Source organism: Lepisosteus platostomus, chromosome 15, assembly GCF_059453375.1.
Source record: "Lepisosteus platostomus isolate fLepPlt1 chromosome 15, fLepPlt1.hap1, whole genome shotgun sequence".
NCBI lineage: Eukaryota > Metazoa > Chordata > Actinopteri > Semionotiformes > Lepisosteidae > Lepisosteus > Lepisosteus platostomus.
The window spans coordinates 5,532,254-5,604,342 of record NC_142625.1 but is presented as its reverse complement, the minus strand read 5'-3'; the positions used below and the strand labels follow the sequence as shown (position 1 = coordinate 5,604,342).

The 72,089-nt window shown below is 43.7% G+C and overlaps 2 non-coding genes and 1 pseudogene across 2 annotated transcripts; 1 reads left to right on the top strand and 2 right to left on the bottom strand.

Annotated features, from left to right (window-relative positions):
* Positions 1-3,579: 3,579 nt before the first annotated feature.
* LOC148647754 (mRNA decay activator protein ZFP36L2 pseudogene) lies at positions 3,580-7,095 on the top strand (annotated as a pseudogene).
* Positions 7,096-50,821: 43,726 nt separating this feature from the next.
* LOC148647753 (U2 spliceosomal RNA) lies at positions 50,822-51,009 on the bottom strand. Its single transcript, XR_015927041.1, has one exon. It is a non-coding gene; the product is annotated as a U2 spliceosomal RNA (small nuclear RNA).
* Positions 51,010-62,695: 11,686 nt separating this feature from the next.
* On the bottom strand, positions 62,696-62,883 carry LOC148647752 (U2 spliceosomal RNA). The gene has a single exon (XR_015926957.1). It is a non-coding gene; the product is annotated as a U2 spliceosomal RNA (small nuclear RNA).
* Between the last annotated feature and the right edge of the window lie 9,206 nt (positions 62,884-72,089).

Below are 72,089 nucleotides of genomic sequence, written 5' to 3'. Positions count from 1 at the left end.
AAAAGCAAAATTGAGGTCCTTTTATTGGGGGGGGGGGGACAAGGAATGTTTAATGTTTGCTTAGATTTCTTGCAGCAGAAGGGAACTTGCTCCACCTTCTTTTTTTCAGTCAAATAAAGCAAAAACAAAGGAGAAGGATGATGGAGGGGAGTTCAGAATAAGGACGGTGTTGTCACGGAGAAGGGAATGTTGGAAGCAGCAACTGTTTTCTACCAGGACCTTTTTTCTAGCAAAAAAGTAAAGTAGATAAAGAACTGAGGGAGTTTTCTGGAAAACATTACACAGAGATCCCAGAGGAGCACAAAAGAGACTTGAGAAACCTTTTCATTTAGAGGAGCTGAGAGCAGCTCTGACAGGAATAGTCAGGTAAAGTGCCGGGTATTGATGGGCTGCCTATGGAGTTTTTCAAGTGTTCCCCCCCCCCCGGCTCAACAATCTTAGGAAGAACATGAAACAGCTTGTTAATAAAATTGTTGCAATTTTGTTCTGTTAGTTCTTCCTCCAAGAACTATATATATATATGGGCCAGCATGCTTTTTGACCACAACGTCCTCGAAGAATTCACGATCCATAATTCCTTTGAAAATAAGTGTTCCCAGGCCTCTTCTAGATACACCCCCCCCCAGACGTGAACCTTCACTGGATATTTTGGCTTTGGCTTGTTCACATATTTCCCCTTTTTGTAAAACGACATGGTTGAAAATGTTCCAGAGCCACTGTTGTTTCATCAGTGAAAAGTACATCATGAAATGCTTCTCCCTGCTCAATCCATTGGAGAGCTTGTCTGAGTCTTTTCTCTTTATTTTTTACCCTTATCATGGGGCATGTGTTGGTTTTTATATCTCCATCCAAGCCCTCTGCACACTCTTATTATCGATGTCGGACTCACGCTCGCACAGAGGTCAGCCCACAGCCGTCTTTGAACTTGCACCGCTGATAGCTCATCATTTTCATCAGTCAGTCTGTCAATAGCTTGCACAATAGGACTTAAAAAAAAGAGATCAACAGTTAGGTAGTTATAAAATGTGTGTAGTTTTATTTACATGTAATTAAGTATTTTTACAAACACATCGCCTCTAAATATAAACATCTCTGTGGATCAGCATCAGCTATGTTTGCCCAATCCTTCACCCTGGACATAGCACCTGTCCATCACAGGAGAGACAAACAGACACACACCAGGCCAGTTTTCCCATAATCCAATTAACATACCAGTTTGTTTTGGAGTGCGAGAGAGAATCATCACACATAAGGAGAAAAAACACGGGACCCAGAGAGAACATGCAAACTTCACACTCACAGGATGGCAGGAATTGAACTTAGGGCCCCAGTGCTGCAAGATAGCAATACTTTCGCCACCAATAGAAATGGATGGATATTTTATCTTTCTAGTTCAGAGGTTTGCGTGCATAGTTTAATTTTGAAAGCCACTGAGACATCTGGTACTACTGTTGGATTTGTGAAAAAAAGCATACTAACAACTGTGCCATCCTATTCCTTAGTTAATACATCTTATTTCTATAAACAGTTAGATAGATAATACTTTATTAATCCCATAGGGAAATTGATGTGTTACAGCAGTCCAGCCCAAGACAAGCAAAACAGATATCAGAATAGTTATAAAACAAAAGACAAACAAAATAAATAAAAATAAATAAATACATAGGTGTGTGCAAAATGTGCTGATCATAGTTACTGTAAAATCAATAAAATATGTGCAAAATGTGCATAGGTTTATACAGACTGATTGTCCAAAAAGTACAATGGAATAAACATGCTGTCCATAGACGAGCAAATGAAAGGGTAGCAGTCCTAGCCTAGGGCAGTGTTATACACCCTGACAGCCGCCAGGAGGAAAGACCTGCGGAAACGTTCCTTTGAACACCGTAGCTGGAGCAGTCTGTTGCTAAAAGTGCTCTGCTGCCCGATAACAGTCCCATGAAGTGGATGAGAGGTGTTGTTCATGATGGCTGTGAGCTTGGTCAGCATTCTCCTCTCAGCCACCACCTCCATGGGGTCAAGTCTCATCCCCAACACAGTGCCAGCCTTCTTGATAAGTTTATTGAGCCTATTTGCATCTTTTGTCATGATGCTGCTGCCCCAGCACACCACAGCATAGAAGATGGCCGCCGCCACCACTGATTCATAAAAAATGTGTAGCAGTGTTCCACACACACCAAAGGATCTGAGTCTCCTAAGAAAATAGAGTTGGCACTGACCTTTTTTGTACAGGGCATCAGTGTTACCAGACCACTCCAGCTTATCATCCAGGTGTACCCCTAAGTACTTGTAGGAATGTACGCCCTCTATGTCCTCACCCTGGATGGAAACAGGGTTCAGCGGAGACTTATTCCTTCGAAATTCAAAGATCATTTCTTTGGTCTTGCTGGTATTAAGATGGAGATGGTTAAGATGACACCACTCCACAAAATTGGTAATCAAGCTCCTATATTCCTCTTCCCTCCCCTTTCTAATACACCCCACAATTGCAGAGTCATCCGAAAACTTCTGCAGATGACATGTCTCAGAGTTGTACCTTAAGTCAGAGGTGTAAAAGGTGAACAGAAATGGAGCAAGGACAGTCCCCTGTGGAGCCCCAGTACTGCTAACAATCTGTTCAGACACACAGCTCTGTAGCCGTATATACTGTGGCCTGCAGGTCAGATAGTCTATAATCCAGGACAGCAGGGGAGCGTCCACCTGCGCCGCCCTTAGCTTATCTCTCAGTAAAGGTGGATGGATGGTGTTAAAGACACTGGAGAAGCCAAAGAACATAACTCTCACAATGCTCCGTGTCTTCTCCAGGTGAGAGTTAGCTCTGTGTAGCAGATAGATGACTGCATCCTCCACTCCCAGGTGTGACTGGTAGGCGAACTACAGGGGGTCCAGTGCTGTACTCACCAGGGTTCTGAGGTGGTCCAGTACAAGCCTTTCCAGAGTTTTCATTAGGTGTGATGTAAGTGCCACTGGTCTGTAGTCATTCAAGACTTTAGGGTGCCCCTTTCTGGGTACTGGCAAGATGTCTTCCAGAGCACTGGAACCTTTTCTAATCTCAGGCTGAGGTTGAAGATGTACTGCAGCACTGAACCCAATTGGTCCGCACCCTTTAGCACCCTGGAGCTGACACCGTCAGGACCCGCTGCCTTCCTTGCATGGAGTCTCCTCAACTCCCTTCTGACCTGGTCAGCTGTGATGGATAGGCCGAGGAGGGCAGGGGAAGATGGAGTAGGAGTAGGAGGGATCACATGATGGGGTGACTGAGGACATGAAGAGGGTGTCTGGGGTGAAGGCCTGTGAGGTGAATGGACAGTGGACCCTGTATCGAATCTGTTGAAGAAAAGATACATCTCATTGGCCCTCTCCAGGCCTCCCTCACTCTGTTGGCTGCCAGACAGCTTGGATCCGGAGATCTTCCTCATGCCATTCCACACTTCTCTCACATTGCTCTCCCTCAGCCTGTCCTCCATTTTCCTCCCATAAGCCACCTTGCTCTCCCTAACTCTCACCTTCAGCTCTTTCTGCACTCACTTCTGCTCCTCCTTGTCACCTGCCCGGAAAGCCCTCTTTTTCCTATTTAGGATGGCCTTCAGATCACTGGTGACCCAGGGTTTATTATTGGAGAAGCACTGCACTGTCAACACAGAAGTTTATGTGGTCAGTGATGCAGTGGGTAAGACCATCAATGTCATCTCCATAAGGCTCACAGAGTATCTCCCAGTCCTTTGTTTCAAATCAGTCCATCAGTGCATCATTAGCCTCAGCTGACCATCCCTTCACTGTCCTGGTGGTTACTGGTTGCTGTAGTACAAGAGGCTTGTACAGAGATAGCAGGAGAACAAGGTTGTGGTCAGATCTGCCAAGGGGGGGGAGTAATGTGGAGCTGTAGGCATTCTTGACATTAGCATACAGCAAGTCCAAAGTCTTGTTATCTCTAGTAGGGCATTTAACAAACTGACTAAAAGTAGGCAGGGTAGAGGAGAGCAAAACATCCAGCACCGCAAACTGCTCCAGCTACACGCCGGGTTTCTATCGGCGGAACTCGACCAGCAACTTGGACTCGCTGGCCAACATTAACAAGTATCCGGTAACTCCATACAGCAACCTCAAGGACAGCACATCAAGCAGCAGCAGCAGCACCACTACTACTCCCATTATGAACAAAGAAAACAAGTTCAGAGACCGAGCTTACAGCGAGAATGGGGAGCGCAGCCAGCACATCCAGGTCACGCAGCAGAAACCCGGCTCTCAGATCAACTCCACCCGCTACAAAACGGAGCTGTGAAGGCCGAGCTTACAGGGACCCTTTGAGGAGGAGAACGGGGCGTGCAAGTACGGGGAGAAGTGGGAGTTCGGCCATGGATATCACGAACTGAGGAGTTTGTCCCGTCATCCAAAGTACAAAACCGAGCCCTGCTGCACATTTCACACCATTGGCTTCTGCCCCTATGGCCCTCGCTGTCATTTCATACACAACGCCCACGAGAGGAGGCCGGCGCCCAGTAACGCAACAGTAACCTGCAGAGCGACCCCAAGCCCCCCAGGGAGTTGTGCGGGTCCCATCAAAGGGACATCATGCAGCAGCACGCCACTTACAGTCAGAGGGACAGACCAAAGCTGCACCACAGCCTGAGCTTCTCAGGCTTCTTCCAGTCACCACGGACTAGAGTCGCCTTTGCTCGAGAGCCCCACGTCCTGCACCCCCCCACCTTCTTCCATCTCGTCCTCCTGCTCCTCTAACATCTACGAGGACGTGCTCTCGCCCACCTCCATGTCTTGAGTGAACAGTGCCTTCTCTTTCCCGGGTCAGGAGCTGAAAACCCTCCTTGCTCCCCTGGCAATCCATACCCAGCAGTATGCCAACCCGTCTAACAGTGCTCACAATGTAAAAATATATTTTTACAAGATGCGGGGAAAAGTGCAACAATTACAGTGTTAAATTGAATATTATTGATTACTAATAGTTTGTTAACACTTAACTTTCTTAATTAGATGTATTTCAAACAATGAACTAAGTGTAACGTAGCATTCAGAAATACAATCGAGAACAGTTTTGTGGTGACTGTATAGATGAAAGTTTTCTAAAATGTCTAACAAAATTAAAGACTTTGTGGAGAGAGAGAGAGCACACTACACACTACACGACACAGAAATCAAGTTCCTGGTCTACGCAGATGACCTGGTCCTGCTGTCGCCCACAGAACAGGGGCTGCAGCAGAACCTGGCACTGCTAGAGCAGTACTGTCAGACCTGGGCGCTGACAGTCAATCTGGACAAGACCAGAAAGAAAGAAGAAGAAAGCCAGACCTCAGGAAAAAGGTACAAATTCACACTCAACAACAACACATTGGAGCACACATCCAGCTACACATATCTCGGTCTCACCATCAGCTCATCTGGAAGTTTTGACCTGGCAGTGAAGGCACTGAGAGAGAAGGCACTCAGGGCATTCTACGCAATAAGGAGGCTCTTCAACATCAACTCACCAACAAGAATCTGGCTCCAAATATTTCAAATTGTAATCCAACCCATTGCCCTATATGGCAGTGAAGTGTGGGGTACCCTGACAGACCAGGAGTACCAGGATTACACTCAATGGGACAAACACCCCACAGAAACTCTGCTCATGGAGATCTGTAGAAACATCCTGCATGTGCAGAGAAAAACACCTAACAATGGGTACACGGCCGAATTAGACCAGTACCCATTATTGATAAACATACAGAAGAGAGTATTAAAGTATTGGCTACACCTAAAAAACAGCGATGCTGAGCCAAGAGCTGAGCCCAAAACAGAGCCCCCTAAGCTCAGGATAGCAGTGCTAGAGCACCACAACTCAGACTCAAGCACATCACAGCACAGATCAAACAGCAATATCTCACACACTGGGACACACACACATAAACACAACATAAACTGGAATGCTACAGAACCCTAAACAGACAATACGCACTAGCCGAACATTTGACCAAGATAAGAAACAGCAAAAAGAAACAGACCCTGACGAAGTACAGGCTCACTGACCACAGCCTGGCCATAGAAACTGAGCGACACAGGCAGACCTGGCTGCCCAGAGAAGACAGGCTGTGCTCCCACTGCCAGCGGGGAGAAATAGAGACAGGGGTGCACTTCCTACTGCACTGTGACAGATACTCTGGGATTAGAGAAACATTCTTCCGTAATTTCAGAAATCTAGTCCCAGAGTTCCCACACCTGCCAGAATCACAACAGGTCCCAATACAACTGGGAGAGGGAGGAGGGAACTCAATTGAACTGGCAGCCCAGTATGTGATCTCCTGTCATAGCCTGAGGAACAGTGAGTCTGTCATCCCAATAATACTCCATCTGTCTACAGTATATGGCTCAGTATTCAGTATATGGTGCGTAGTTGCATACGGTACAGGTTTGTAACGTGCATTTTGAATGGCTGCATCTGTAGAGCCATATAGGCAAGAAAAATGTGAAGATAACATTGAAATATTATTTTTCCTAAATATCCTTCCTTTTTTATTAAGAAATATTGATACAAAATCTTCAAGGCAGTACAAAAAATATAGACATTCCAATCACAAAATAGACATATGCAATCCCATCACTTTTGCGAAATTCTGATACAACACATAGACTCAGCAATAAAACTTAGAAATGACAGGTAACAGGAAACCAATCAAGGTTTACATTTTACAGGCCATAAAGACAGATACAGCTCTTCCACGGCATTCTGTAGTCTTGTACAGGGCAGAGTATGCCTTAAACAATAAGCATCAGTCTGAGCTGGAGAGCCTATGGCATTGCGGACCAGCAGCTAAGCCAGTCTTGTCCCGGCCAAGAGTTCACCTTCCAAAAGGCTCTCACTTCCTCTGCACTGGAGGTTCTCTGTTGAAGTAGCAGATAGTCCCGAAGATACTGTGCTGCGGTTTACAGTACAGACAAAGAGGAAGGCATCACTCCTTTCCTTTTTTTGATGTTGCGCCTTCACCATATCACCACTCGAACACAGCAGATCGCCTTCCAGGCTCTGCTCTCGTTTTTTCTTGGAAGCGCTCCCAGGCCCTGGCCGTACAGCACGGCCTGGGCCGACAGCCCAGTGTCTCCTAGGAAACAAGCCATCCAGCTGGCCGTTCTCCTCCATATCTCCTGTGCTGCTCCACAGTCCCACAGCGCATGGTGGATTGTTTCCGGCCGGTCACATCCATCCATGGGACAACAAGCTGTTTTCCCCATTCCTCTCGAGAACATTACTTCTCTTGTGGCTAAAGATCCTTGAGCGATCAGCCAGGCCATGTTATGGTGCCTGTTCAGCAACCCAGAGCAGGCAATACATCCCCAAACAGCTTTGCAGTCCTCATCTATGAGGCCGTGGACATGGCATACTGGGGCCCTGCCCTGAACAATACCTTTTAATGCCCTTGAAGTCAATAGGAAGGCCAGTTCCTCTGATTCAAATGCCCTTTGCCTTAAAAACAGAAAAATCCTATAGTAAGCATAAGGCAGCTCAATGAGACAGGTACTGTTAAAGGAATAGAAAGACCCAACCTCCTCAAATATGACCCAATTAAAAACCTACTTAAAAAATAAGTTTTCCCTTGTCCCATAGTGGCAATTCGAAAATGGTTAGCCACATAATTACACATCAGGAATAAAAATATATCTGGTATCCTTACCCCCCCTGCATCCACTCTTCTTGTAAGCACCTCTCTCCGGGCCCTCTCCCATTTTGAACCCCCCAAAAAACTAAACAGAAGCCTGTTAAGTACTGCTAGTACCGATCTTGATTGGAAGAACACTAAACCAACATACAAAATCAAGGGTAGGACCATTGCCTTTATGACCAGTACTCTGCCGTGCAAAATTGCAATTTTTTTCCGCACAGTTTTAACTATTCCCACCCAATTCCTGTCCCCGGACCCTGCCTGTCAAAGACGGTTCCCAGTACTTTAACACTATCCGTACGAACTCGAACTCCCAGATCTCCTTGCACCTCTTCACACCAACCGTTAAAAAGCATAAGTTCGACTTGTCTCTGTTTAGTTTTGCACCTGATGCTGCGCAATAATCTTCAATGACTCACAGAGCTAGATCTTGTAGTCAGAACATAAAATTGACACATCATCCATATGTAGTACTGTCTTAACCTCTAGGCCCCCACTGCCTGGACTGACCACTCCCTTTATTTCTACTTCCCTCCTCAATGCCTGTGCTAGTGGCTCAATACAGCACACAAAGAGGATCAGCGATAACGGACATCCCTGTGGGACACCGCAGCTGATTTTCACTGCTGGGTTTCTATTAAAAACCCATTAACAATTATTCTGCTATTGACATCCCTATACAGCAGTCCCATCCTCTCTATGAACCCCTGCGGAATTCCCATCTTTTGGAGCACTTTAAACAAGTACTCATGCGAGACCCGGTCATAAGCTTTCTCAAAGTCTAAATTTAGTAAACTCAGCCGAATGCCTCTGTCTCTCGTGGAACAGATGGTGTCACAAAGCAGTGCTAAGTTGTCCGTGATATGCCTCCCCACCACTGCACAGGATTGATCTGGGTGAATGACGCTTCCCAGTGCTTTTTTCAAGTGTAGTGTCAAACACTTGGCATACAACTTATCCACAAATCAGTCCCCAAAATATCCCAAAACCTCTTGTAAAACTCAAAGGGATGTCCATCCACACCCGGTGTCTTCCCCGACTTGCGGGTGTGTAGACTTGCTGTTAATTCTTCCAGGGTCAAGTCTGCAGACAAGCCTGACCACTCTTTCCCTGTCTCTTGCATTCCCCTCACAATCCTATCTTGCAATAATACAGAAGTCTTCTTCAGTCCAAATAAATCTCCATTAAAACTCTCTGCCGTAGCTACCATGGCCTTAGTTGAGACCTTAAGATTGCCATCCTCACTTCGTAGCCCATTCATCTGTTCTCTTCCAACTAGAACTTTGTGCACTTTACCCCTTCTTCCAGATCTCTTACCTTACTATGGTAAGAGATATCTCCTTGCCCTCTCCTCAGCCAAAGCTGCAAGCTGCAGTTTCACCTCTTGAATTTCTCTTGCAATTACTTTTTCTCTAAAAAGTTTTCTAATTATTCTAAAGTTAACCCTAGCTAAGGGTTTGGGTGATTAGGGTTAGGGGTTCAGATTGTCTCTGTTACGTCCCAGTGTTTGGTCTGTGTGTGTTATTTTTATGTTCCACACTGCTGACCTTTGATTGTTCTCCCTCCCCCATTGGCCCACCATTATACCACTGTTCCGTATGACATCATGATCAATTAGCTTCTCAGCCAATCAGAGTGCATCTTATTCACTATATAACATGGAGGTTTTCTGAAGGAAGAGCCTTTCGTTTGACTTCGGTCCTGTTTGGATTTGCTTTGCTTCATTTCCCTTTGGTTATCGCTTCGTTTCACTTTTGCTTCGGCTTTGTTGGTTTGTTGTTTTGTTTTATGTGTGTGTATTTTTGGATAGCTTTGGCTTTGTTTTGTTGGTTTCTGTTCATCTCCTTGTACTTTTGTTTGTGTGTTTATCCTTTTTATGCCATTACCTTGCCCTAATGTGTTATATGTTCAACCTTTGTGTTCTTTTGTACCCTGTTCCTGTTGATTACTCTTGTTTTCCATTATCTGTATTCCTAGTTCACTTGTTTTTGTGTGAACTGTTGTGTATAAGGTTACTTTAGGTTGTTGGGTACATTCTACACACTTAGTTGATTTTGTATTAGTACGCTAGTTTAGTACGGGTGAGTGCCGTTTGTTTTGTATGGTTTTGGGTAGTCAGTGGAGGTTAACTAGGGTGTTGAAGACGCCGAAGACCGTGTGTTTCTGTTTTTCTTTTGTAGTCAGGTTAGCTTTCCCTCACCTTCCTAGCCAGCTCCATTTTGTTTGTTATTTTCTTTGGCACCACTCTAGTTCCTTACCCCGTGTGTTACCGTGTTTTACTAGTCGCTTATTCAATTTAAAATAATCACTTTTGCACCCACTTTTGTTATCACACTTCCTAATCCCTCACCAGAACCCACCTGCTTCCAAAAGAATTATCCTAAATGTTACACCCCTTCACCCCTAGACACGTGGGGTCGTAACATTACTGGGGGCTCGTCTGGGATCGACAGCTGGCTGAATATGGGCAGCCTGCGGCCGAAGCTCTCGAAGACCGGGGTGTCCCAGCCACTGAGGCTCCTGGCCAAGCTGCCCCAGCCCCCCTTGTGGTCGGACAGGGAGGTGGCCTCGAGCCCGGGGCCAGGCTGGCAAATGGGGGCTGATGCGGGAACCCGTCGTCGAACTATGCGGAGCCGCAGCCTGCCATGCGGAAGGCGTCGGCGGAGGGCAGGAAGTGCAGGCCCAGGTCCGGGCCCAGGTCGCTGAAGACGGGGAAGACCTCGTGTTCCGGGAAGGTGGGGGAGAGCAGCTCGGGGACCCCGCACGACCCGGGAGGAGAGGCAGAGCTCCCCCTGGGCAGGAGGGCAGGGGTCTCGTGGGGCTGGAACGCGGAGCGGAACCCGGCTTAGAAGTTACAAAAAAATTGACAGCGGTTTGCCATAACTATTGACAACTCAGCACACAGCATTCATTTTCCTTTCCATCTCTCGCCGTTTTTCTGTTTACATGTAACACAATATTCTTTTAAAATGCTTGACTTATCATAATAGAAACATGGCACACTCACTAGTCAACCTAACCAACAGCCACCCCCCCTCCAAATTAAAATGACTCACGTGCCTGCAAACTGACTGACAATTAGGGTTTGGTTTCACAGAGAGCAATCTTATCTCTGCTGTGTCACTGCAGCAAGAAAGAAGCACAACAAAAAATAACCACTGTAGCATCCTCTGACGAGGCACCAGTAAAAGTAGGGGTTATGCTTAACTGGGACAATTATTAATTGTAGCAGTAAGTCACAAAATGATTCTTTTGATGGTATTAGAATCCAACCTTGAGGGATAACTCAAACAACGCACACACACGGGTACTAATACACGAAAATACATTTATAAATACATAAAATGTGCATATAAACATAACAGATCTTATCGTGAGGGTTAGCAGAATACAACAGGTATATTCATTCAGTCATGAAGAGTAACAAATACGAAGAGGGACATACGTTCAGTATATCATTCATTTAGACCGTTTCGTAAATGAACTTGGTCACATTTTCTACACTGGATACTCAAAACAAGTACATCACTCATAGGAATTAAATTGATATCAACTGGTTGAGATAACAATTGAATTCTCGAGCAGTAATGCAGAATGTTGAATACTCATCCATCTGTGGATTCAGATCTCCTGAAGGCACAAAGAACAGTGGCAGGCTTGCTGCTGTCCAATCAGCGCTCTCTGGCTTGGTTCCAGGCAGTGCTTGGTGCGGCTTGCAACGTGGTGGAGGTTCCTGCGGCGATGCGCTGCTGATGCTCTCTGATGACTGGCTAGTTAGTGTTGGATGAAACTAGCAAAGTTTGTGCACATGAGAAAAGTGACTGCGGGTCCCAGCAGGTCAGGAAGAGGACCAGTTAGTTCCTGATGAAGCGCTAGTCCTGAATCCTTAGCTTCAGATTGGGTTCACGAGGCTTGGTGCTGGCTAACCTCGGGTGGATCCTTTGGTTACGCGCTGGCAACCTTGACTCTTGGAACAAAGGAAAGTCCTGCACTTGGACACACTGGCCGTTACGTGGTGGTCCTGGCTGAGTCTCAGGATGTTCAGGAGGAGCCCTGAGGCTGAATGTCCAGCAGGCGCGCTGTAAGAATGTCCTGTGCCCTTGGGAACTGTTCTGCCCATCGAAACTGTTCTACAGGCACTCTGTGTTGCCTATTTTTACCTGGAGGACATGCAGGTTGCTCATTGGTTGAAAGTTTCATGGGCATCAGAGATCCACGTGCGGTTAACCTGCCCTACCAGTTCCTGATTGGCTGATGATGAGTAAACCATGCACTCTGACCTTAGGGTTGTAAACCAACTTTGAATAATGCCTTCTCTTGGAATCTCCCGAATTTGAGGCGCCAGATGACCATTTATTAAAGTTGCTAGAGAATATCAGCATTGGGAGTTGCTCCTTATCAGGACACTCTATAAGATAATGAAAAACCTCAATGTGCACCAAATGGAATGGCCTCTCTGTATCAAGCACCACTGAGATGAAGGAGAGAGGGACTGGCAAGGGAACAGAAAACTTTAATTCCTGTACTTTAATAAGCCTCGCCGCTACACCTCTCTTACAGTACATCAGGTTCTTATACATTCAATTCAGCCTGTCTCACAATATGGTTGTGGACTAGCAGAGTCAGCTGGGCATTTTGGACAGTTCCAAACACCTCAGAACACAACTTTCAAGGCAACAGGACTTTAGTGAACACACTTAAAACAAGTTTAAGGAACAGAAAAAAAAAGAAAAAAAGAACTTATTTTACCCCCTGAAACTTATAACATACAAATTTATAGGGAAAACGTTACAAAGGAAAGTCAATTCCTAATAAAGCTGCAGAAAAGGCAACAGAAAGAGGAGGACTTTTTTTTTCTCTTTGGTTCTCCCACTCAGCGCCCTCACAGAGGATTCAAACCATTTTTCACTCCTCTCACTCCAGCTACACGATCTGCTTCAGCTTAACAAGGCACTGAATTACATCCAGGAAAGTATCACTCGTTACAGTGGCTTTTGCAAGACAGCAGGGGTGATCGAGTAGGACCCCCGTGAAAAACGCGCTCCCCTACACTGCCCGTGTTTATCGCATAAGGTCAGTTTCTCAGAGTCTGAATGAGCCCAATGAAACAATCCCTTTGCACAACATTAAGCATCAAGCATTAAGCTCACCATCTGTGATTGGGCCAATGACTGTTGTACCGTCCGCAAACTTGATGATGGAGTTTGAGTTATGCCAGGTGACACAGTCATGGGTAAATAAGGAGCAGAGGACAGGACTAAGCACGCAGCCTTGGGGGGCTCCAGTGTTTAGAGTCAGGGTAGAGTAGAGATATGTTGGTGCCCACCTTCACCACCTGCAAACGTTCCGTCTAGAAGTCCAGGATCCAATTACAGAGGGAGGTGTTCAGTCCCAGGTCCTGGAGCTTGATGACGAGCTTTGAGGGCACTATGGTATTGAATGCTGAGCTGTAATCAACAAACAGCATTCTCACATATGTTCCTTTCTTATGCAGGTGTGAGAGGGCAGTATGGAGGGCAGTGGCAATAGCATCTTCTGTTGACCTCTTCTGGCGGTATGCAAATTGCAGTGGGTCTAGGGTGTCAGGCAGTGAGGAGGTGATGTATGCTTTGACCAACCGCTCGAAGCACTTCATGATAACTGATGAGTGCAACAGGGCGGTAGTCATTTAGGCAGCTGACTCTGGATTTTTTAGGAACAGGGACAATGGTGGTTTTCTTAAAGCAGGAAGGAACTATAGACTGAGCTAGGGAGAGATTGAATATGTCCGAGAAGACATCTGCCAGCTGGTCTGCGCATGCCTTCAGAACGCTGCCAGGGATGGCATCAGGGCCAGGAGCCTTGCGTGGATTGGTCTTTTTAAAAAATGTACACACATCCGATCTGGATATGATCAGTGGGTTTCCTTCTTGGATTTCTGGAATCTTCCTGGCTGGATCTGCGTTGCTGACCTCAAACCGAGCATAGAATGAATTGAGCTCATCAGGAAGAGAGGCAGACTGTTGTGCGATGTAGCTGGGTTGCGTTTTGTAGTCTGTAATGGTGCGTATACTACTCCACATGGTCCGTGCATTGCAGCCATGGTAATATGACTCTAATTTAACTCTGTAGTAGTATTTAGCTATTTTGGTAGCTTTCCTGAGGTCGTATATGGATTTTTTGTTTTTACTCATATCGCCAGAATTGAAAGCAGCTGTCCTAGCTTTCAGTGTGGTGCGTATCTCACCATTTATCCACAGTTTCTGATTTGGATATGTGGGAACAGTAATCCTGGGAACCACGTCTTCAATACATTTACTGATGTAGCCAGTAACATAGTCCGTATACAGATTGATATTATTTTCGGCAGCTTTGCGGAAGATCTGCCAGTCAGTGGTAGCAAAACAGTGATTTAGTATAAAATCTGATTCATCCGACCAACGTTTAATGGTTCTTAACGCTGGCCTCTCCTGTTTAAGCTTCTGCTTGTAAACGGGAAGTAGCAGAATGGAGGCGTGATCAGATTTGCCGAAAGGAGGTCGGGGGAGGGCTTTGTAACCATCCCGGAAGGGAGTGTAATCATTGTCCAACATGTTTGTTCTGCGTGTCGGGCAGTCGATGTGTTGATGTAGATTAGGCATTGTTTTTTTCAAGTTCGCACCGTTGAAATCACCTGCTATGATGAATGCCCCCTCAGGACGTGTATTCTCGTGTCTGTTAAGGTGAGAGTGTAGTTCATCCAGTGCCTCTGTGTAATTTGCCTGCGGCGGAATATACACCACTGTGAGAACTACCGATGTGAACTCCCTTGGGAGATAGAAAGGGTGACATTTTATTGTCAAATGTTCAAGATGTGTAGAGCAAGATGTTGAAATAATCTCCATGTCTGTACACCAGGAATTGTTTACCATGAAGCATACCCCGCCTCCTTTGCTCTTACCCGAATCCGTTGTTCTGTCCTGACGGTGAATATAAAATCCTCTCGGCAGAATAGCAGAGTCCGGAACAGATGGGTCATGCCAGGTTTAAGTGAATGCCATCACGTTGCAGTTCTTGATGTACCGTTGGAAAGCAAGCCTTGCTCTCAGTTCATCCAGTTTATTGCCCAGTGACTGAACATTAGCAAGAAGTATATTTGGGAGCGGGGCGCGATTGCTGCGTTGCCTCAATCTTACCAGAACGCCTGCCCGTTTACCCCTCTTCCTAAGACGCCGTCTTCTTCCCAGTACAGGTACAGGTGAGACACCACAGTCCATACAGTCGGCAGTAATTATTGGTGTAGATTTAACTGTGCCAATATTCGATCTTATGTTCATAAGTGTTTGTCGGTCATAACTAATCACCGAGCAAGCAGTATGTGCAGTTAGCAGTACGAAAAACAACAAAAAATAAAGAAATAGACAATAGATGTGAAGCACCTCACAGTACAGAATGGTCGGTATACAACAGTATACAACCCAACGTTTAATATGTGGGGAAAAAAACATTGCTTTTGCTAGCAAAGTGGATCGCGCTTGGCGATTGAAGGAGGAAAGGCAGGAGTTAGATGACGAAGCTGGGGCTCAAGAGCCGCTGGTCCGGGACCGACAGCTTACTGGGGGCTCATCCGGAATATCAAATTCCCGTCCTAAGGATTTTTTTTTGTGTTGCACAAACTGGTTTGGAACTGGTTAGTGGTATTTGTTTATTGAATAAAGACCGGTATAGGATTTTGATTTGTGGATTGTGTTTTTTGGCAAGGTACTGTAGTTATGGCTACATTTGAAAGTTTGTGGAGCAACCTTCCTTTGAGCAGCTGGACAAGTGTAGGAAGGACGAATTGCTCCAAATTGCAGATCACTTCCGGATTCAGGTATCAACGCAAGCTCTTAAAAGGGACATCAAGAGGAAGTGATGGATAGGTTAGATTGGTTAGAGGTCATGGCACTAGCGAGCAAGGACGCCAGTTATCCTGGGGCTGGTGCTAAACCTGCTATGGTTGTGGAAGAACAGGATGAGGTGCAGGGGTGGCTGAAGATTTAGCGGAGGCTGAGGTCAAGGCCACATTACCTCCCTTGGAACCGTTCTCTCTAGTCTCCATTCAGGCTGCACAGTGGCACACGGCAAGGGTGCCCCTTGTCACCCTTGCTATTCGCTATAGCAATTGAGCCACTGGCTATATATATAAGATGTAATCCAAACATCAAGGGGGTTCAACTGTTCACTTCCTACCTGAAATTATTACTGGTATAAAAATGTTCTCAACCATATCAGGCTATAAGGTAAATTTCAGTTAATCTGAGATTATGTCTTTAGGGAACATGGGAAAAGGCTATATAAAACCATTTCACTGGAATCCTAAGGGTATCACATACTTTGGGATTCAGGTGACCCCCAAAATCTCACATCTGTATTCTGTAAATATAAGACCTCTGCTGATACACTTAAAGGACAACATGAACCGGTGGACAAATTTACCAATATCTTTCCTGGGCAGAATTAACCTGGTAAAGATGATAATATTATTTTAACTTCTCTATCCTCTATCTATGATATTCACTCCCATGACTAAAGCTGACATAAAGGATCTGAATAAAGCAATATCAACGTTTGTATGGACAGGAAAAAAAAACAAAAATCAAATATAAGACTTTGCAGTTACCAAGCGATTACGGTGGATGTGCATTGCCAAATCTGAAATACTATACCTGGGCAATACAAGCAAGAATCCTCCAGCAGTGAATTCATGCACCCCCAGACTCCACCTAGGTGGATATGGTGGATATGGAGGCTGAACACGGTAAACCAACCTCTCTTGTAAACCTCTTAGGCAGAAAAATGACTAATGTACCCCACTAGCTAAAAAGATCCCTTTAATAATAAATGTACTGAGAACATGGAGCAAGATAACTAAATTCTTTAGTTATTATCCCTCTCTTTAAATGCTATCTTCACTTGTTTTTGCATCTTCAAGCACAATATAATATACCAACAAGAGATGTCTTTAAATATCTTCAGATCAGGCATTTTGTGAGTACCAAGAATGGTGGTCTTGATTTATTCAGCAGTTCGCACACACTAGAAAAAATATTTCTAAAGAACGGGAACTGAAAGAAATTTCTATCCAAGTTTTACAATTTCTTGACTAGGCATGAGGTAGACTTCCAAAACTCTTTACAGACAATCTGGAGCCAGGAACTGAGGTGCTGTATAGATGATAACACTTGTAAAACTATTCTTTCATTGCCTTTAACAATCTCCGTCTGTAACCGGTATAAAGAAATACAGTACAGGTTGTTACCTAGAGAATATATATCTCCACAGAGCTATAGCAAATTTAGCACAGGCACATCACCTAACTGCCCTAAATGTAAAACCCAGGTTGGAACACTGTTTCACTGTCTATGGGAATGTACGTATGTCCAGAGGTTCTGGTGGGAGGTATGTAAAAAAATATCTTCCCTTTGGTTTTTCGGTAACCTCCAGGACACATGGCTCCTGCATTCAAAAGTGCTTATGATAACATCTAATGTATAGTCACATATGCTATTCTCCTAGAATAAGTATATGATTGACTGGCAACCTTCCTAAACCATCTGATCCACTAGCCACAAAGGCAGAGAATGTCCAGAACAGACACTACATTGCAATATCTTACATATCTGCAGTGTATTTCTCTGATAGAGAAATGCCAGGAGCAGGAGGGGTCAATATCAGAGGAAGGCAAAGGGCAGGTAACACATGATGAAAGGGGGATGGGTTTCCAAAGCCTGGGGGTTTCTGCTGTGCGCATTCACACCCGGAATGGCAACTCTACCTGAGACATCTTTCAGGGAAACACAGGAGGAAAGCCATGTGCCTCAGCAAGTGCCCGGTGCACTCCCCAAGCCTGTGGAGAGGACTGCTGAAGAAGGAGTGAGGGTAGAAAAATATTATAAACCATGGAGGACTGAGTACAGCAAAGGTCAACTATATCCACTTTGGGATCGAGGCCAGCTAGAAACGGAAAGTGGTCTGTGGTCAGCATCAGCACATTTCTGATGGTGGGAAGTGTCACAGAAATCCATCTGTGATAAATTGACTTTATATGTAAAGGCCAGTGAGTTGTCAGTATTGGTGTGCTTGTAATTTTTCTGTTGGATGGCTTCCTCCTCCCTAATCAAAAATCATCAAATGCAGACAGTGGGGCAGGTAACAATTAGCAAGAATCGAAGAACACAGTGGTTTCCCAGACATATCACAATCACCACACCTTTGGTATTGACACATGAAGGACTGTGGACCAGACCTTGGGCAGAGGAGTGGGGAAATGAAGAAGTGAGAGAGCACTATGACACCTGGAATTCGGTATACTGACAGGTCTCAAACAACCCAGATCGTTTATTCAAAGATTCCTTCTGAAAATCACCTGACACACCTGCCCCTCACTGAGACAGTGGTAAACCCCCTCTGAATGGGACTGGCTCACCCAAAGGGAATGAAACCTGAAGAGATGGGGAGCTCTCTCTTCCTCCCACAAGCTCCTTGAAACAAGATAGACAGAGCAAGGGGATTCGCTTTCTGAAAGACCACAGGAAAGAGGAACTGCAGAGTAAAGGAGACATCTGGGACAGAAAGGAGGTACTGTGGGACTCTGTTGACCTAGGGGCAAGAAACAAAGATACAGGCCTGGAGAGCTGATACTGAACAGAGTGGAACAGAGTGCAGAATGCAGGAGGATGTCCATTATGACCTGACCATTGCAGAGACCAGGAAAACTGGACTGGGCAGTATTCCTCTTTGTGGTTGTTCTTCCTGCAAACAGAGACTACTCTTGAGGAATATTTACTTTTTATATATCAACTTAATAGTGCTGCACAGGGCAATAATAACATCACTTTATTAAACCTTTACAATTTCTTGCATTAGGAATGGTCTTTTCACATATCCCAGCTTGCTCTCCATGAGACACATAGACAGGGAGAGAGCCTGGAAATCAGAGCACAGGGTCTGCCATTGTACAGCACCCCTGGAGCAGTTGGGGTTAAGGCCCTTGCTCAGGAGCCCAACAGAGTAGGATTCCTCTGCCAGCTGCGGGATTTGAACCAGCAACCTTCCAACCACAGGCGCAGATCCTTAGCCCCAGAGCCACTGCTCCGCCCTGGAGGAGTGGAGTTAAGGATAAGGACATTCTAGTGCCTTTTTCTTACCACCTAAATGGACTGGAGATCATCTGGAATCAGATTTCCCTTACAGATCTGTACAGATGCTGTTTTGGGTTGTGATGAACATTGTAATAATTAGAACGGCACTTGAAAATTCAAATTCAAGTTGATTTGTCATTCCAGCCATATACAAGTATACAGAGGAGTGAGATATCATTCTCCAGGTCTACGGTGCGAATACAGACAAGGCTCAGACAACACAATTCTATATAGACAAAGTAGATATAGACATTTCTGACAGGGTACAGGGTGCATATTGCAATTTACTTTACAAGATTGAGCAAAGAATTGTGCAAAGAAGATATCAGACAGTATGCCTGGAGTAGGTCAGTAGGTATCAGGAGCTTGGTGAGGAGTCTGACAGTTTGTGGAAAAAAGATGTTACAGGAGTCTTACCAGATGGTAGGAGGGCAAAGAGGTTGCGGGAGGGATGGGAGGGATTGTCCATAATACTGTAGGCTTTGTGTGTGCATTGTTTGTAGTAGATGTCCCGAATGGACGGAAGGGAGGCTCCGATGATGTTTTCTGCTGTATTGACAATTTGTTGGAGGGACTTGCGATCTGAGAGCTTACAATTCCCAAACCAAACAATGATACAGTTTGTCAAGATGATCTCGAGCAGTGGTCTGCATGCTGAAATAAGCATCACAGAAATGTGGTCGGAGTAGCCCAGGTGGGGGTGGGAGGGCAGCCTTGTATGCATTGAGGATATTTGGTCTAGGTCCAGTATGTTCACCCCTCTGGTTGAAAAGTCAAGATAGATGTAGAATTTAGGGAAGACTGTCTTAAGATCCATGTAGTTGAAGTCGAGTCGCCGGCAATAATCACACAGCCACCAGGGTGAGCAGTTTGTAAATGATGGTCCTGTAAAGGACACGCAGAGCCTCTTTTGAGTCAGCACTGGGTGGGATGTATGCAGCTACAATCATAGCAGTAGTAATCTCCTTTGGTGAATAAAAGGGCCAACACTTCACCATCATAAATTCTACTTGCGATGAACAGTGACTGGAAACTACTGCAGCATTAGTGCAGCATTTAGCTATGTCTCTGTAAAATAAGGGCACAGCATTCCTTTATCTCACGCTGGGTTGCCAGCTGTAATCTTAAATAGTCCAGTTTGTTCTCTGGAGAACAAGCGTTGGAAAGAAAAACTGACGGGAGAGTCGGTTTGTGGGGATTGGATTTTAGCCTGGCATGGATTCTGGCTCTCTTGCTCCGCTTTTGTTTCCTTTCCCAACGCTTTCGGCTTCTCCTCTCAAACAGACGACTGCAACAGGTGGCGCCGCCAGTGTGGGACCTGATCCTCGCAGTAAGTTAAGGTCAACTAATCTTTCCGTCTGAATTTAATCAGATAGTCCTTGCATCCTTGCAGGGTCAGACGATCGTAGGCTCTTGGGAAATTAGGACTAGAGACAAAATGTAACACAGGAACAACATTTAGCACCATTTTTACCAGATACAGATTAGCCGCTGCGTCTGTGCGCGCCGCCACTCAACAGTGCCTGTTGCTCGTGTGCAGGTGGTTCTGAGAGATAAGAGAACCTGTGGCAAGGGGAGAAGGGTCCTGGCACCCTTTATCATTAGTAGGTGGCGTAGTCATTTACAAAGCTGATAGACTTCCTGCATTAGGGGTCACAGTCTGTGACATAATCACACTGACATGAAATATTAAACTGTGTTAAAAATGTGGCTGGAGAGAAACCAAGAACACTTCAAATATTGTGACAAGAATGTTTTCTGAACAGAAATCAATGGAACATGTCATGCCCTTTTAGAAAACAGTAACATAGTGGGTTTCGCTGTGCAGCATTTCATATGTAGTTTTCTCTTACAAAATATTCTAAAACATCAGCTGTACAATTTTGAAATACTACTTTCCATCTTAGTTATTTATGTAATTAGAAAATCATGTAATGTATAACACACTTGTTTCAATTGTATTGCATTTTTTTAAAATGTATATAAATTGCCATTCATGTTGCCAAACCCTTCATTTTTCTTTGTTTTCATTGCTTTTCATTTTTAGTTTTTTTAAATACCAAATTTACACATTTCAGTACTTTGAAGTCATTCTTCACTTTGTTTTTTTACAATAGTAAAGTTTTTCTAAACAAATGTCAGTTTCTTTAAAAATTTGTTTGGAGTATAAAACTGTATACTGTAAACTTTAAACATTATTAGTTTTGTGCATGAGAATGCAGACAATTGCTCTGTGTCCATTGGACAGGTGATCAGTTAATTAACACCTGGAACACAGAACCTGAGCTATATAAGACTGACTAAAGGAGGGTAGGCAGGAGTAGGATTATATAGCTGGTGTGCTTCTGGCTTGTGTGGCTTAAAAAGGGTAAAGGTTAGAAGTAAAAAGTTTTTCCAAGAGTATAAGATTAAGGGAATAGGGTTTTTTTTTAAAAAGGTATACAAAAGAGGTTTTAGTTAAGTTGCTTTAAATAAAAGTGTGGTTTATCAAGTCTGTTCTATTCTGTTACAAGTATTTTTAAAGTGAGCACAAATGTTTATATTGAATATTTATACTTTTTTTATGAGTAAGTGAAATTAAATATTGAAAGAAATAAAACAATTGGCTGATATTATTAAAGCTTTCCAAATTGTCAATATTTGGAAGACTAACACTTGGTTCTTTATACAAGATCTTATTTTGCACACAAGTATATCCTAGTAGAGTTTAAGAGTATTGGATGAAGGGAATAGGGTTTCTTAGGTTTTGTTGCACAGAAGAGGTTTTTGTTGAATTGCCTTAAAAATGGTTTATCAAGGTGTTCTATTCTGGTACAAGTATTCTTAGTTTTTAAAGTGAACACAAAGTTTCTAATGAAAACTTTATATGACTAAGTGAAATATAAATATTGAAAAAATAAAATGTAGCAGATGTAATTAAGCTTTCAGAATTGTCAATATTTGGAAGGCATACATCTTTATATCTATAAATGGTGTTTGTTCTTTATACATGATCTTATTTTTCAACCTACAGACCTCTTCATCTTATCTTGGGTTAGATTTTTAACCTAAAACCTTTCACCTTCAAGGTCAATAGACCATTTAATTTAGAACCTGATATGTTTTGTATCAAACTGATGGGAACCCCCATCCTCAATTGTTTTTTGATCATTAGGGTAGGTCCACCAAAGCTGTTTCAAAAGTCAAAGAGCTCGAACACTCACAGCTCGCCAAGCTGAAATAGATGAGCAAAAAGAAGCAAGGCAGCAGGTAGACCAAGTAAGAAAAGCAGCTCAAAGATAAAGAGGGTTTGACTTTCACAATGCAACTTTTGATTACATTAATGACTTTGACATCTCACAACACAAAGCTGTTGAAATTGGAGTGTGGTGTGGAGTCACTGCAGTGCAATAATGGAAATGTGAACCTTTTGCCAATAGAACAACCACCAGGGCCTCTTCTCTCATTGATGGAAGGTGACACGGAAGTCCAGGCACTTTCTTTCAAATATCAGAATGTACAATTTGTGTTTCCAAATGACATTGTTTGGTGCTTTAAGAGAAGTAAATGAGCCAGGATTTATGCTCACCTTCAAAATCCAAAAAATGTGACATTATCCTTCATCAGAGAGATTATACTCTACAGAGAATTTAGGAAATGTCATCCTTATGATATGCTCCAGTACCCAATAATATTTTGGAAAGGACAAGATGGCTACTTCATCAAAATTCTCTCTCTCATCAGGAAAGAAAGTAGCTGCACGTGATTTACTATGCTTACCAGATTATGGTAAGATCAAATGGTTCCAATCACATTTTGAAGAGCACAGAACTATTCCACCTGTACACGAACATGGACACAAAAATTGAAAGTGAGTGTCTTTGGCAGAGCGATGGCATGGTTGCAAAGGATAAGCGTATATGACTGGAAGTTTTGTTGGTTCAAATCCCACAGCTGGTAGAGGAATCCTACTCTGTTTTGTCCCTGAGCAACCCCAGCTGCTTCAGGAGCACCGCACTCTGTGCCCAAGTTTCTCTCTCCCTGTCTGTGTGCCAATGTGTCTCCTGGAGAGCAAACTGGGGTTTGCGAAGAGACAAATTCCTAATGCAAGAAATTGTATCTTTTGTTCATTTGCGAAAATCAGGCACAATTTCAACCTGAGACACCAGGGTCTGAGAGATCTAATCACCAGTGACGGAGACGTCAACAACGTTGGTGGGGGGGAAAGGATGATATTACCTTCCTTGTTCACAGGAGGACCAAGGTACATTGACGAAAAGACTCAAGATGCTATGACTTATGGCAGACCTGACTTTCATTACTTTCACATGCAATCCTACATGGGAGGAGATACAGAGAGCCCTTTTACCTGGGCAAAAGGCACTCCACAGACATGAGGTTTTCGGAGAAAGGTGATGTCCCTCATCAGTCTTCTAACGGAGCAAAATCTTTGAATCAAGATGCCACATGTATACCATAAAATGGCAAAAGAGAGGTCTACCTCACACTCACGTCTTGCTCTGGTTGGTGAACAAGATTCACCCCAAAGATTTTGACAGAATTATTTCAGCTGAAACTCCAGATCCTCATGATGACCAAGTTCTGTTTGATGATGTAGTGAAAGAAATGATTCATGTGCCCTGTGGTCCTTTTGAATCGTAACTTGTGTGAAGGACAGAAAATGCACCAAGAAGTATCCAAGAGAGTTCTTACAAGAAACTCAAACCAATCAGGATGGTTATCCATTGTACAAGAGAAGGAAGCCAGAAGATGGTGGCCATGAGGCAATCATCACGATTAATGGTCAGGAAGTATTTTTGGACAACAGGTGGGTTGTTCCCTCCAATCCACTTCTCTCAAAAACGTTCAAGACTCACATCAACATTGAATACAGTAGCTCAGTCAAATCCATCAAGTATGTGTGCAAATATGTCAACAAGATGGTGGTTTTTGGATTCCAAAACAAACAAAGCAACAATGATGACAAAGTTTTAAATGACCAGATGAAATGGCCAATGATGTTTCCCATTCCTGTGCATCATCCACAGAAACTCTTGATCAAGCAGCCCTCCTTGATCCAAAAGCCACTACATTGCACTATAGCACATCTCTGTTCTTCAAATGATTTAGCAAAATCACTGCTTTATCATGAAGTTCCCAAATACTTTTCTTGGGTGAGTGGATCAAGAAAATGGAAATCAAGATTACAAGGAACACCAATTGAAGTATTCCCTGAAATCAAAGCCTCTGATGCTCTAGAAAGAGTTTATGCTCAACATTAAAGAGTGTTATTGTGTGTGTTTATTACTTCACACTGTTAGAGGTCAAATGTCCTGAGTGTTTCAAAAGAAGTTGGAAGGCAGAGTGTGTTCAACCTACAGAGAAGCCTGCAATCTCCATGGACTTGGATTGGATTGGCTGGTTTGCCTTATAGACTTGGAGATCTCTTCTGCATAATGCTCACTGCATGTCATCTTTCCAACCCACAAGCATTATGGGAGAATCACAAGGAGGCTCTCAGCAAAGACATTTTACCATGCAAGGCAACTGAATCAAAATGCCTCATATGATGATACTATCTTCAGTGAGACTCTGGTGAAAATTGACAAGGTCCTTTCATTAGGAGGCAAAGAACTGAAGCAATTTGGATTGCCTCAACCAAGAACAGAAAAAAGTGGCATCTCTCAGGAAATTCTCAGGGGAATGTCCTACAACAAAGAAGAGTTGAAGACGTTTGTTGCAAGCAATGAAACAAAGCTCACATCAGAGCAAATGTCTACAGGAAAATTCTAGATGCCATTGATCGTGGTGGATGCTTTTCCTCGATGCTCCAGATGGAACTGGAAAGATATTTGCCAGCAGCCATATCCCCCTGCAACTGGCAACCCACTGAAGCTAAGCAGGTGTGAGCCTGGTCAGTACCTGGATGGGAGACCTCCTGGGGAAAAACTAAGGTTGCTGCTGGAAGAGGTGTTAGTTGGGCAAGCAGAGGGCGCTCACCCTGTGGTTCATGTGGGTCCTAATGCCCCAGTATAGTGACGGACAGCATCCTTCAGATGAGATGTAAAACTGAGGTCCAGACTCTCTGTGGTCATTAAAAATCCCAGGGTGCTTCTCGAAAAGAGCAGGGGTGTAACCCTGGCATTGTGGCCAAATTTCCCATTGGCCCTTACCAATCATGGCCTCCCAATAATCCCCATCTATGAACTGGCTTCATTACTCTGCTCTCCTCCCCACTGATAGCTGATGTGTGGTGAGTATTCTGGTAAATGCTGCACAGTGATAGTGGTGGTGGAGGGGAGTCCCCATTACTTGTAAAGCGCTTTGAGTGGAGTGTCCTGAAAAGTGCAATATAAGTGTAAGCTATTATTATTATTTGTCACTAACTTACTCCTTGGAGACTTCCATTCACAGGGACACATTGCTTTTACCCTTGCTGTGGCATCATCAGTTATAGCTTCAACCCTCCTTGCTGGTGGCAGGACTGCCTATTCCGCATTTAAATTGCCTCTTGATCTGGTCAGACTTGCAACATCTCAAAAGGGACGGCACCTGCACAGGTTTTGATTGAGTGCAAGTTTACTGTCTGGGATGAGCGTACCATGTCCCTGTTCTGTCAAACAAATGACAAAGTCCAGGTATCTGTGTCGGTGAAGTCTCTTTATTACACGTGCATATGTGAGACTGGCTTTTAGGAACCAGACTCAAAAATAAGTAATTAAAGATGGTCTTTTATACTGTGGAACAAACAAGCTAAAGTGATACTCCCCCTACTAGTTAGTAATACAGAAATATGTCTATATATAATGATATACATCACATAAAACTCATGCAAAGATTGGTTGAGCAAACGGTTTAGCGCACCCCCCATATAAGTGTGACTCAATGAGCTTCGTTTTTAAGCCATTTTTTTTTTACCACGCTTGAATATTCTTCTGTCCATATCTTTGGAAGGGAAACACAGAAAGCCTTTAAACAAAATGCATTTTAAAGACCATGGCTTGTGAAAACTATCAGTGAGCAAATAATTTTTTTAAACCTCCAGTTTTTCATTGATGCGTAATTATACACTAACTGGAACCCGGGGTGACCGCTGTGTACACACATTCACAACGCGAGAAATACTGCTCAATACGGCTTCTTGCGAAAAACCTGTATATCACCATAGGAAGCATAACAGCGTAGCCTCCAATTACCCAGACTGTAAGCACAGGAATAAAGCTTTGTTTGATTTCTGAAACCCTTTCTTTGTCCTGTTTTCATTCAGGTAAGGGTCAACTATATACACAATACTGCTGACGGCAGGAAAATTTCTATACTTTACTCAGCAGCGTCTTAAAAACAACACCCGTGGTGTTCAAACTGATTATTTTTTTTACACAGAAGACTGACAGCTTCATGTTGTGAAACTGTTTTTCTAAGAAAACGTGTCCGTGGGAGAAGGTGGAGTGCCTTTCATTGGAAGACTTGCCCTATTCGACTTTGAAAAGACCTGTGAAACCGGTTTAATTCGGCACAGCCAGCACTGAGAGAGAGAGAGAGCAGCACCAGACAAATGCAGAAAATTAATGTAGGGCTTTCAGGCTCATGTGGATTTGCGCCCTACACCCTGCATTACCACTGTGCACATACAGTATGAACATGTTGTGATATTAAGGAATATAAAAGAGTCAATATAATGCCAATAATATTTGCTATTTTAGTTTTTCAAAGAAATGTTTTTGTTAAAAGAAACTGATGGCAACAGCTGGGTTTGAACACCTGATCTCAGGGTTACAAGTCAGTCACTTAACCTATCACGCCACCAGTGCACTTATTAACAAGCACATATCAATGAAAGTCTTATACTGCTGTTTGTGCAACAGTGCATGAATATAGTTATACCGTTATTAATTTATTTAGATACGTGAATCCAAACTGTATTGGTAGAAAAGGTTAAAACGATCAATTTTCCACAAAGTATATAAAAGTACAGTAATATGGTCAGAAGGAGCACGTAAAAAAGTTTCTGAAATAACCACATGTAAGACTGATGCTAAAAATGTTTAGGGAGAAATGGAAGACTGGTGTGTATTTTTTCTTTAAACTACCAGGACCAGCCATACACAGTACAGTTTACATACGGTAATATGTTTACGTTCCTAAATTAATATCTTATGAGCATGTGAAAGGCATACTTTGTGTGATTGGAAACGAATACGTAATAGGATCAACGAAATCCTGTGGTTTTACTTTTTGTCAATGAAAAAATAGTATTTTTTAGTTTGAACAAAAGTGAAAATAGGCTGTGCAGGAGGATCGAAAGCTGAATAGGGGTACAGACGTTTGAAAGCAGACCAGTCGGAAAGTGTCTGAGCAGTGGTGAAAGAGTAAACAGATGGATAGTGGAATAAGTGATGTCGAGTTTATGAGAAGTTCCGCTGTTAAAAAAAAAAAGAGGATACATGTAGAAGTGAAACGAAATACAGCGCATTGTAGTACGAAGAAAAATATATTCTTGATGTGTGTGTTTAATGAATTTGTGTGCCAGCATGTACGTACGTATGTGTGTGTGTGTAAAAGAGCGCAGTGCGTAACTGAGTTTTGATATAGTAAATGAAGATGCGAGTGCGTTTAGCCAGCCGGACTGGCTAGAGACTTAACTAAAGAGACTTGATTAAAGCAAATGATGAAAAGCAACTTAAAGAGACTTGAAAATATAAGAGCGTCTGAAACATATAAGTACAGTACAGGTGGACTTAAATGAGTTAGATAAACAGTTTTTGTATTTACTGTATATACAATAAGTTGAAATAGTTTAAACAAAAGTTGATTTATTTGAATGGCTTGAAACCAGATATCGCTGAAATGCTGTAGATTTAGAATCATGACTGGTGGATAATACTGTGAAATTTGCAGAACTAAATATCTCTATCGAAAAATTGGGAGAAATATGTACACGAAGGTGTGAGCGATTCACATGGGGTGTATTCCACAGAAATTGGATAAATCTTAGAGACAAAATAGACAGGCTGACCGGGGGAAATCTCCAGTTTACAATTAGTGTAAACAAGAATATACACGTCTTCTTAAGAGAAACTGCAGAAAACGCATGCAGGATAAAGTAAGCAGGGAAATTGCCCTGTGGTTCAACTGACAGGGAAGAACAGTGAAAAATTTATCCCCCAGCTAAGAGCTTTGTCTGGGGAGAATAAACAGTCTTTTGAGAGATCTGTTTACCTACAAATTAGATCCGGTAAATCCCTTAAAGCCTCCCTAAGTCTGTCCCAGTCCATTGTGTAATAGGAGTTAAACCTAAAATGTACTGTTAATGGTGTGTCAGTTTCTCTGTTATGGGATACTGGAGCACTACTGTCATGCCTGTCTCACTTCACTGTTCAACAGTGTGCTGTAGAGTAATATATATGGCGAGACGGCAGGAGGCCGCAGGAGTATTGGGGCAGCGAGGTTTACTTGCAGAGTACCAGATTGTAACATTGATTCTAACATTCGCGAAGACTTAACACCTGAATGTGGGTGGTTCCATCCCAGATCTATTGGACTGGGATGTTATGCAGCATTACAAAGAATGACTATCCAGAACAGGGTATCATGTGGCTTCAACTGACTGTGATCACTCAGTATGTTGATGATATTCTGAGTGCTTCCCCTGACGAGGAAACCCACAAGTCTGAGCTGCTTCAGGTTTTAGAGTTTCTAATATTAATCCGTTATGATAAGGCCCTTGTGTGTCTAGGACTGTGTAATTTTAACAGGGCCTGGGTCCAATGTTTTACGGGGTGCGCACAACTTTTAAGAGATCTGCTTAAGGGGGGAGTGCAGTACAAGGACAAGATTGCCTTGGTTCCAGCAGCAAAAGCTGCCTGTAATTTGAAACAAGCTCTCTTACAGGTGCTGAGACTGGGTTTCCTCAGATGGATCAACCATTCCTTTTTTATGTAAGTGTGGAAAATGGGTTCTGGGCAGCTGTGCTGACGCAGGGGCATGAAGGTAGGCACCGCCCAGTGGGATATGATTTTGGACCATTAGATGCTGTAACCAAAGGGTGGGGGACCGTGAAGCTTTAAGAAGATGTAATACTGTTTACTGATGGGTCCTTTCTGGTGCATGAGGGAGAACAGAGAAAAGACTGATCTGTTATGACAGAATTCGATGTGCTAACAACCGGAAAAATGCCCCTCCACTGCCTCAGCGCAGCAAGCCAGTTTAGAGCACTGATTGGAGATTGTAAAAGGAAAGACGTTAAAAGGTTATATGTATATAGTGTATGTATTTGGTGTATGTAGGCCACAATTCTGGATGGCTGTGGAGAAATAGGATCACCACGGCAGGGACTCCAGTTAAGAATACTAGCAGAGTAGCAAAACTGGAAAAGTGCTTTTACTAAGTTACTTGTTTTTGGAAGTAGCAGTACTTTTACTCAAGTAACGTTATTTGAATACTTTTCACACCCCTGTTCTAAAGTGTTAGTGTGTTATTGTTTAAAAAGGAGGGGTACTTGAGGAAGTGGAGACTTGTCCCCTCAGACCTTCCCCTGAGGGCTATCCTTGAACTGAAGAAGCTACACCCAAACACCAGACTGTATATGTGTAGTCAAGCATCCCTGTGCTTGAGGCTTTCAAACTTACACCGTCCTCTCCAACAACATTGATAAGATTAACTACAGTAGGAGAACAATTCATTGAGGAGAAAACCCAAGAAAATACAGATGGTTATGGAATTCAAGGGTGCAAAGAAACATGCCCTACACCAAATACGTTAGAAAACCAGAACTATTCATGAACCAGGCCTGCAATTGTTTATGCCTTTTGGAGAAAGCAGAGATCTTAGAGTGGTACTAAACAATGTGGAAACAATGCGTTTAATACTGAGGTGGAACTGAAACATCAATCAAAGCAAGATGATTCAGTTTTGAGAGACGTCTGTCAGGGACAGAGAAAAGGTGATGAGAATAACCATGAACTGGCACACGCCCAAGCTGGGGGATAAGTGTGAATTGTTCATCAACCCTCTTCACTTTTTCACCATTGTTAGCTTGAATAGGGGTTTGTACAGTTTTGTTTCAAGGTTTATATAGAAACTATAGCCATGATCCCCCAAGAACATTTCTATTTATTTACAGTGTAATACCAGTATCAGTACTTTAAAAGCAGCATTAGAGATTAAAATGAAGATGAATTTGTTTAGCAGGCAGTTAGACAGCGGAGCACTTTTAGCAACAGACTGCTCCAGCTACGCTGTTGAAAGGAACATTTCCGCAGGTCCTTCCTCCTGGCGGCTGTCAGGGTGTATAACACTGCCCTAGGCTAGGACTGCTAGCCCTTCATCTGCTTGTCTATGGACAGCATATTGCACTCCTGTTCTTTTTGGACACTGCATTACTATACTGTTTATACTGGGGTACTTTTAATCTGTATATACCTATGTGGATTTTGCACATATTTTATTGTTTTACAGTGACTATTAGCATATTTTGCACACACCTATTTTTTTCCTAACTCTATTTTCTTATTGTATTACTGTAGCTCTTTTAATTTTAGTGTATTCTGATGACTGTCTTGCTTTCTTGGGCTGGGCTGCTGTAACACCTCAATTTCCCTTCGGCATGGTGCGAATTACAGTGGAGCCAGGGGGTTTTAGCTTTTCACTCAACGGTGGCTAATTATGTTTTGGGCTTGCTCTTGCTTTAGAAATAGCTAAGCAAATTAATACTATTACTTATCAAGGCCATGGTGGTGCTGTTACAAAAGTATGCAACATTTGGTCTTTAGATTTGAACCTGACAAGCAGACAAGCTAACAAATCACTCTTGGTTAAGTGTTCTCCCAAAAAAGGCGCGTAGTGAATCTGCAGAGAAAATTTCCAGTGACATTTCTGTATGTGTTATCAAAAAGTGCCGATAATGCCCAAGAGAAAACAGGGAACTTGACCTGCTAATTTTGGGTTCAACCATAAAAGTGTGGGTTCAAAACGTAACCCGTGGCCTTTCGTTAAGAATGGAAACTTGGGATGCACAATATGCAGAGATCTGCTGTCAGAAAAAGTACTTGGGATGCATTTATCTGAGGAGTGGAGTAATGGAGATGCAAGTAGCCCTTTGCAGAACCAGTTGCGAACCCGGGCCTCTGGTGTCACTCAACAGAGACCCAGCCTGTTGAGCTAAAGAGAGATCTCCCCTCAGCCCAGCGGCTGCTGTCCCTGCTATTACTGGGAAGGGCGGTGATGTCACCGCTCTGGTAAGCCAGCTCTCACGGTGGCCGTATGCGAAACACCGTGATAGCTTATCACATAAAAGTGCCGTTGATATTGGAGAGACGAAGCAAAAAGAAGGTACTTGAAATTAATGCTAATTTAATTCAAGAAACCGCTGTTTCATTCAGATCTGCCTATATGGTAGCCTCACTTCACTCCTCACTCGCCTCACTTTTTGTGTTGATCTGAATGGACCTCCTCTGGAGAGATTCGATCCTATGTCTTTCGTATCATCTGGGATTAAAGCAGGCCACCGCCTATCCACTTCATGGGCAACAGGATGGACACTGAAGACAGCTGAGTCCAGACCTCTGTGGTCACTTCTACTGTAAAGATCAGAGTTTTACTCTGGTCTCCACGGTGGATGATTTCACTGACTTTGTGTGAACCCTTGCCATCACAGCTCTCTCATTGGTGTTGCAGCCTTGGCCTGGAACGTGTAGCCAGGGAGTCTAGCTGGACTATAAGCAATCATTACATCATTACACAATTTGGACTATGAGATGCTGTTAGCCTCATGGAGAAGACATTGGTGGTCTTACCCCCTGCATCACTGATTACATAAACGTCTGTGTTGACTGTGCAGTGCTTCTCCAATAATAAACCCTGGGTCACCAGTGATCTGAAGGCCATCCTAAATAGGAAAAAGAGGGCTTTCCGGGCAGGTGACAAGGAGGAGCAGGAGTGCGTGCAGAAATAGCTGAAGGTGAGAGTTAGGGAGAGCAAGGTGGCTTATAGGAGGAAAATGGAGGACAGGCTGAGGGAGAGCAATGTGAGAGAAGTGTGGAATGGCACGAGGAAGATCTCCGGATCCAAGCTGTCTGGCGGCTAACAGAGTGAGGAAGGCCTGGAGAGGGCCAATGAGCTGAAACTTTTCTTAAACAGATTTGATACAGGATCTAATGTCCATTCACCTCACAGGCCTTCACCCCAGACACCCTCTTCATATCCTCAGTCAACCCATCATGAGATCCTCCTACTCCTACTCCATCTTCCCCTGCCCTCCTTGACCTATCCATCACAGCTGACCAGGTCAGAAGGGAGTTGAGGAGACTCCATGCAAGGAAGGCAGCGGATCCTGACGGTGTCAGCTCCGGGGTGCTAAAGATCTGCGCAGACCAACTGGGGTCAGTGCTGCAGTACATCTTCAACCTCAGCCTGAGATTAGAAAAGGTTCCAATGCTCTGGAAGACTTCTTGCCTGGTGCCAGTACCTAGAGAGGGGCACCATAAAGTCTTGAATGACTACAGACCAGTGGCACTGACATCACACCTAATGAAAACTCTCTAGAATATGGAAACTGTCAATTTATAAAATGTCCTATTTATCTGTGTCACTTTCTTTCCGGTACAGACAACATTTATGTTTATGTTTTGAGCTTGCTCTTGCTATAGAAATAGCTAAGCAACTTAATACTATTACTTTACAAGGCATTGGTGGTGCTGTTACAAAAGTAGGCAACGTTTCATCTTTAGATTTGCACCTGACAAGAAGACAAGCTAACAAGACACTCTTGTTTAAGTTTTTTCGGTGTGTAGTGAATCTGCAGAGAAAATTTCCAGTGACATTTGGTTTTCTATATGTGTAATTGAAAAGCGACGATAATGCCCAAGAGAAAATAGGGAACTTCACTTGCTAATTTTGGGTTCAACCATAAAACCGTCAGTTCAAAACGTAACCCTTAGCCTTTTGTTAAGAATGGAAACTTGGGATGCACCATATGCAGAGATGCAAAGAGTCTTCTGCTGTCAGAAAAAGCACTTGGCATGCATTTATCTGAGGAGTGGATTCATTGAGATGTAAATAGCCCTTTGCAGAACCAGTTGCAGAACTCAGAGAAGCGCCGGTTCCCCCACTTCATGGGCAACAGGACGGACACCGAAGATAGCTGAGCCCAGACCACTGTGGTCACTATTGTAAAGGTCAGAGTTTTACTCTGGTCTCCACGGTGGATGATTTCACTGACTTTGTGTGAACTCTCGCATTGGTGTTGCAGCCTGGGCCTGGAAAGTGTAGCCAGGGAGTCTAGCTGGATTGTAAGCAATCGTTACACCATTACACTATTCTGTGGTATCTGGGTCTGATTCAGAAGTCTTTTTTTCTTAACTATTGTAAGATGATCAAGGGAAGGGTCACCCAGGACAGGTATTTCAGGAACGACCTGCTCAATATACTTGACTTGACTCCACTGTGGATGATTTCACTGACTTTGTTTGAATTCTCTCATTGGTGTTGCAGCCTTGGCCTGGAAAGTGTAGCCAGGGAGTCTAGCTAGATTGTAAGCAATCGTTACACCATTACACTATTCTGTGGTATCTGGGTCTGATTCAGAAGTCTTTTTTTCTTAACTATTGTAAGATGACCAGGGGAAGGGTCATCCAGGACAGGTATTTCAGGAACAACCTGCTCAATATACTTGACTTGACTCCACGGTGGATGATTTCACGGACTTTGTTTGAATTCTCTCATTCTTAGACCTCAGCAAGATGGCCACCAAGAAAAACCAGCTGAACTTATTCCGAAAAACAAGGAGACACAGGTGAGCCCAGACCTCTTTGGTCACTTCTATTGTAAAGGTCAGAGTTTTACTCTGGTCTCCACAGTGGATGATTTCACTGACTTTGTGTGAACTCTCGCATTGGTGTTGCAGCCTGGGTTTGGAAAGTGTAGCCAGGGAGTCTAGCTGGATTGTAAACAATCGTTACACCATTACACTATTCTGTGGTATCTGGGTCTGATTCAGAAGTCTTTTTTTTTAACAAATCATTCATGGTACAAACTGATGCGTCCGAAACTGGGATTGGAGCCATACTATCACAGGAAGTTGAGGGACTGGAGCACCCCATTTTGTATATTAGCCGTAAATTAAGCCTCGGTGAAAAACATTATTCCACAATAGAAAAAGAATGTCTCGTGATAAAATGGGCCCTGGATTATTTAAGATATTATTTATTGGGAAGACGATTTATATTGTATACAGATCATGCGCCACTAACCTGGTTGTTAAGAAATATGGACAAAAATGATCGAATTACACGATGGGGCCTTAGGCTCCAGAAATTTCAGTTCCGAACGGTTTATAGACCCGGAAAGAACCAAGGTAATGTCGATGCCCTATCACAAATGCATTGTTTCTTTTTTTCTAGACAGCCTGAGGACGGGGCTGGTGTCAGGGGAGGGTCCAGGACAGGTATTTCAGGAACGACCTGCTCAATATATACTTGACTTGACTCCACGGTGGATGATTTCACTGACTTTGTATCTGGGTCCGATTCAGAAGTCTTTTTTTCTAAACTATTGTAAGATGAGCAGGGGAAAGGTCATCCAGGACAGGTATAACCAGCTGACCTTATTCCGAAAAACAAGGAGACACAGGTGTGTCTCGTCAGGAAATAAAATATATGTGCCCCGGAAACAGTGAACCAGCGCGGAAGCCAGTAGGTGAATGTTGTGGGAAATCCTCCATCCAAGGAGCAGGACACAGTCTTTGTGGATTCAGTTGTTTTATTGAGCTCAATAATGACATCAACGCGCGTTGGGTCTGCCCCGCAGGACAGACAAACTGCAAGGGTTTCCCAGCTCTTATATACAGTATGATCTCAGGAAGATGTTTTGTTTCACTGCTTCATGTGTATTCATCTTGCCCTTTGATATGTAGCATGAATTGACCTGGTCCTGTCTCAAGTCCTGTCCTTTGATGTGTAGCTATAATTGTTGGAGCTGCTTAAGATATGTTAAAGCAGCAGACATATTACACAATGTGCTTGAACCAACACTGTAGTGTTGAATACAGATAAATTATATATATATATTTTCCATCAATAATTTATATATATAAGTGTTTTCCTACTTCAGTGAATGCGTTTTGGAGGAGATAGTGGAATCAGGTTGGTGTTGGTAAGCATTAGAGAATAACGGATTAACGGAAGAAATAAAGGATTACGGTTTACGGTTTTGTGGCTTGGATATGACGTGGATTTGTGGTACTTTATGGACTTTGGAATACAGTATATTATGCCATTATCCAGCATAGAACTGAAGCACAAAGCAAGTGCAAATGATCTATTCCCTTAGATAGGCGCGTACAAAAAAAGCTTTCATTTGTTCACATAAGTTATATTTAAGCTATAAAGAAAGAAGCAGAAAAGAATTAGATAAAACTAAACCTTTCTGTGCAGCAAGGTTTGATAGTCTATGCACCAGAAATACTGAAAATCTGATGATAGTCTGAAAAAAATATGAAAAGCATTTGTAATATTCGTTTGAAAAAAAAACCCGGTTCATGTCTTGTCTGCACTTGGGAGCCATCACTATTCAATATAAACCAAAATAATATTTTTAATTTCATTTCTACAAATAAAAACTGATTTTGACATCGATATTTTCATATCTTTTAAATACAGTTGATAGAAATTATGATTTAACAAATTTCACATCTTTCCACGGAACTCAAAATATTTTCAATTACATTTTAATACGTGTTTATGTATTATTCCCGAGTGAAATATTTGAATCAGTACAGGATATAAAACACATTAAAAACAAAAAATACCAAATTAAAGCTAATAACGATGTGTTTATATTGTTTTGAAGTGCTATCGTTATATATTTACTAAAACAGCAACATTCCAACAGTGTACAATTAAAAACCGTAATAGTTGAATCACATTGACCACGCAATTCCTAACACTAGTAGCAATAATATAGTTCAAGCCAGTATTTCGACAAAAAAATAAACTTCAGTTTAATTCACTTAAAAATATACTTTACTTTTAGTAAAGAAACCGAAAGTAGATTGCAAAATGTGTTCGTGTTTGAAAGCTGCAGTATTTAAAGAAAAATGTTCGCTTTGAATGTTAATGCTTTTAAAACTTTTAAAATCCCGTTTAACTGTAGGTCGCTTTTTTTTTAAAAAATGTGGTTTTGTGAAAGAACTGGAAAGACGAAAAAAATTCACTTAAAATATACTTTACTTTTAGTATCAGTTAAGCACCCGGAAGTCGATTACAAAATTTGTTTGAAAGCTGCAGTATTTAAAGAAAAATATTCGCTTTGGATGTTAATACTTTTAAAACGTTTAAAATCCCATTTAACTGTAGGTTGCGTTTTCTTATGTGGTTTTGTGAAAGAACTGGGAAAAGAGACAACCGTCACATATTTAGAGAGAGACGCTTCTGAGGCGAGAAAAAAACCTTCCACAAATAAACTGGGATCACTTCAGAAAAAAAAACGTACGGAAATTCTCTAAATGACCGGTAAAATTTGCCATATTGAAAAAAAAATGTTTTTTAAACAAATAACTGGATGTGCCGTTAGAGTGACTTTAGTGGAGGAATTTAAGTTTCGGATTCAAACAGAATCCAGAATAAAAATGCAGATCTGTCTCCAAGTAACGCAATCATGTATAAACAAACCTTAAATCGTGGGGAAAAAATAATACGCTAAACGTGCTTGTGTCCTTTCTCCTAATCATCCCATGATATACTTGAGTTTTACAAGCTCTGGTCTGGAATCAATATTTTTAGACACTCGGGTACGGCGGAGACAGCCCGGTGTGAGGACAGCGGACTCTCCTCACAGACAAGGCCGCTGCCCGGTGTCCCTCACACCCGGAAGTGAGGTCCGGGGACAGACGAGCACCCCGAGTCCGGCTTGGAAAAGCGTCTTGTTTATCTCTGAACTGAACCTTTCTCAACACGGCAGTGTTTTTAAAACTAGCCTTTCACTTGCGTTCTTAAATCACCCTTTAACATCATAACTATAGAGCCTCTATTAATTTGAATCGTCTCCTGATACCCCCGCAAAACAAACCGGGAATGTGCTGTACAGCTGTACTGATAGTATAGGTGCAAGGATTATATTATATTAAATCTATTTTTTAAATATTTTAAAATTGGAACAAAACTTCCCATAAGAAATTGTTCATATATGGTACCAGTCCTATGGTATGGTACCCTGGTATTTTTGACAGTTGTACCATAGTAGGAGTACCATGGTACATATACTGTATCCCATGGTACTTTTAAGGTGGTTTGGTACATTGAAACCTATTTTATCCTATGATGTTTTGACAGCAGTATGATACAAGTGTGGTACTTTTAGGGGTACCATGGTACATAACACTAGTTATTAAAATATAGGAACAAGTAATAGGTTTATTCCATGCTGAAATAAAAAGAAGAAAGAGAACACAACGTTTCGGCCGTGGAGCCTTCTTCAGGTGAAGGCTCCACGGCCGAAACGTTGTGTTCTCTTTCTTCTTTTTTTCAGCATGGAATAAACCTATTACTTGTTCCTTTGCAGCCTACGCATGCTGACGCAGCTACCCACCTGTTATTAAAATATGATTGATAGATGAATAGGCCCACTTTATTCATCCTGAAGAAGATAGCAGAGAAAACAGAAACCCAACATAAAATGTACAAGCTATTTAAAACATTGTGCTCATGATGCTGGTTCTGCTGGCCCACACCACACTGACCTTTCAGAATCTTTGCTGCATAAGGTAGCTTCTGTCTCATAAAGGCTCTGATTTCTGCTTGGGTCTTCTCAGGGAACACAGCCTTCACTTCAGCTAACTAGAGAAAGAGAGCAGAAAAATATTATTTACTGGACAAAATAGACTAAATGATGATATGACCGTTTATGATGCTATTCTTTTAAATGGGTCACTAGTTTTTTGGGGGATGAAAGTGACATTGTGACATAGCTGTGCCAAAACACGACTTCTCCACTAAGTCGTGTTTTAGTGGAGAAGATTTTGATGTGACTAACAAATTTGTTTAATATTGCAGCTAAGTGGTAAGGAATCTGATGAGACCCCAAATGATGAGGATGATTTTCATAATGACGACTTACAGATGTATAAATTACAATCCCAAAATAACAAAAAAAATGTTTCTCTAGCTACATACCCCAAGTCACAATGCAAGTCATGCTATTATTAGAAAAAATGCTGTCATGATTGATAAATGTGTTGAACATTGCACATTATTGGAGAAGAATCTAATGAGACCCCAACTAATGTGGATGATTTTTATAATGACGACATACAGGTGTGTATATTCCAATCCTGAAATAACACAAGATCTTATGTGGGACAATAATATCATTGTCATCTAAATCTCCATCATAGTTCAGTTTGTGCTGCCAGCTACCAGTAATGCAGTATACCTTGTTAGGTGTTTTGTGTGGCTCCATCTGGACATTTCTATTATACTTGTCTTTTTAGTTTGGTCTATAGACTGTTCTCTGCATGCAAGGATATAAATGTCCGTCATGTCCCAACAGGAAAACTTGGTTGATGCCTCTTTCAATTCGGACAAAAAGATCTACACTGTGTCATATCTGACCATGGGTGCACTCCTAATACAGTATGATGGCATTTATCTTGAGACAAATTGTCAACAGCAGCTACAAAAGATCTACTTGAGCTGTTAAAGTATATTGTGCCAGGATGTGTTCCAAAAACAAAATGGTTTCTAGACAAGCAGTTTTTTTATTTGAGTGACAAAGCCCAAGTGTCACGATTGTAGTCCCTCCCCCTTAAGGGCGCTCCGGCTCTTTCACTTCTGAGTTGATTTTGTGCACCTGCCCCCTGTTCAAGCCCACCTTAACAGCCAGACGCTCACTCTGTTCCTGGCTCTGTGTTGGTTCCTGTACCAGGCGAGTCCGGGACCTGGAGCGCCTGGTCCCATTCCCCTCTTTTTCCCCCCGACCATCCACCGGATCCCGGTCCGGTTTTTAATCCCGTTTGTCTGAGTCTCGGATGGACCGCCCGGCTCTGGACATTTCGTCATGGATTTCCCTTTGGACTCCCTTTAGGTCAGTGTGCCTTGGACTCACCCCCCAGAACACCCGCACACCATGGACGCACCCCTGTTTTAATTCCTGACCCCTGCATGCTTTTTTCCCTGCATTTTCCTCGCTGTTCCAGGATTGTGTCGTCTGCATAGGGTCCTGAAAGACCCTTCATTACACCAAGACCATTATGTCATTGGACACTGCTCATATAGCTGTCACTTAATAACACATCTCACACAAAGTGTCAGAGACTGGAGCCTGCTGTGGGCCAATTCAGCATTTGCATACGGGGATGTAAATGGGAAACTGTTATATCTTTTCAGTGGAACCAAGCTGTACCATCACAAATTTTTAAGTATTTTTTTGCTTTCCAAAAAGTGCTTATATTATGAGAGTCAGTCCTACAAACTGCAAATTGGGATGTGAAGTGTTTTTTCAAAGCTTTGACATGCCATGATTGTAATATTTGTGTGCGTCAGCAGTGAAACTCCATGTTGATTTGTGGAGGGCTGAGTAGGAATAACGGTTGCTCAGGGTGAATGTAGAAGGTAATGGGTTCGGAGTTACAGGTTAAATAAAGAGTTTGTTCAAGTGTCACATCCTGGGTTGTTAATTTCTACACTATACGTGTACGAGAAACAAGCCATGGTGTCAGAATAGATAGGATTCACGTTAGGACAAAAGATTTAAAATGAACGTTGTTGGAATTCCCGCACCACGAATGGATTGGGAGGAGAACAATCTTCCCGAGGCTTGGCGCAAATTCAAGCAGCATGTGCAGCTGATGTTTTCGGGTCCACTCAAGAAGACAGGACAGGAAGAGCAATGCACTTATCTTCTCCTGTGGGTCGGAGAAAAGGACAGAGACGTATACAACACATAGACACTCGACGAGGAGGAGCCAAAGGTACTCAAAACCTATTATGACCATTTTGAAGCGCACGTTAAGCCTAAAACAAACGTTATATTTGCTCGATATAAATTTCACGAGAGAGTACAGGGAGCTAACGAACCGTTCGAACGATTTGTAACAGCTGCGGCTCCTTGTGAAAGACTGTAATTGCTCTGATAGCGAGGAGATGGTAAGGGATCGCATTGTTTTTGGAATACATTCACCGAGAGTGAGAGAAAAGCTGTTGAATGTTGGTTCTGAATTGATGCTAGACAGGGCCATAGACATAGATTTAGCGCAAACCCACCTGAGAACGATGGGCAGCAGCGAGAGCGCAGTACTTGCAATCGACAGGCGCCGAATCAGGCAGCTCGCGGAGTGCACCGTGTCAGGGCTGAGAAACCCGCCCGAGCAGGATACGCTAGACCGGAGTGGGGAGCAAAGTGCCAAAAAGAGTGTGGCTACTGCGGAAATAAGGCTCACGGCGAACAGGACGTTTGCCCGGCGAAAGGCAAGCAGTGCCTAAAATGTGGAAAATTTAACCACTTTGCAAAAGCGTGCCGCTCCAGACGAAGAGCACTCCGTGGCAGAGAATAAAACAAGCGGTGAATCCGAAAACGTTGAGCTGTACGAATTTAGTGTCACACAAAAAACAGACCTCTGACATTGAACGGATTTTTGTAGACTTTAAAATAAATGCACAAAAGGTTATAAAGTTTAAATTAGATACAGGTGCTCAAGTTAACGTCATTCCTCGGCATGAATATGACAAGTTTAAAAGTGGCGTTGTGCTGCAGCCCACATCTCGCTGACTGTCAGGTTATGGCAGCGAGCAACTTGCTGTAAAAGGTGCATGCACTCTGAAATGCAAGTACAAGGACAGAGAAATGTGTCTGGACTTTTATATTGTAGACACTCATGCACCTCCAGTACTCTGACTTAAAGCATGTTTAGACATGGACCTTATTAAACTGGTCTTATCTGTGACCACCCCTCCCACTGAGACAAAGCCAATCTTACAAGATTTTGCAGATGTCTTTACAGGAATTGGGCTTTTTGCAGGTGAATGCACTATCCACCTCAAACCAAAGGCGGTTCCTGTAGTATACACACCGCGATGCATACCTCTTGCACTGCGGAGCCGTCTTAAGGAGGAGTTGCACAACATGGAGAAGTCCAACATTATTGCCAGAGTCACAGAGCCAACGGAATGGGTTAATGCACTTGTGGTGGTGGAGAAACCTCGCACAGGTAAACTCTGAGTATGCTTTGATCCAAGGGATCTGAACAAGGCTATCAAACAAGATGTGATTGATGTTTTCGTACAAGTGATAGTTACATTTATACACATAAAACAATCCTAATCCTACAAATACATAAAGTCCTACCCAAGGACCCAAACACAGACCTCAGCCATGTGGAGATCTAATGTCAGGATCTTGAAATAGCAATATTGACCCAACTCCAATGATCATTTTTTGGCTGATAGATATGCCAACACCCGGAATGTATTGATACCATATCCCCAGTAATGCTCCTCAGGCCTGACAAGCACACTGTTGGTCGTAGGAAGCATCAGACACAGAAATGGTAACAACATCCTTCTTTCTGTTCACTCAGTCTCTGGTGCTGTGGGTCAGTGGAAGTGCGATGCGCGGATCCAGCAATCTCATTCTGTCACTCAGATGGCACAGTCAGTAGTTAGTGGCACTTGATATGTTCCCTCCCAGCAGGATTGCAACGTCTGGCAGGGCATCTCTTCTTCACCTACACCCACTCGCCAGGTATCCGGTCGTGTCTCCCCTCTGCTGGAGGTCCCCAAGTGTCCAGCACCTGTTCACGAGCCCTGTGCACCGCTTCAGTTAACAAACCTACAATACTGTAATAGAGAGTTAGTAAATTCAACAGTCCGTTAGCCAGACTTGGCCTCCAGGGAGTTTCTTTGGCTGCCCGTGATGATCTCAAATGGGCTCAGTCTCACAGTTCCGTTTGATCCAGCCCGCAAACTGCACAGGACCGCAGGTAGAGCATCTACCCACGCTGTTCCTTCGGTTGATATTTCCTTAGTTGGTCTTTCAGACTGTGGGTGATGGGGACAATGTGACTTCCAACTTACCCCTAGTGAGGCAATTACAGCCTGGCACACCTTCCCAGTGAAGTATGCCCCAAGATCAGTATCCAAGAGGCAAGGCAGTCCGCACCACTGGATCATCTTTGTCATACACTTGGGTATCCACCTGCCCACACCCCATCATCATACAACCCCATATTCTTTACACGTTTTCTTACCACTATTAAACATCTATTAAAGGCCTCAACCTGAATTCTCCCTTTTCCCCAGTAGAGGTTTCACAGGGGTCTCAGACTCCTGCTCTCCCAGTGTCGCTTGCCTGGCATCTGCATATGCACGGTTGTTACCTTGAGTTTCCGGAATTCTTTATTTATTGTGTTATTTACACCTTACTACAGCTACTTCAGTCGGCAGCTGCAAAACTACAAAGCAGTTCAGAGACAAGCCCAGTATTCTTAACTGGAGTCCCTGCCGTGGTGAGAGAATCCTATTTCTCCATAGCCATCCAGAATTGTGGCCTACCTGCAACAAATACATACATTATATACATATACAGTAACCCATTAACATCTTTCTTTTCACAATCTTCCATCAGGGCTCTAAACTGACTTGCTGCGCTGAGGCAGTGGAGGGGCATTTTCCGGTCGTTAGCACCTCGAATTCTGTTGAAACAGCTCAGCCTATTCTCTGTTCTCCCTCATGTATCAGAGAGGACCCATCAGTAAATAGTATTACATTTTCTTAAAATTTTCACGCTCCCCCACCTTTTGGCTACAGCATCTAATGGTATAATAGTGCCTACCTCCATGCTCCTGCGTCAGCACAGCTGCCCAGAACCCTTTTTCCACACTTACATACAAAGGAATGGTTGATCCATCTGAGGAAACCCCAGTCTCAGCACCTGTAAGAGAGCTTGTTTCAAATTATTACAGGCGGCTTTTGCTGCTGGAACCAAGGCAATCTTGTCCTTGTACTGCACTCCCCCCTTAAGCAGACCCCTTAAGTTGTGCTCGCCCCATAAAAACATTGCACCCAGGCCCTGTTAAAATTACACAATGCTAGACACAAAAGGGCTTTATCATAACTGCTTCTATTAGACACTCTAAAGCTGAAGCAACTCAGACTTGTGGGTTTCCTCGTCAGGGGAAGCACTCAGAATACCATCTACATACTGAGTGATCACAGTCAGTTGAAGCCACGTGATACCCTGTTCTGGATAGTCATTCTTTGTAATGCATAATATTCCAACCCAATAGATCTGGGATAAAACCACCCACATTCGCGTGATAAGTGCACATGAATGTTAAAATCTGGTACTCAGCAAGTAAAACTTGCTGCCCCAATACTCCTGTGGCCTCCTGCCATCTCCCCATATACATTACTCTATAGCACACTGTTGAACAGAGGAGTGAAACAAGCATGACAGTAGTGCTCCAGTATCCCATAACAGAGAAACTGACACCCCATTTACAGTACATTTTAGGTTTAACTCCTTTTCTGCACTGGACTGGGACAGACTTAGGGAGGCTACAAGGGATTTACAGGATCTAATCATTAGGTAAACAGATCTTCTCACAAGACTGTTTATTCTCCCCAGTCTTGATTCTAAATCTACAGCGTTTCAGCATGTCTGGTTTCGAGACATTCGAATAAATCCAACTTGTTTCTACTATTACAACTAATTGTATATACATATAAAAACTGTTTATCTAACTCCTTTTACGTCCACCTGTACTGTACCTGTATTGTACTTATACGTTTCAGACGCTCTTATAGTCCAGCTGGCAAAACACATTCGCACCGTCATTAAGTATACCAAAACTCACAGTTACACACATACAGGCACACAAATTAATAAAACACACATACACATCGAGAATATATTTTTCTATTCGTACTACAATGTGCTGTATTCTTGTTTCACTTCTACATGAATCCTTTTAATTCCTGTAGTGCACTCCAGGTTCGCTGCATTCCTAATTTCGGATGCGGTACTTCTTTAGCCCACCGGTCAATATCTTGCGGTTTTGGATTTGACCGTATGGGGGAATCAGGGAAGGTAGGTGCGAGTGCGGACCCCCTCGAAGGGGTGCGAGACAGTTAGAGTGACGCTGTCATCAACAGTGGCAGCCCCCGCTACATCAAGTCCTTTCCCACTTCGGGTGAGAGTACAGGTCTGCGGCCGTCCTCCCTTTAAGAGGGGAGTCCCTGTTCCTTCTCTATCACACTCGTACCAGGTGTCATACCACTCAGACCCCCCGTCTCCATATGGTCACTGTGGGAATTGATCCCAATTATTTTCATTTCCTGCCTGTCTGTTCCCCTATGGGAGAGCAGGATATAATTTAGTTGACGGTTGTAACACATAAACTGGAGCAGTGCGACCAGAAACTAATTCCTCCTTTAGTTTCTGATTCTCCTGCACTGCCTTTTTTTCCGCTTTTGTTCATACTCTTTTGTAGTGAGTAAAGTATCTTTTCTTTCGGGTTTTTGTTTTTCCCGTAAACACACTTTTAAGAAGTCACATCACAATTTCTTTTTTTTTCTCTCATGTATCTGCCATCACTGGTGCCGGCCGTGCACCAGGGTGGCAGCTACATGCTTGTGCTTTTCCCAATCAATACGCATATGCTTTCTTTACAGGCGTCTTCGCCCCAGACTCCCTCTGACAAACTCAGTTTTTCCCATAGTTTTCTCCTTCTTTTCCGTCAACTTATACTTTTCCGATATATAAACGGACCCCTCCACCACTTTCTCAAACCATCAGTTAGCACACATGTTCGGTCTCTTTAAGAGTTTACTTTTATCGTGTGTGAGGTAACAGCTCATACAGTAGGGGGATGCTTTCACTTGAAAATCCTGTGCATTACTGCACTCATGCAGCTAAGGGCGTCTGTTACCTCCAGATCTAAATGCCTCTCAGAGCCTTTAGAGAGGACTTACACCGCACTGTTCACAGGCAAGGAACGAGACCTCGAAAACCCCCTTCCTTGATCAGTAATTAACCATCCCCAGAACGCCAGCCTCGCTGAGCTCAATCAGGGCGATTCTCGGATCTCAGCATCCTTTAGATCCTGCTACTTAGTGCTTTGCTCTTTTATTATGAGGTGTGTTCATGTTAGTGTCATGCGTGTGTATATGTATTCACAAACAAGGAAAACACCAAAAACATACACTTATATCTTCTACTTCTCTCCTGTTCCCTTTGAAACAAAAAACCACGCCACGCCAATCCATGCACGATCAAGGCGTAGCTAATCTCAGGACCCCGGGCGCAATTAAGGCCCACACCGATCCTGACCCTCAGAACTCCAGGCGCAATTAAGGCCCACACCAGTCCTGAATTACGTGCATTTAATACACCACTCGGCTTCAGAACCCCGGGCGCAATTAAGGCCCACACCAATCCTGAGCCTCAGAACTCCGGGCGCAATTAAGTCCCAAACCAGTCCTGAACTTCAGAACTCCGGGCGCAAATAAGGCCCACACCAGTCCTGAACTTCGCGGTAAAGGTCCAAAACCCGTTCAAAAACTCCACACGCAATTAAGGCATACACCAGTTTCAAACGCCTGTACACAATACCGCGAATCACCGCCTGCCAGACCAAATTCTGGGCTTACAGCAAACTTCCCATTAAATACACCGGTGTCTTCCCCGGGCCAGAGGAATTCAGGACCTCGCGTTTACTCTGTCATCTCAGGCGATTCTAGCAGGGAGAAGAGATTTCCGAATCGGTCAGAGAGAGTCGGGACTTTTTTAAAAAAAGAGGAGTCCTTACCTCTCAAAGTAATGTGAGCGCTGACCGTCTCTCCTGCCGATGGGAAGTTCTGTGTCTTCTGGAGCATCCGCCGACTACGCCAAATTTGTTGTAACTGAAAGAATAAGGTTCTGGATCCCGAGATGAAGTTAAACAGATGAGTTTATTGCGTGCAAGGAACAATAAAGCCGTAGTCTTGTTTATAGCAAGAAACAATAATACCGAAGTATTGTTTGATGTGCCGGTACAAATTTTTAGGTTTTATATATATATCTATCTATAGTCCTTCCTTGCTGCTTCGGACGTCATTCGGTGTTATGGTAAGGGGGGGTCATGGTATTTGGCCAGTTAAGAGACCCTGGCCAAATGGTCAGTTTAAGATTACGCCCCCAGGGGGTTCCTAGTTCGCATCTGGAATCCTTATCAGTTAACCCCCTTTCCTGCCATAAACCCCTGTTGCTTAGAAGTCTAATTTTCAGGCAGAACTGACTTAAGTTAACCCTTTTTACATCTTGTGTCTTACCTCAGACCACACAGGTTTGTTCCATCCCAATCACTGAGGGCAAATCTTTTTAATCTGTTCACAATCACTTTAACACAAATCTTATAGTCTGTACACAAAAGTGTTAACAGCCTCCAATTACTTAAATCGCTAGCTCTCCCTTTCTTATAAAGCAATATTAAAATCCCCGTCCTCATGGTAGTCCCCAAACAGCCCTTTTTAAAAACCTCCTTCAATTATAAAAGAAACAGGTCTTTCAAATCCTCCCAAAAGGTAAGATAAAACTCTGCCGGCAAACCATCTATCCCATTTTTCAAATCTTTCATAACCTCTTTTAATTCAATTAAAGTGAAGGGTGCTTCTATATCCGTCCTGTCTTTCTCTTAGTACTGATGTCACAGCCCCCAAAACTCTTTCGACAGCATCCTCCTCTTTTAAAAATAAGGTCTTGATAGAATTCTGATGCTGCCTCTAACATCCCAGCCTTGTCGGTCACTACTTGTCCCGACCGGTTCTGTAGTCCCTCCACCACCCTTCTGCTTTTCCTTTTCCGCATACGGCTAAACTGGAATGTAGAACACGTTTCGGAAAACTGCAACTTCTCTATGTACAATTTAAAAAGGTAATGACGAGCCTCTCTCATGATACCTTCTAAGTCTGTCTTTTTGCTCATTGATCTCTGCCAGATCAACCGGCAGCCCATCATTACAGTTCACATACAGTCTATTTAATCCCTCCTGTAAAATCCTTCCCTCTTTCCGCTCCTTTCGCTGCCGATCTCTACAATACTTTCTAGTTTCTTCTTGGATCCACCTCTTAACAAGATCCCACCATTTCAAGATGGGAGTCTGCTCCCGCCTAGCATTAATCCAGGACAACAGGCAGCCTCATTCAGAATTTCTGTGTTAAGGCGCCATACACCCTTCCCAAAATCAGATCTCCCACCTGTCACTACAACCTCCAACACATCGTGGTCAGAGTGCCAGACAGGTGTCGTCAGCACTCTCTCAATCCCCAAATCCCTGGAGGTGAAAATATAATCCAATCTTTTAGATGCCCCTTTTACATTCCGCCACGTAGGACCTGCTTTCCCCACTTTAGCTTTCAACGCACTATCAACCAAACCACACTGCACGAGCAGGCTGCGGACATTTTTTACATCTGGGCTGTCTTTCTCCTGAAAATCAATGATAATCTTTTTATTTGTCAAATAAAAAGGTGCAAAATTAACATAAAAAGTACAACGTTGAGAAGCCACCGCCGGAGCATACACACATATGAACCTATAACTACACTCACTCACTGTCACATCCACATACAGCAGTCTGCCTGGCACCCCAACCTCACCCTGTCCCACCACAAAGTCATGGGACCCAAAAAGGATCCCAACCCCCGAAGAATGCAACCCTCCCACACTCCACCTTGAAGCTCCCCTATCCCACTCCTTTGAAAAGTCCGCCACATCTCTCTCATTCTTCAGATGGACCTCCTGCAAAAAACACACAGTAAAATCCAAAGATTTTAAATAACCAAAACCCGCTGCTCTCTTAACCGGGCTCCTCAAACCTCTCACATTTATAGTGAGTTTTTTCAACATAAGGACTTTGAAAATAAAACCTTCGAAAAAACCTGTCCCTTTACCCTGTATCTTAATGAAACTGAGAAGCGTACATACACTTCCCTCACAGTCTGTTCATCCCTTCCACAAACAAAAAACCCAAACACAGTCCAAAAATAAAAATCTTGGAAAAGGCACACATCAAAGAAAAAAGCCCTCTGGGACAGGAAAACAGCACCCCTTCCCACCCACTCTCCCAAAACCCCCACAAAAGAAAGGAAAAATGCCATGATCACAAGTGAAACTTAAACCTTTTCATCCCATTTGCTCAAAACGTCCATCGCTGCAATGTAAGCATCCCGGACTAACTTCTTGAGGCCCACTCACTAACAATTTCGTAATCCTCCTCGCATTCCCTTCATGTTCAAAACTCTTAGTACACACGGGAACACTCTTAGTATATTTTTCAACCCCCCAGCCCGACTTGGTAACCGCACATTACCATTTACCCACTCACACCTCCTTAAGAAGCCAGGCGAGGCCTCCAACTCCTTCATTAACTTTCCATCCTTCTTAAATACTCCCTCAGCAAACGCTGCTTTCGCCTTCCCCGCGTTTCCTCTCCACTGCCGCTTGATATCAGAAAAAAGGCACTTCTTGGACCCAATTTCTGTGTGAGTTTTCCCATTGACTTGGAAACGTTCACTTCAGAGCCTGCAGTCACACACTTATACTGAATGCCTTTCTGGTGGATCTCCTGATCTGCAAAACCAAGAGGCCATTGTACTTTTTTTGCTCCTCTCATCCCACTTACAGAGCTCAACAAAATCCCTGAGGAGCTCAGAGTCAAGCCAAAGACCCTCCTCTCTCTCCTTCTTCAGCTCTACCAGAGCCCCCACACCTTTGGTGGATACTAGGATACTGTTGCTTTCTCTGTGCTCTGTTTCTGGAATACAAGAGGCCCTGGAAGACCACACAGAACCGCCTGACCTTCACAGGCTCTTGCTCCGCTTCATGGTCCGCTTTGATGTGGACGGACCTTCATCCTCATCTTCCTCCACATGCTCTCCCCAACTGAGGTCCTGGGCACAGCGCGCCGCCTGCCCCACCTCCGCCATCGCCGCTTTCAAAAAGCCCAGTCCAGGCGTCTCCGAGCTCTCCAAAGGCTCATCACTCTCTATCTGATAGACGTCCTCCACCACAATTTGCATATGCAAAGATGGCCTCGCCCCTTCGCCTGCAACTCCCTGCACATCCCCTTCATGCGGTTCCCAGGCCTTCCCCTTCTCCTTGCCTTCCGCAAAAGGGGTTGTGCTCTGCGCTTTCTCTTGAAAACCGTCTTTCGCAGACTTTTCTCCTTTTCCAGCCTTTTCTTCCGCTGGTCTTTCACAAACAGCAATGCTTCTACTGCCAGAAGCCTCAGCTGCGTCCATTAGCCTGTGCTCGTTACGAGCTGCACCTGGCCAGGCCTCTCCTGATCCATGCACCACCTCTGAAAAACTTCTCTTACTCAAAGGGCAGTCCCTGAAAACATGCCCCTCACCTCCACACAAGTTATACTTAATTTCTTCAGTACATTCCGATGTAAAATGTCCCACTCCTTCGCACCGTCTGGAAACTCGCTCTCTACAGTCCACCATATTATGGCCTTCTTTCCTACACCGCCTGCACACCAAAGGCTGTCCGTAGCAATACAAGTAGCCTCGGTTAGGCCCAATTTCAAAAGTAGCAGGTGGGTGCAATAGGCCGTCAGGGGCTGAACCGTTGGCCCGAAGGCGCACTTTAAAACGTCTCTTTCCAGTCCAGTAACCCTTTTTATCTAGAATCTTCACCCCTAATCCCTGAATGTCTACAAAACATTTAAAAAAACAAACAATGTCCTCCTCAGCCACATAAGGGTTGAACATCGCCACCGTCAGAGTCTTTAGCTCTCTAGCAAAAAGGGGTTCAACATAATAGGCCACAAAGGGCTTTTCCTCCTTTTTACGATTAACAATGTCCCAAACACCTCGCACTAGGCCCTTTGAAACAGGTGAAACATCAAAACACTTCTTACCCGGGAAGTCCTGCAAACAAAAAACGTCCTCGGGTTCCAGATGCAGAGCCTTGCTGAGCACGTCCTCCTCAAACTCGTCCCTCGACGCCAGTTCTGTCCGTTCTCCATCAGCTCGCAGCACAAAGCGCACGGCGTATCTCACTCGTCCCTCTCTGGATGCAGCTCCTCTCTCCATTTTGATAGAAAAATGGCCGGAAAAATCCGCCACGTAGAAAAAATTTCGAGCAGGCCCCAAAAAAACTTTCGATCCCTCTTCCTCCCCCCTCTGGCCAAGAAACAAGCTGCGGTCAGGCCACACACTTGATCTTAGCCAAAAGACCAAGAAGCGATGCCCCCCAAACACGCGGGCGTTCCGCTGGCGCACATGTGGCGCAGGCCGACTCCTCTGGAGCCCGGGACCCGCGCAGCTGCCGGCCTCCCTGCAGCCAGAGGCCTGCCACCGGACTCTGCTCCCCCTCTCTCTTGCCTGCCTGCCTGCCAGTCCCGGGCGGGGGCCCTGCTCTTTGATCTTCTGTCAACGGCCCGACAACGACCGCCGCCGCGGGGGGCGCCAGCTCCCAGCCTCCTTAGCTTAGGCCCATCCCACCGGCAGCAGCCGTGCCCAACCAGCTGCAAGCAAAAGCCGAGCGCCAGCACCTGCGGGCAGAGGCAAGGGGCAGCTCTCTCTCTGGAGGGAGGGACGGGGACACGCGCGCGCATACACACACGCCTGCCTGCCGAAAAAAAAGAAAGAAAGGTGGATATACTAAGTTTTTTGGAAGGAAAATGCCCGGCTATCGAAAGGGGCCCGCCTGCAAGGACGGACACACACACACACACACACACACACACACACACACACACACACACACACACACACACACACACACACACACACACACAAGCCACGCCTGCCTCTCTGGAAAAGTTTTTTGAAGGGAAAACGCACAGGAGCCAAAAAGGGGGCCAGCCTGCTTGCCGAGAGAGTCGAGACGCGGGAAAGTGCACAGATGGAGCACGGGAACGGAGACGGGGAGGGCGAGAGAGAGACAGACACAGAGACACACAGATGGACGAGGGACGAGAGACGAGAGACGAGAGACGAGACCGGAGAAGAAGGAGCTCCAGTCCACTTCGCTCGCTCGCTCGCTACCTACGTCTGTCTTTTCACCGCTGAGAGAAGGTGCTGCACCGCTCCCGGAGGCGCTGCAATACCGGGCCGATGCGTGGAGAGGACGGAGCAAGCTCCTGATCCAGCTCCCTGTTCCAAAAATCCGTTTAATATGTGGTCCCCCGATGGGGGACATATCAGATATTACACTGATAAGAACAGATTTTTTTTTACATTTTTTATTCTCAAAAAACATATTTACATACTATGTACAAAGAGCTGACATCCAATGAAACCAACACAAACAATACCATCACTCAATTCAAAACACAGCAATTCAAATTAGGACATATAATGAACAAATAAACCCTTCCACCATTCTTCTGCACATCCAAGACTACCTCACACTTAACACGATACAACAACCTATTGTACAGACCAACCACGCTTACATGCAAATGGTTTTTAACCAAGCCATTTCGTGCCTGCCATAATTCCATTTTGACAAGACTTATCAAGACCCACACATATCAGCTCTTGCAATATACTCATACTTTTTTCCCCATATAAACCAAAATATCTCCCGTGTTAGATACCTGTTCAGCCTAAGGGGCATAGGGTAAACAGCCGCCAAATAACTCAACATGGACAGAACCTCTATTTTTACAATGAGCACCTTACCAGTATGAGTGAGTCCCTTATTCTTCCACAGGCTAAGGCAAGTTCTCGCTTTCTCCAGCTTAGCTAGCCAGTTGAAACTGGCAGTCTCCTCTTCCTTAAAGGAGATCCCGAGTATCTTCATGGGCTCCCTGCAAACCTGCAAGCCGCCCACCTTGTCCTGCCGGTCTCTCCACCTTCCAAAGAATTTAACCATACTTTTCTCCTTATTTAATTTAGCCCCGGATGCTTTTGTAAAAATCTCAAGATGTTCCAGCGCCCCCTGCAGGTCAGCATCCGAATTCATAAACAAAGTAAGGTCATCGGCATACAAGGCTATCTTAGCCTGCTTCCCTCCACTTCCCGGCACCAAGACACCCTCCACCCTCGGGTCAATACACACCAAATGAGCATACGCTTCAATATATAAAACAAATAACAACGGCGAGAGAGGGCATCCCTGCCTCACCCCCGACTCCTGCCTTACAGTGCCTCCTATATGGCCATTTATCAGGATTCTACTCCCCCACTGCTTTGTACAGGGTCTGAATCCAACCCACAAACTGCGCCCCGAACCCCATTCGCTCCATTACTCTCCACAAAAAACTATGGGAGACCCTATCAAAGGCTTTCTCAAGATCTAAATTAACTAACATAAAAGGTAGGTCTCTTTGCCCTGTCCATGCTATGATATCCCTTATTAGCTGTAACGTCCAACTAATTTTACGTCCTTGAACCCCACAAGTTTGTTCCACTCCAATAACTGAGGGCAACACTCGTTTTAACCTATTCACAATAACTTTAACAAAAATCTTATAATCCGTACACAAAAGTGTTAAAGGTCTCCAGTTACGTAAATCACTAGCCCTCCCTTTCTTATAAAGTAATATTAAAATCCCCGTCCGCATAGTAGCCCCCAAACAGCCCTTTTTAAAAACCTCCTTCAATAATAAAAGCAACAAATCTTTCAAAACCTCCCAAAACGTAAGATAAAACTCTGCCGGCAAACCATCTATCCCCGGCACCTTCCCCTTTTTCAGATCCTTCATACAGATGCAGCCATTCAAAATGCGCTGTAAAAATCCGCGGTACAGTAACCTACCCACAAGCCACCGCAGGGCACCGCGCTAAGTGATTGGCTGGCCAAAATGACCGACAGGGGCACTCGTGGTGCATTGGGTGGTAGTGCAAAGATTTAATCATTTAATCTCTTTACTGTGCACATTTTAATCCGCTTAGTTTTGAATATTTATATGGATTTTACCACTAAAGGGAAATTTTAGTAGCTGAGCATAAAAAGAAGAGGAGCATAACGCATCTGAAGGTCATAAACGATATTAATTTAGGAACATAAACATTACTGTATGTATGTAAACTGTACTGTGTATGGCTGGTCTTGGTAGTTTAAAGAAAAAATACACACCAGTCTTCCATTTCTCCCTAAACATTTTAAGCATGAAAGTTTTATGAAACGGTACCCAAATATGCGATTGCTGTATAGAATGAATTTTAATTAAAAAAAAATATTTAACACGAACATTAAGCTGTTTACATCATCTTCCGCCTGAGAACAGTCACCCATTGCTACCCAACGCAGAATGATGATTGGCTGACACCATCTGACACCCCACTGATTGGAGAAAAAAGACGTGCTGGTTTGCTATACCAGGAAGAGGATTTCTTTCTATTCAAAACGTGTATTTTAAAAGTTTAAGAAGTAAAAACCTTACAGCGTACACATATTTCTAAACTGATCAGGATCGTTATCTTTGTCTTATGCATAATAATGTTCACCGGTCTGTCCAGCAAATTAATAATAAACTTTATTTTATATAGCTTTTTAAACGAATAAGTAATTAGATTGCTCATAAACCTAATCACTTGCTTTTTCTTTTTATTTAGGCTCAGATTTCAACTATAAATCGTATTATTAATAACCATAATAACAACAAACCAACAAAAACAACCATATAAACATAATACCAACCAAAAACATAGATAACAACCACAATACAAAATCAAATAATCAAACCATTTTACACTCGCAAAGTCCTCCAATTATCATAATCCCGCCCCTTATGCAAAACCAAACCTTCCTCCCATCCCAGTTTATCCTGTTTATCATAAACAAAATCCACCTCAATTTTCAACATAAAGCATTACACAAAATCAATACCTCAACACTCCATACTCAACAACGATAATTCACAAACAGCCAGAACATGTAACTACACATTCCCAAACAGACCTAATTTCCATAGCCCCGCCCCTTATGCAAAACCAACACCCCTCCCCTGTTTTCTCTATCCCCTGGCGGTTGTAATTGTTTTTATTTTCAAATAAATTTTAGCAAAGTCATGTATTTTAAAAATCTTAAGATTTTTATATTTATGTCTTTATTTAGTGGTTTCATTAGTGACAAAGGCTAAACTTTCTTGGAAAAATGTCTTTTATGTAAACCATGTTTGCTATTAATTCATTCAGGGCTAAAATATGTTCATTGTCTTCTAATGAAAGAAGGGTTCCTTTCACCGTAGTCGGGAGCCTAGCCTTTAACTAGTAAGTACTGTATTTACTGGGTTTTTGAAGGGGGGGTGTCTTTCGCTGGAAATCTCACCTCCTACTTTGAAAATACCCGTGAAACTGGTTCAATTCGTCACAGCCAGCACTCCTGCAGAGAGGGGGGTTGTACTTGCAGTGTATACAGTACACGCGTTATGCTCTTCATTAATGTCTAAGCCGGAACATATCATTATATCTCATTTTGTATTTCTTAAAAAAAAATCGTTTTCCCAGCCTAACAGTATTGCTTTTAACCTGTAAAGCGCTTTGAGGAGCCACCTTTAAAGGCGCCATATACAATTAAGTTCATTATTATTACTATTGTAAATTTGCTGGACAGAGAGGTGAACATTATTACACAGAAGACAAAGATAGCGATTTACGTTGCATTGTGTATCGTGCTGCTTTAATACAGTTTTAAATAATTAAAAGTCTAAACAGTATCAGCTTTATTTATGGGTTTTAAATAAAGGTGATTTAAACGCGATTTAAATCAATATAAATGTTTATATTGTAACGCATAGGTGACTATTCGTTGTTATTAAAATGACTTAAATGCGATCATGTTGTGATATTTAGAAATATACATTTGTTTGGTGCGAGTGAAGTTTTATTTAATCTCTGAGCCATACCGATTCTTCTGGAAGCCAGTTTCCGCCAGGGAGTAAAAAAAAAAACACACTATGGTATTCTCTCCAATGCAGTGCAGTTAAAAACATACCTCTGATGCTGCTCCTAAATGAATATCGTTTATAACCATCAGAAGCTTTATGCTCCTTTTCTTTTTTCCAGTGGATTGAACAGGGAGAGGCATTTCATGATGTACTTTTCACTGATGAAACAACAGTGGCTCTGGAACAGTTTTCAACCATGTCGTTTTATAAAAAGGGGAGATATGTACACGTTACTGAAGCTAAAAGTTTAGCCTTTGTCACTAATGTAAACACTAAATAAAGACATATAGAAATCCCTACGTTACAGACTGTATATGGCTGGTATTGGTAGTTTAAAGAAAAAATACACACCAGTATTCCACTTTGTCCCTAAATATTTTAAGCATCAGAGTCTTACATGTGGTTATTTCGGAAACGTTTGTACGTGCTCCTTCTGACCATGTTACTGTTTACTGTTACTGACCATATTAAGTTTAAGTGCCTGTGGGCACTTTTCCTGTCCGTGGGGGGTGGACCGTCTTTCATTAGAAGGTTAGTCTGTTCTACTCTGAGAATGTAGAGGGGGTGGAAAGTGCCCGCGGTCATTTAATTAGTATTAAAATTTGCACTGATTCCCTTGCGAAGATACGGACATAGGAATATTCGTGCGTGGTCAAAAAATGGCATAAAAACGACAAAGTGAAGGCTGTGAAAACATTCACAATGTACTTTATACTCAAAGCAAATATACCCCCCCCCCTCTCAATTCAATTCAAGCTGCTTTATTAGCATGACAGATGGGTACAATCAGTGTTGGGTATTTACTTTGCTTTGAGATGCCACTTTTAAAGGTGATATATAAAATCAAGGCTTTAACTTGCTTTAACTCAGCAAGTCTGAGTTCTTGTGTCTGTCCTATCCGAACCCGAAAGTATTACAATATGTATCTTTATAGCAGGTGGTGTACAGCTTTTTAGTATAGATTACACTTTTCAAAAATGTATTTAAAAAATAAAAACAATTACAATCTAATCTTTCCACGTTTGATCCCAAAATAAATCTAAACGGGGAGAAAGCTATGCTGAAAGTTTATTAAGATACTTAGAAGACAAAGATATCAATTTATGTTGCATTTGTCTGATTGTGAATCAGAAAACACATATATTTAAACCCGCATTTGCGATTTAAATCAAAACGTTATTTAAATCAATATAAATGTTTATATTGTAACGCCTAGGTGACTATTCATTGTTATTAAAATGACTTAAATTCGATCATGTTGTGATATTTAGAAATATAAATTTGTTTGGTGCGAGTGAGGTTTTATTTAATCTCTGACTCAGGGAAACGTTTCATTTTTTCAAAGAAATGTTTGTTAAAAAAAAAGTCACGACTCCAGCAGGATTTGATCACAGACCATGTGACATGGGAGTCTGGAACCTAACCCACAGTGCCACCGGCAAGGTCACATGGAGAGTGCTGAAAAAACACTACAGAAACATTATCAACAGACAATGTACAGCGTGTACTATTCTTGTGTTGCGGTACATGAATATAATTCTATCGTTATTAATTTCTTTAGATACGCGATTCCATATTATATTCCCGTTTAATCAAATTCTAAAAGTATGCTTGTTGACTCCGGTATCACGTTAGTTAAAGACTTCGATGCTTAAAATGTTTAGGGAGAAATGGGATACTGGTGTGTATGTTTTCTTTAAAGTACTGAGACCAGCCATATACTGTATGTTTAAGTTCCAAAATTAATATCGTTTATGGCCTTCACACGCGTTACAGTATGTTCCTATTCAAATTCCATATAAATATTCAATACTTAAACGGGCACAGTTAAGACATTAAATATACATATACATACTGTATACAGTACAGTTTGCATACGGTAATATGTTTATGTTCCTAAATCAATCTATTTTATGAGCATGTGAAAGGCATGGTGAATCGATTCTCAAAAATTACTGTACTTTGCATGATTGCAAAATGCTGTGGTGTTACTTATACAAAGACGGTCAATGAAAAAAAGAATGTGGACCAGTGGACCAGACTTTGAGTTTACAGCTTGTCCAAGGTCATTCATTATTAATCCTATTAGTAATATCTTCGTTAAAGACTTTGTTGGCGACAGCACAAACATGAGAGGTTGAGCTTTATTAGCTCCACCTTGCGGAAATTCCGGATACTATTATTTTACTTGCGGTATTATAGGAGAATTTACGGTAACTCACGGTAGACTGCTTAAAGCGCACCGCAAAATAATGCGGTATCGCCCGCTCGTTTTGAATGGCTGCATCTGTAACCTCTGTCAATTCCCTCAAAGTAAAAGGGCCCTCTATATCTGCCCTATCTTGCTCCGTGAGCGTTGATGTCACAGCCCCCAAAACCCTTTCGACAGCATCCTCTTCTATCTCTCTTGTAGAAAAAAGGTCTTGATAGAATTCTGATGCTGCCTCTAACATCCCCTCCCTGTCAGTCACTACTTGCCCCCCCTGAGTCTCTAGCCCCTCCACCACCCGTCTGCTCTGTCTCTTCCTTACCCGGCTGAACTGAAATGTAGAACATGTTTCGGAAAACTGCAACTTCTCTATGTACAATTTAAAAAGGTAATGACGAGCCTTCCCTCATGATACCTTCTAAGTCTGTCTTTTTGCTCATTTATCTCTTCCAGATCAACTGGCAGCCCATCATTACAGTTCACAAACAGTCTATGCAGTTCTTCTTGCAAAATCCTTCCCTCTTTCCTCCCCATTCTCTGCCTGTCCTTCCAAACCTTTCTGGTCTCCTCCTGGATCCACTTCTTTACTAGATCCCACCACTTCAAGATGGGAGTCTGCTCCCGTCTTGCATTAATCCAAGACGCTAGCTTTTTTCTGATGAAATCCCTATATCCAGCCTCATTCAAAATTTCTGTGTTAAGTCTCCACACACCCTTTCCAAAATCCATTCCCCCACCTGTGCCAACCACCTCCAACACATCATGGTCAGAGTGCCAGAAAGATGTTGTCAGCACTCTCCCTATCCCCAAACCCCTGGAGGTAAAAACATAGTCCAATCTTTTTGACACCCCTGTTGCATTCCGCCACGTAGGACCTGCTTTTCCCACTGTAGCTCTTAACACACTATCCACCAACCCATACTGCACTAGCAGGTTGCGGACGTTCCTGACATCTGGACTGTCCTTGTCCTCAAAATCAATATTAAAATCTCCTCCCATAATAATCTTATTTGTCAAACAAAAGGGCACAAAGTTTACATAAAAGGTGTGGCGCTGAGAAGCCACCGCCGGGGCATACACCCATATAAACCGATAACGACACTCACTCACCATCACATCCACACTCATCAGTCTTCCAGGCACCCCAAGTTCACTCTGCCCCACCACAAGGTCATGGGACCCAAAAAGGATCCAGACACCAGAGGAATGCACCCCACCCTCACTCCATCTGGGAGCTCTCCTATCCCACTCCTTTGTAAAATCTGCCACATCTCTGTCATTTTTCAGATGAACTTCCTGCAAGAAACATACAGTGAAGTCCAAAGTTTTTTAATAACCAAACACCGTCACTCTCTTAACCTTGTCCCTCAAACCCCTCACATTTATGGTTAGTATTTTCAACATGAGAGATTTCAAGAGGTCTTCAACATTTCTGTCCCTTGCCCAGTGCCTTAGCAAACCTGAGATGTGTATATATGCTTCCCTCACAGTCTTTTCAAAACTTCCATAAACATTAAGCCCAATCACAGTCCAAAAATAAACTTCTTGTAGAAGGCACACATCAAAGGTCAAAGTCCTCTGTGACTGGAAGACAACCTCCCTTCTTACCCTATCTCTCAAAACCCTGGTATTTGAAATGAAAATCTTCATGGTCACAAGTGAACCTTTAAGCCTTTTCGGCCAATTTACTCAAAATGTCCATTGCTGCCATGTACGCATCCTGGACTGTCGCTTTGTGATGCCCACTCACAAACAGCTTCATGATTCTTCTAGTATTCCCTTCCTGTTCAAAACTCACGCCCTGAAACATTCTCAGTATATTTCAGTATAACCTCACATTCCCATTCACCCACTCACACTTCTTTAAAAAGCCAGGCTAGGCCTCCAACTGCTTCATAAACTTCCCGTCCTTCCTGAAGACTCCCGCAGCAAAGGCTGCTTTTGCCTTCCCCGCGTTTCCTCTCCACTGCCTCTCTATGTCAGAAAAGAGGCAGTTTTTGGACCTTATTTCCGTGTGAGTTCTTCCATACACTTGGAAACGTTTCACTTCTGTCCCTTCACTCACACATTTGTACTGAATCATTTTCCTTTGGAGCTCCTGATCTTCAAATCCAGCAGGCCAGTGAACCTTATTGCTCTTTTCATCCCACTTACAGAGCTAGACGAAATCCATGGGGAGCTCAGAGTTGAGCCAGAGGCCCTCCTCTCTCCCCTTCTTCAGCAACAACTTCTACTTGAGCCCCCACGCCTTTGGTGAGTGTCAGATTTCCCCCCTCACTATTCTCTGTCTCGGGTATACAAGAGGCCCCTGACGACCCCGAGGAGCCTCCAGACTGGGGATCTGCCAGCTCCTCTGCCCTGATTTCACTCTCCTCTTCGCCCTCAAAAGGCATGTCCAGGGCCTCAGAGACGATTTCGATTTTTAAGAACTTTATTTTCTTTTCACAAAAGAATACAGGGCATCACAAATTAGAAAGCTTTACACTAATATACATACTTAAAACAGTATATATGATCACGTCTCATTACATTTTGACACGGTACCAGTTACATAGCAACACTTTCTTTTGTTCTGGTGCAAATCACATTCTTTACTTAAACATGAAATTGTTTTTCACAGCATCTTGAGATACTGTCCTATGCCCTCTGTTTCCCACAGATTTTCAGCTTCCTCCCTCCCTTCTCTCCACAGATCTCTGAGGTAATAGTTCTCTCGGGTGATGAACAGGGCCAAGTTAATTGCTGCCTTGTCTGGGACCTTGATGCCTTTGAACACCCTCATGTTCCTCACTCTCCACAGGGCATCTTTCCCACTGTTCACCACGGCCCAGATCCTGTCAAACACGTCAGGAGGAAGTTTGACAGGAGAGATGCCGTATAGAACAAAAGCAGCGGTCAGGGAAAATTGGGGCGAGAGAGCTTGCAACCAGTCTTCAAACTGGGTCTAGAAGGCCTTAACAAAAAAGCAGGACCACAGGAGATGGGTCACAGTCTCCTCCTCACCACAGCCCACCCTAACGCAGCAAGGGCTGGGGGTGAGGCCCCTACGGTACAAGAATGTTTGCACCGGTAAGCACTGGTGGATGACACTGACAAGTCTCTGTGAACATTGCCATCAGGGGCTGACCCATTTGAACTGAAACGCAATTTAAAGCGCCTCTTTCTGGTCCAAAAACCCCTTTTATCCATAACCTTCACCCCTATGCCCTGAATGTCCATAAATCTCTTTAAAAAGCAGACAATGTCCTCCACAGGTACATAGGGGTTAAACATTGCCACCGTCAGTGTCCTTAGTTCCCGAGCAAAAAGGGGTTCAACATAGTAATCAACAAAAGGCTTTTCGTCCTTTCTGTGATTTGCAACTTCCCAAACTCCTCTAACTAGGTTCTCCGAAACAAGAGAAACATCAAAGCATTTCTTACCGGGGAAGTCTTGAATGCAATAAACGTCCTCGGGTTCAAGGTGCAGAGCATTGCAGATCACTTCTTCAAATGATCTCGAAGCAAGTTCTGTCCTCTCTCCACTGGCTCGCAGCACAAAGCGCACGGCGTGTCTCACTCTTCCTTCTCTTGATGTTGATCCTTTCTCCATTGTAGTCGAAAAATGGCCGGAAAAAATCCGCCACATAGAAAAAAAGTTTCGAGTAGTCCCCGAAAACCAGTGATTCCTCTTTCCTCTTTCCTCTTTCCTCTGGCCAAGCATCAAGCTGCGATCAGGCCACACACTTGATCTTAGCCAAAAGGCCGAGAAGCGATGCCCCCAAAGGAGCGGACCGACGCGCGGGCGTTCCGCTGGCGCACAGTGGCGCAGGCTGACTCCTCTGGAGCCCGGGACCCGCGCAGCTGCTGGCCTCCCTGCAGCCAGAGGCCTGCCGCGGGACTCTGCTCCCCCTCTCTCTTGCCTGCCTGCCTGCCTTCCTGCCAGTCCCGGGCGGGGGCCCTGCTCTTTGATCTTCTGTCAACGGCCTGCCTGCTTGGCCAGAAAGCCCTCCTGCACCAATTCCTCAGATACCCGTGGCGCAGCGTCCATTACCACGTTCACACTACTCGCATCCGTAACCTGGTCATTCCCACCAATTTGAACAGTGTCCTGGTCCATCGCCGTCACAGTCGCACTCTCAGGTTCCTCTGTCTTCTCCCTTGGCGCCCTCGCAGCTGCTGCCTCCGCGTAAGATTTCTTCCTGCTGGGGCAAGTGTTGTACAGATGCCCCTGCTTCCCACACAGATTACAAGACCCCCCCCACCCAGCACTCTGCAATAACATGTCCAATAAGTCCACATCTTCTGCATACCACGCTCGCACAATCCGCTGCCATATGCCCGTGGTCGCTGCACTTGCGGCATCCAGAGGGCTGTCCCGGATAATACAAATAACCGTTGTCCGCCCCAAAGGAAAAGGTCGCCGGGGGATGAACCACCCCGCCTCCCTGAGGCCCACTGGGCCTGAGGCGAACCAAAAACTTTCTCTTACAAGTCCAGTAACCCCCGGTCTTCTGACCGGCACTCTGAATGTCCACATATCTTTTCAGAAAAAAACAATGTCCTCCTCAGGCACAAAGGGGTTGTACATATGTACAACCAATGGTCGCAAATCCCTGGCAAATAACGGTTCCACACGATAAAAACTCAAAGGAGCATGATCTTTACCAGTCCCCACTCTGTCCCATACTTTGCTACAAATCGCAGCAGACACAAGAGTCAAGTCAATAATCCCTTTTCTTGGGAAATCCTGAATGCAAAGCACATCCTGCTGCTTCAAGGAAAAAACTTTGGCTACAATCTTCTTCTCGAACCATGCTCTATCCACCAATCCTTTCCTCTTCTCCAAATCCTTCACCACGAAGCGCACTGAGTCCCGCATCTGCCCCTCACGGGACAGAGGGTCCCCAGCCGCCCTGAAGTCGCCGATCTCACCTCTTGTCGTCATCATGGAAGCCCCACATTCACCCCCTAAGCTTCATCTAGAGCGATTCCGGTGGTGGTTTTTTCTTTCTCTGGACCTTTCGCTTTCCTCTGATCCTCTGCTCAGCAGTCTTCTGGAAAGGCTCCGCAGCAACCTCCAATCGTCAGCCTTCCTCTCCTCCCGCTGCCTTCCCGACCCCCGGACTAAGACCAAAGAACTGCGGGCTTGCCTGCTTGAACCCTGATCTTAGCCAAAAGGCCGAGAAGCGATGCCCCCAAAGGCGTGGACCGACGCGCGGGCGTTCCGCTGGCGCACAGTGGCGCAGGCCGACTCCTCAGGAGCCCGGGACTCGCGCAGCTGCCGGCCTCCCTGCAGCCAGAGGCCTGCCGCCGGACTCTGCTCCCCCTCTCTCGGCCAGCCTCCTTAGCTTAGGCCCCTCCCACCAGCAGCAGCTGTGCCGAGCGAGCTGCAAGCGAAAGCGGACCATCAGCACCTGCGGCCATAGGCAAGGGGCAGCGCTCTCTCGGGAGGGACGGACACACACCCACATGCCTGCCTGCCTGCCTGCCTGCCCAAAAAAAGAAAAGAATGTATATACTAAGTATTTTGGAGGGAAAACGCCCGGGAGCCAAAAAGGGCTCCCCTGCCTGCTGAGAAAGCACCACACACACACAAGCCACGCCTGCCTCCCTAGAAAAAAGATGAAAAACGCACGGGAGCCGAAAAGGGGCCGGCCTGCTTGGCCAGAAAGTCGAGACGCGGGGAAATGCACAGAGGGAGGACGGGAATGGAGTCGGACACGGAGACGGGGAGGGGGAGAAAGAGACACAGAGACACACAGACGGACGAGAGACGAGACCGGAGAAGAAGGAGCTCCAGTCCACCTTGCTTGCTTGCTTGCTTGCTTGTTAGTTACGTCTGTCTTTTCACCACTGAGAGAAGGTAGTGCACCGTTCCCGGAGGCGCTGCAATACCGGGCCGATGTGTGGAGAGGACGGAGCAAGCTCCTGATCCAGCTCCCTGTTCCAAAAATCCATTTAATATGTGGTCCCCCGATGGGGGACGTATCAGATATTAAACTGATAAGAACAGATTTTTTTTTATTAAAGTACAAAACGAACAAGGTATCACAAAACATCACAAAACAGCACAAAAATATATCACCGAAAACATCCAGTCCTCGAGTTTTCCGCCGCTCTTTAGCCACATGATAACCCCATCTACTATAATCATGTCTTTGGACTTGACGTAACTCATGCTTAACACGCCCACTTATCCCCTGCACACCCACATCACCCCCATACTTCACCAAATGGTTTCTGCAGTCCCATAAAACCAATTTAATCAAACTCACCAGTAACCACAACAAAAAGTCTGTTCTCTCATCACCCTTGACCAATTTCAATCCCCATATAACCACGTGCTCAGTTAGTTTAAAATTCGTCCACAAACTCGTAAATAGGGCTCGATGTTTAACCCGGACTGATTGTGCTACCCCGCAACCCCAGAACACGTGAGCAAAAGATCTGACCTCGGCACATTCAGTCCTTGGGCATACTGGAGACCTTGTCAGACTGTGATGGCACACAACCTCCCGCACGGAAAGCCTCCTCCACCCACACAACCAATTCAGATCATTCATCCTATTGGGTAATCTCAATTGCGCCTGTGGTCCGGGACATAATACCCTCATTGAAATCCCCTCCCAAAAAGACCCGCCTGTTGGTAGTACTCCAGGGCGCCAAATCGGAGAAGAAACCTCTCCTCGCACTGCACTCTGCTGGTGCATATACACACATCAAATGAATTTTAGTGCCCGCCCACACCCCATCCACCACAATCACCCTCCCTGGACTCACAACAAAGAAATCAGTTTCCTCCACCACCGTGCTCCCAAAAACAATACCCACCCCTGCTGAATGCACTCCCCCGACACTCCACCGGGATTTCAAGCCGCCCCAATCCCTCGTGAAACGTTGAATGTCCCCTTCTCCTGCTAAGTGCACTTCCTGTAGGAAGCACACGTCGAACCTTTGTTCTCTTAGAGCCTTAAAAACTGCAGTCCTCTTCATTCTGTCCTTTAAGCCTCTCCCGTTGACTGTATGAATGAGAAGACTCATGGTGGATCCAGGTCTGTCTCTTTCTCCGTGCCATCGGACTGGCCGGAATTAGAATCCTCTGAGCTGTCCGACGCAGGTGAGTACCCACCCGGAGTAGGATAGTGCGGCCCATCCTCCCATCGATGTTGTATCGATTATGTCTGGAGCAACCGACATAGACCTCAGGTAAGACCTGCCCCTCCTCCTGACCTGAGCCGGAGACTCTTCCCAAACTGGGCCACCTTACCCCTGAAGTAAGAGACAAGATGTAAAAAGGGTTAATAACTTAAGTCAGTTCTGCCTGAAAAGTAGACTTCTAAGCAACAGGGGTTTATGGCAGGAAAGGGGGTTAACTGATAAGGATTCCAGATGTGAGCAAGGAACCCTCTGGGGGCATAATCTTAAACTGACCATTTGGCCAGGGTCTCTTAACTGGCCAAATACCATGACCCCCCCACCCTTACCATAACACCAAATGACGTCTGAAGCAGCAAGCAAGGACTATATAACCTAAAAGTTTGTACCGGCACATCGAACAATACTTCGGTTTTGTTGTTTCTTGCGGGAAACAAGACTTCGGCTTTATTGTTCCTTGCATGCAATAAACTCATCTGTTTTACTTCATCTCGGGATCAAGAACCTTATTCTTTCTGTTACAACACCCCTCTGCTTCAACCTCCATTTCTGGCAAATGCCGCTCCTCCATCTCCTCATCCTGAAACTCCTCCAAAGGGTCCTCCGTCACCTTCTTCTCCTCCTCTGCCCCAGAATCACTCTCGACCGCTTCATGTCTTCGCTTGGCCAGCACTTTCCCCTGCTCCTGCTCGCTTTCCGCCGTCTCCGGCACTGTAGCATTTTCCTCTTCCGTATCTGGGTCAGCAGGGCCTTGCTGACCCAGATACGGAACTTCCGCTTCCTGCGGAAGTGCGGCCACCTGTACTTCTGCATTGACAGGTGCTACATCCGTTTCCACACCAGCAGCCTCTTCCTCAATCACAGGAGTGACCTCCTCCTCCTCTCCATCCACTCTCAACGTGCCATTGTCATATTCTCTCACTCTTCGTACGTCCATCCACACACAGTTCTTAAACAGATGTCCATCAACCTCGCACAGGGTGCACACTTTCTTCCTCTTTCCAGTCCAGAGACATGTCTAAGCAGAAAGGCTGTAACATCATCATCCTCAATGAAAGGGTCATACAAATGGACCAGCACCACACGGAAATTATCATGATAGCAACCCAACACTTCGAAATCCCTCACAAACTCTTCATCCTTCTTGTCTGCGTATCTTGCAGACACCCTCTTGTATGTCTCCTCTTCTCTAAAAGTGACATCAATATACTTCACAGGCCTATTCCCTTGCACACATAGAACCTCTCCTGACTGTAGGCCCAAACACCCAAACAAAACATAGTCTTCGAACTCACGTCTCCCGGGCAGTTCTCCCCCTCGCATCCAACGAAAGCGCAAAGTCCACTTCAGCTTGGAAACCTCCCCAGGCCAGTAGTAGGAGTCAAACCCTTCTGCCACCCTGGAGGAGGCCTCCAGGTCAGCTCCTCGAAGGGTCCACTCCAGTCCAAGCAGGGAAACTTCAAAAGCAATCCACACTATCAAAGCAATCCAATGGCAAGATGTAGTCGTCAGGTAAAATCCTGGTCTACAGGTCGTCGCAATCCTCTTCCCGATCTTAGACCAAAAGGCAGAGAAACGATGCCCGATGCCGATTTTTTTATTACAAAATATGACACACCACACAATCAACATATAACACAGAAAAACAATTCTTAATATCAACTGATAACAATCCAAACAACCAAACAACCAAACACAGCCATAATAACAACCAAAAATATGAAATAAACACAATGTCACACCATCATACCATACAGAAAACCAAAACCATCTTAATTGTTAACAAAAACATTACACAGCAAAAACAATGCTTCCTTGCATCAATATTCAGCTCTCATAATTCAAAAACAACCAACCCACATACCTGCATTCCCCAACACAATAGACAACAATTTACATACTCCCACCCCTTATGCAAAATTTAACAAACCCTCTGAAGCCCTACCCCTAAGCTCTCCATCACCGCATCGAATTACAAATTTCCTCCAAAACCTCACTGCACTCTTGTTCCGTCTTCCCCAGCACACGCACTCCTACAAATTGGTTATCACGTATCCCATACTCAAAGCGTAATTGCTGGTACTTTGGTTCTATGGGTCATGTCACAAACATCATGCCCTCTTTCATTCTTCTCTGTTCCAAACCTGCTGATGCTGCAACGTGAGTACCCTTCACTGCCGGGAACCCCTCCCTCCTTGCCAACTGAGGCCAAATAGGATAAATACGCTCTTCCCTTTCCTTCCACTATCTGTTCCACTCCACCTCAAGCTCTGCACTCAGTTTATCTACAGATGCAGCCATTCATAGTGCGCAGTACAGACACGTACCGGAGGCAATTGGCTACGGGCTTGCGCATCGTGACACGTGTTGACGCAAAATACCGCGGTACGTGATTGGTTGACCGACAGGGGCACTCGTGGTGCGTTGGTCGGTCGTCGAAAGATTTAAATGTCTTTACTGTGCCCATTTTAGTATTGAATATTTATATGGAATTTTACCACTGAAGTAGCTGAGCATAAAAAGAATAGGAGCATACTGTAACGCGTGTGAAGGCCGTAAATTATATTAATTTTGGAACATAAACATACAGTATATGGCTGGTCTCGGTACTTTAAAGAAAACATACACACCAGTATTCCATTTCTCCATAAACATTTTAAACATCGAAGTCTTTAACTAAGGTGATACCGGAGTCAACAAGCATACTTTTAGAATTTGATTAAAAGGGAATATAATATGGAATCGCGTATCTAAAGAAATTAATAACAATATAATTATATTCATGTACCGCAACACAAGACTTGTACACGCTGTACGATGTCTGTTGATAATGTTTTGTAGGGCTTTTTCAACACTCCTCATGTGACCTCACTGGTGGTGCTGTGGGTTAGGTTCCTGACTACCATGTCACATACTGGGTGTTTGAATCCCGCTGGAGCCATGACTCCATAAAATGTTTCCCTGGCTCAGAGATTAAATAAAAAATAAAATAAAAAATATGTACCCAAATGAGCCTGAATCTTGCATATTCAATGTCACATATCTCCAAAAAATCACAAATGTTCACAAGTCCACAAATGTTGTGAAATATACCCTAATAATCAATAACATCCCCAAATGGTGTCCAAATGTTCCACAAAGTTACCAAACATAACATGTCCCCAAATCTTTCAAAAAGTCTCTGAATTGTACCCACATTTTCTGTTTCCCAAAAGCTTTCCAAATGATTTTTAAACACTCCTAAAAGTTCCCAAAAGGTTCTAAATTGTACCCAAATGTTCCAAAATGTCCATAAATATAATCAAATATGTTTTGACAAAATTTTGACATGTCCCAAAATGATCCCATATATCATGGAAATGTGCCCAAATAAAATCAAATGTTCGGTAACATTCCCAGACATTCCCAAAAATCAGTTCAACTCAATTTATTTTTATATAGTGCCTTTCACAACAAGATTGCCCCAATGTGGTTAACAATGCAAGTAACCATACATTTTGTGAATACAGAAAAGAAGACCAGAAGACAATGGAGGAGAGGAACCAAAAACAAACCTCTAGGGGTCCAAGGTCAACTGGCTGCCCAACCCCTCTGGGCATGCTAACATTATACAATTAAAAAATGAAATAAATGAATGAGGGTATTAATCCATCCATCCATCATGTCTTCTGTTTGTCAGTACTCCATGCAAATCTCTGTAGACCAGCAAAATTCTCCTAAATCCATGGCAGTGATGCAGCATCCAACTCATATGGTGCCCAGCCCGGGCACCATGCGGACATGTGGGGAGGAGAATAGGATAGTTTGGTCAGTACAAATATATCTACCTGGTGGGCAACACAGAGACACACAATGGCATGTACAGCAGCACCAGCAGCCATAGCTGCAACAGGCTATAATGTAAAGTGTGAGTAGGCTAGGCTGAAGTAATAGGTCTTCAGTCTGGATTTGAACACTGAGATTGACTTGGCATCCCGAATATGGGGTGGGAGACTGTTCCATAAGCTAGAAGTCCTGTAACAAAAGGACCGCCAACTGTTTTTTTATTAATGCGTGGAATATGAAGAAGACCTGCATTCTGTGATCTACTGGCAACTCACAACTGGCAACCCACTGAAGCTAAGCAGGTGTGAGCCTGGTCAGTACCTGGATGGGAGACCTCCTGGGAAAAACTAAGGTTGCTGCTGGAAGAGGTGTTAGTGGGGCCAGCAGGGGGCGCTCACCCTGTGGTCCATGTGGGTCCTAATGCCCCAGTATAGTGATGGGGACACTATACTGTAAACAGGTGCCGTCCTTCGGATGAGACGTAAAACCGAGGTCCTGACTCTCTGTGGTCATTAAAAATCCCAGGGTGTTTCTCGAAAAGAGTAGGGGTGTAACCCCGGCGTCCTGGCCAAATTTCCCATTGGCCTTAACCAATCATGGCCTCCTAATAATCCCCATCTATGAATTGGCTTCATTTCTCTCTGCTCTCCTCCCCACTAATAGCTGATGTGTGGTGAGCGTTCTGGCGCACTATGGCTGCCGTCGCATCATCCAGGTGGATGCTGCACATTGGTGGTGGTGGAGGGGAGACCCCATTACCTGTAAAGCGCTTTGAGTGGAGTGTCCAGAAAAGCGCTATATAAGTGTAAGCAATTATTATTATTATTATCTAAGCAGATGACTTGGATGGTATACATTAATACATTCCATTAGATAGACAGGTGCCTGACCTCCGAGAGCCTTGCAAGAAAAGGATTTTGAAGTCCACCCTGTACCTGACAGGAAGCCAATGAACAGAGCTAAGTAGGTAATGTCGTCGTACTTTCTGCTCCTAGTAACAATTCTAGCTGCTGCATTCTGAATTCGCTGTAAGGTGTTGAAAGAGTGGTGGGTACAAATGTCCCAAAGTGTTCCACAGTGTTGCCAAAAGGATTCCCTAATGGACTGAAATGCCTCTAAATGTTCCAGACTTCCACAAATGTATCCAAGGTGTACCCAAATGTTCCAAAACCTTCCCCAACTGATTTGAAATGGACTCAAATGTCTAAGAAATGTATACAAGTTCCATAATTATACCAATCATTCTCAAGAGGTTCCCCAACTTATCTATAACATTCCAAAATATTCCCAAAGAACTGTAATGTACTCAGATGAGCCCTAGAGGTTCCCAAATGTTGCAAAATGTAGCCAAATATTCCATAACATTCTCACCTCCCCAAGAGGTTTCCAAATATCTTGAAATGTACCCCTATGTCCCCAAGAATCCCCAAACAACCTTTAACATTCTCCAAAGGTTATGAAATGTTTCAAAATGTACCCAAAAAGTTGAAACATGAAACGCAGGCTAACTCTGTGTGTAGGAAAGGACCTCAGTGGTGCACCAATCTCTTATCATACAGAGCTTCCCTTACACAACCAGTTTAGATATTTGGTAACACTTTATAATAACTTTCATTAATAAGTCATTAGCAAACATTATATAATGCTTAACAGATCATTAGTTCTACCCAACCACTCCCTAGGACACATTGCTCTCTTCACTGCGGTACAGACTTTGTCAGATCAAAGCCCAATGCCCATAAATGTACTAATAGATAGTAAACCTTTACAGTGGATGAATAGTTTCAACTTTAGATTAGGTACTGCAAAAAGATCTACAACTTATGAATACATTATGTCTGTAAAGATGTAAAGTGTACAGACTTTTGAGTTACAGGTCTGTAGAATGTAGGCCTCTGAGATTTTTTTGTATGCAGTGTAACATTGTATGATGTATATATTTATGCATTGTTTAGTTGCAATATTTTTTAATAAATCTGTTTGCCCTAGTTTTCCTCCAATTGTATTGGACATCTGCCTGACCTGCGTTAGAGAACATGAACTCAAATGACAGAAGGAGCCTCAGGCTGGAATCAAACCTCAGAGCAACAGAGCTGAGCGACATGGTTCCAGAGGGTCTTCATGAATATTAAATATTCGGTACAAGCAGCAAAGGAAATTAAGAAGATGTAGATGGAATTCAAGACTGGACAAACACCTGGCAGATAACTTTTAATATTGCAAAAGTCGGCATACAGGAAGCAGAATCACACCATACAGAAACATACTTCTATATACTTCTCATACCCTTAAGTAACAAAAAAAACTTGCGGTGCAACCACTAAATTCAGTTTGTTAACCGTTCGTGCTGACACTTTGAGAATCAGAGAGACTTGTGATGTCAGACACATTCAGATACACTTTAATAAGTCATCTTTTGTGTGAATAACTGTGCAGTCTGCTGCAGGGCAACACCTAACCCTGCCGTACAATGTGCTGATCTGAAAAGGAATAGAGACCTATAAATTGGATAAAGTGATCATACTGGTCTGAATGCCACTGTGTGCTGTCCTGGTAAAAATATAAAACTATTCTAGAAACGTTTGAGGACTTTTTAAAACAATAAGCTCACTTTAATCACTCTGTTCATCATAGTAATTTGGCTGATTTCACTTCTTTTATAAAGTGCTGTAACAGAGAGAACTTGTAATGTTCAAGAGACTGATTTTGCTCCGGCGCCTACTGGCAAAGATTCAGCCTGAAAGTCCTTTATTATACAAGATGTGCAAGAAGCTGAGACCTCTGAGCTATATTGAAGTGTGTTCACATCCTGAGCTACACTCAGCTCTACACCAAGACCAGAACTGACATCCAGGCTAAATGTCCAAGAAGGGAGATGCTCAGCCTGCTCTTAAAGCCCTCCCACAGCTGAAGCTCTTTAACACACAAACTTTGTTCAGGTGTGATCTCCTAGTAACCCCTACCTCTCAAAGAGGGATTCCACACCCTGAGCAATATTACAATATGTTATTATTGTTGTTATTGACGATACAAATTGACCATTTAAAGCTCTAATTATGGAGGAAGCAGCTCAGAAACTTTGCTTATTCTTAAAAAAAGAAATGGGATAAAATCTCTGGCAGTGTTTCTGGCCTGTAGTGTTTCAGTCTTGCTCACAGTCTCACATTGGTCACTGCTCTCTGATGAGGACCAGCTGATGGCCTGTCACAATTATCTTTTAATCTCTTGCTGGAAGTAGAGCTTAAAACCCTTTACAAACCCTTTTTGTCAAATCCATGTTTTTGTTTCATTTTAGCCTCTGTTGGTGGACTTTGAAAAAGACCTGTTCATTCTGGATTGGAAAATAATTTTAATACTTTAATGAACAGTTTGTACAATCAAAAACCTTGATTATTAATGATTTAACACAGGAAGTCTAATGGGTCTCTGTAGGATTTTTTTAACTGCCTCACATTCTTCATCCAATCCACCCTCCCCTGTGCATCTTTTCTTTTATCATCACTGACTATTTCTTCAAGCAATTCAATGTACCTACACATCACCTGAATTTCTCTTATTTTTTTACTGTTGTTTACCATTCCAGTGCCATTGATGGATGTTTCTTTCTCTTTGGTCTTTCATCAGGAGCCTGTCTGGCACACAGAGAGTGTTGTTGGCAATCTTTTGTTTTCCTCTACAACTGTTCTATTTGTTCTATTTTCATAAGAACCAAGCTAATCCTGTGCTCCATCTCCTTCAATTTGAAGATAATTGGATGTAATTTACATGGTCATCAGCATAGGACTGATTCTGAACTTGTTCTGGTGCAGTTAAAAAGTATTGCAGATAATTGTCTGAGCATAGACATTGTACTTTGTTAGAGACCAGGATATTTACTCAGAAGATCTACTGTGATGTCCTATAGTGTCATAGTGCTGTAAGGCCTGTGACCCCAATAAGAATAAAATGTTTCACCAAATTATCCATTTGAAGTGAAACTGAGCAAATAGAGGCATCTACAGTATTAGCTATATACTGAGGCTGTACTCAAACCAAAAATTAAAAGCATTTTTAACATTAAGGAGAAGTTAAAATTAATTATTGGAATGTAAACATTAAATAGACTTAACCTTTCAAAATCCTAGAAAATATTCTAATCCGGAAAGGTTTTTCCCTGATAGATACACTTTATACATCTGTTTCAGTGCTCAAAGTTGGCTACACCACTCTGATCCCCATTAATACTGTAGCTGTTAGTTTTGTCTGCAACTCAACACTTTGACTTTATACATCGTA